This window comes from Gossypium arboreum, chromosome 9 (genome assembly GCF_025698485.1).
Source record: "Gossypium arboreum isolate Shixiya-1 chromosome 9, ASM2569848v2, whole genome shotgun sequence".
Classification (NCBI taxonomy): domain Eukaryota; kingdom Viridiplantae; phylum Streptophyta; class Magnoliopsida; order Malvales; family Malvaceae; genus Gossypium; species Gossypium arboreum.
The window spans coordinates 58678486-58750574 of NC_069078.1; the positions used below are offsets into that span (position 1 = coordinate 58678486).

The 72089-nt window shown below is 32.9% G+C and overlaps 3 protein-coding genes across 7 annotated transcripts; 2 read left to right on the forward strand and 1 right to left on the reverse strand.

The window, feature by feature from the left end:
• The first annotated feature begins 17012 nt into the window (after positions 1 to 17012).
• Positions 17013 to 24929, forward strand: LOC108455760 (deacetoxyvindoline 4-hydroxylase-like). Of its 2 annotated transcripts, XR_008270992.1 has the most exons (3): positions 17013 to 17667; positions 19726 to 20047; positions 24417 to 24929. XR_008270992.1 is itself a non-coding variant. In XM_053019351.1 (2 exons), exons 1-2 carry the CDS (start codon positions 17117 to 17119, stop codon positions 19988 to 19990), a joined length of 816 nt encoding a protein of 271 aa, XP_052875311.1. In that variant the 5' UTR covers positions 17013 to 17116; the 3' UTR covers positions 19991 to 20156. The 2 variants fall into 2 exon arrangements, 1 of the variants encoding a protein (XP_052875311.1); XM_053019351.1 differs by lacking the exon at positions 24417 to 24929 and having other exon boundaries at positions 19726 to 20156.
• An 11524-nt stretch (positions 24930 to 36453) lies between these two features.
• Positions 36454 to 38832, forward strand: LOC108457130 (1-aminocyclopropane-1-carboxylate oxidase homolog 1-like). Of its 4 annotated transcripts, none has more exons than XM_017755992.2 (4): positions 36454 to 37142; positions 37289 to 37828; positions 37895 to 38216; positions 38391 to 38832. In XM_017755992.2, exons 2-4 carry the CDS (start codon positions 37296 to 37298, stop codon positions 38607 to 38609), a joined length of 1074 nt encoding a protein of 357 aa, XP_017611481.1. In that variant the 5' UTR covers positions 36454 to 37142; positions 37289 to 37295; the 3' UTR covers positions 38610 to 38832. The 4 variants fall into 4 exon arrangements, with proteins under 4 accessions (XP_017611481.1, XP_017611479.1, XP_017611480.1 ...); XM_017755990.2 differs by having other exon boundaries at positions 36462 to 37142; positions 38352 to 38832; XM_017755991.2 differs by lacking the exon at positions 36454 to 37142 and having other exon boundaries at positions 37169 to 37828; positions 38352 to 38832.
• Positions 38833 to 39059: 227 nt separating this feature from the next.
• Positions 39060 to 43090, reverse strand: LOC108457131 (electron transfer flavoprotein subunit beta, mitochondrial). Its single transcript, XM_017755993.2, has 5 exons — positions 42886 to 43090; positions 42519 to 42803; positions 41065 to 41145; positions 40312 to 40406; positions 39060 to 39427 (listed from the first exon to the last, which is right to left on the reverse strand). Exons 1-5 carry the CDS (start codon positions 42952 to 42954, stop codon positions 39202 to 39204), a joined length of 756 nt encoding a protein of 251 aa, XP_017611482.1. The 5' UTR covers positions 42955 to 43090; the 3' UTR covers positions 39060 to 39201.
• Positions 43091 to 72089: the final 28999 nt, after the last annotated feature.

The window sequence follows — 72089 nt, forward strand, 5'->3', positions numbered from 1 at the left end:
ATAGATAAACAAGTTAGTAACAACACGAAGCTTATGTCGCTGGTGGAACATCTAACGCCTGTAACAACCCGTTTTTGGGTCAAATCAGAACAGTGGTTTCAAGACTACAAATCCAAAGTAGAAATATTTATTTTATTATTTCTTTAAGGTCTACAGCATGATAGAATGATTGTGTGAAAATTTCGTTAAAAAAATTTATTGATTGAGTACTCAATTTAGCTAGAAGGACTAAATTGCAATAGGTGCAAAATTTGAGTTCTATAAGTTAAAGGTAGTAAATTGTTATAATTTTTTAATTAGAGGTCCTTAAATGAAAATTAGACCATTATACTTAGGGTGGATAAAAATGGACATGGTTAGGTGAAATTTTAAGGTTATGCATTAAGGGCATTTTAGTAATTTGGTAAATAATGACAAAATTAACTAAAATAAAAGTGTTCATCTTCTTCAATTTCTTCCCCATGGCCAAATTTCACAAGGAAGACATAACTAGGGTTTGGCCAACTTTCAAGCTCGATTGTAAGTCTGTTCTTGTCCCATTTTTAATGATTTCCATATTTTTGAGATCGTTGTAACTTGATCTAGCTATTCCAAGGACTAATTTGAAAGAAAGTTAAAGTCTAAAATTTTACCCATGTTGAATGTGCTTGTAGTTTTATGTTTGAGGATATAAAATGCATGTTTATTGTTAGTTAAACAATATTTGTAAAGTGATTTTCGGTAAAAACGTCAAATAGGGACTTATTTATAAAATGTTATAAAATGTGTAGAAAAGTGTGAATAAATGAAAAATGTGGGCTGTTATGAGTATAAGTAATATTCAGCTAGGTTTGGGTTGTGATGAAATTGAATGAAATTCATTTTACGAGCCTACAAACTAAATTGTAAAATGTTGAAATGTTAGGGGCAAAAATGTAATTTTTTCATAATGTGTTTTGGGGCTACATTGAATAATGTGATGATTAGATAAGTTGAATTTAACATGACAAATCAAGAAAAAACATAGTTTGGATCTAGATCAAGGGAAAAATAAAATAATTGATGAATAGATCCCTTTTGCCGATTCTGTATTTGAGGTAAGTTCGTATGTTAATAAGCTTTATTATAATTGTATTTTAAATGCTTTAATCTTTCATGAATTGTGTAAATAACTCTACGAATACATTTGACGACATTTTGGCAAGCGAGAAACCCCAATTGAACCTTAAGAATAGATTAGGATGCAAGTGACATGTCACTAGGGTATTATGTTATATGATTCGGATGCTAGTCCTATACGTCCTACCGATGGCTGAGTATACTGGCATATGTTGCGGTTACTTGAAAACTTGTGTGAGCAGCACCATGTAGCTACGTCTTGACTGACAGCTTGTCTGAGCAGGCCCGTTGATGGCTCGAGAGCGAGCACATATGTGTTATGAGATAGAGGTAGTAATGGCTACATATGTGACACTTTGTGTGCAAGGTTTCTTGAGCATCCGATATTATTATTTCGAGTGGTTCATTGGGTATGCCAACGATGAAAATAAGAATGAAATTATTATGAGATGGTACAGATATGTACATAAAGCTTATGATTATTAAATTCGTGAAATGATGATTTCAAGTTAAGTTGTGATGGAATGAATTTTGGTCATGAGATTATGGTAAATTAAATTATCTTATATTATATCACTTAAATGTTAAATGTATAGTAAGAATTACTTATTTCTTTCATACGAGCTTACTAAGCTATATAGCTTACTTTGTTTTATTTTTCCATGTTTTATAGTGTCACCAAGCTAGCTCGAATTGGAGATTGTCGGAAATTGGATCACACTATCAAACTGTCTTTTTGGGTGTCGATGATTTTAAACATTTTGAGTATATGCCATGTATATGGAGTTGGTCATTTTGTTATATGTGTCATCATGATTTTGGCTAAATGTATTGGCTTATAGTCAAAGGCCTGATTTGGTAGTTGGCCATGTAAATTGGCTTATTTTGGCTAAAATGGTTGTAAGCCTATATAATTATATGTGCTAATGCCTTTTGTTTATGTGTTTTGTAATGGTTCGCTATATGGTTATTTATGGTTATATAGTTTTGTTGTGAAATGGATGAGTTTGGTTCATTGATAGGCTAGAGTATCTTGATAAGTTAATGTAAGTTGAAAGTAGTCTTAGTGGTGTTTTTGAATGTGAAATTGCCATATTTGATTTGGAAAAATGAAATATTATAAGCATGATAGACTATGGTATTGCAATGACATGTTTTAGCCTTGATTGTGGATGTTTTGGTTGTCTAAGTATGCTATGATTTGGGCCATTTGATGTTGTGTACATGTGTGCAAATGAGGGTGGCAAACTGGTTTGGTAGATAGCCTTTATTTTTGTCTACATGGGTAGACACACAGGCATATGTCTAGGCCGTGTGTCCCTGCACCTTAATTTTGAGAAACAAAATACTCAGAATTGAGCACACGGACAGAGACACGGGCATGTGTCTCAGCCGCATGAGGAACACGGCCTCAAGCTCCCTATTTTTGCACTCAATGCGCTTAACATCCTCAATAATTCTCACATTGTCCACTAAGACGGTGAAAACCTACTCCCTCTATGGAGCTATCAAAACTCTCAGATTGTCTCTTAATCCTTCCTTGAAGCAAATGCACTTATCATAATTGATTGATACCATCCCACGAGCATATAGACTCAATCTCAAAAATTCAGCCTCATATTCAGCCATAATCCTATATCCCTGAATAAGGCTCATAAACTTACGTCTACGGGCATCCACATAACTCATCCCCACATATTTACTCTAAAAAGCACTCTTAAACTGATCCCAAGTAATCTGATCCGGCTTAGTACCCTCCTCAATCGTTAACCACAATTGATATGTCTCATCGCGAAGTAGAGATACTACACCATTCAATTTATGCTCAAGGGTGCAGTTGATGTCATTCATAACCCTCTCTCTTGCCTCCAACCAATATTCGATCACAGTCGAGGTCACTCTCGTGACGACCCTAAACAATTCAGTACTGTTAGACTGAAGTCGTTCAGTTATCGACCCACGGATCCTAGAACCAGAATGGGGCCCAACGACCCTTTCTAAAACTCTCAGCATGACTTGAGGCAATGCATCATCCCTAGCTGAGCGACTTTAAGACTCAATCTCAGCAGTAGGTGTAATCGGTGTCTCACTCGTATCCAAATTGGATACTACGCATTGAGGACGACTCAGCTCGAGCCCTTCTACGGTGCCTGCTGCGCCTATGGGTACCGCGCCCACTCGATCCACGAGTGCGCATCATATTTAATAATTATCTACATTTTGAAGTTTTATGTATCAGTTACAGTATTTATTAACAGATATTTTATGTTTCAAAATAGTTATCAGAAGAAATTTCAGAAATGTTTCAGTCTTTACCTATCTTAGTATAGTTTTTAATCATTTCAAAGTTTTCTAAACTAAAGTGTTTCTAAGTCAGAAGTACTTATAGGATCGACGCCAGAAACTACAACATTTCACAAAATTATTTTTCAGATTCATACAGAAATAAACTATACATGGACAAACAGTTTTCACAAAAATAATTCAGAACCCAAAAATTTCATAGTTTGAGTTTTGCAACCTGCCTTTGGTACCACTAAATGTAACACCCCAAACCCAACTTAAACGTTATGGCCAGATATGAAGTTGTTACATAGAATGGTTGGCAATTTAACTTTTGTATATTTTGAAAATCGGCATGAACTCTTAAAATCCTAGATCATTTGAAAACATATCTTATTTAACCATTTTATTGAAAACATTGTTTGTTTATATTTCCTAAAAAACTTATAATTTTACAGCGGAACTCTTTAAAAGTTATATTTTTGAAAACACAATTTTTTTTTATAACTTTGCAGCGAAACTCTTTAAAAGTTATATTTTTGAAAACACAATGTGTTATTTGAATCCTCTTGTTTTTGTAGAAAATAATTGTTATAGATAAATCATTTAAACAGTTTAATACGTAAAATAACATTCAAAACCCAAAATAGTCCAAGAAGTCCAATTAGTCCAAAATTTACAAAAACACTTTAACCCAAGTTACATTAATTATAATAATCAAGTTGAACAAAAAAACCTTTTACAATCAATCTCCGTCGCACCAACCCGCTTAAGTATGAGGATTACCTAAAAATATCAGACAAATAGAAAATGAGTTTTCGAAACTCAATGTGTAACAAATAACTTAACCATAAATTTATACAAGACAGATTTTACAGAAACATAATCATAAAAGCAGACATGCTTTCCTACCTCCATCCGTTACACACCATCTCTGACCATCCCAACACACTATATGGGGTATGAAACACCACCATTTAGTAACATTAAGACACTTTTCAGAATCTTTGCATATGTGCTGCCAGTATAATGGGAGTGATTTTGCCTCTCACAAAAACATTTCCTCCATAAAATATAACCTATCCAAGATGCAGATATAATTAGAACAAAAAATTATACATGCTACAGTTATACATGCATGTCATAACAGATAGCCTATTACAAGGTTAACGTATCATATGTTATTTTAAATACACATACATATAATAGAAGTATACTAATAAATGACCAGATTCCATGTTTTATAAATTATTTGATTACATACCGACCTCACAGAAGGCCAACAATCGATTAGAACGATGTGTACGGCCTTGGGAAAAATTTCAACATTTTTTCCTGGCACATCCGGTGCCCACACGGCTTCACACACGCCTGTGTGGGCCATACGCCCATGTGATCTACATGGCCCAAATGGCCTAGACCGTGTGTCACTTACAGTCCAACATACGGCCTGACAGACGGTCGTATGGCATCAACAGTGTTGTTTTTTGACTTTCGTCGTTCACTGATTTTTGGCTTTTTCGTTACTCAACCGATCAAAACTCTGCTATACGCTCAAACACGTATATTCTAGTACCTAAATTAACAAAAAATATGAATCAACAACAAAGATTTCCCAATCTAAACTTTTAATTCTAACAAATTCTACAATGAACAATATCACAACCAAAACGATCGAACCCTAACAATAGCAAATCACGCATCTCCTGTTGAAACAACAACTTGAACGAATTCAACTCATTGGAGAACCCACTGTCACTTGATTCCCTCTTAAGCAAAACATATATAAAAATCAAATTTTCAAACAACTCCCTTTATACCAGTCATCAAAAGAACACCCCCAAAATATAAATCCAAGAATAGAACTTAAATCTTACCTACACTATGAGATCACTCAAAAGGGAAATAACAGAACAAAAATCAAAGACCAAAGATTATGAGCAGCATTGTAACGCCCTAAAAATTTATATTTTTGTTTCTGATAATTTGAAACACAAGTGTGTATCTCCTTCAGTGGTTAAGTGTTCTGGGTGCATGTGAGAGGTCCCAAGTTCAAGCCTTTCCTTAGGAAATTTTTGGTATTTTTCTGAATAAAGCCTTGACCTTATGCAGTAGACTTTTATTTAATTGTTTGTAAGCCTATCTCAAAATGGGCCTGCTAGTCTAGTGGTTAAGGGGAGTGTTATGTTGCTGAGGGTCAGGAGTTCGAATCTCTACATTGGCAATATTTATTGTTCGGCTCTGAGTAAGAGAGTTTCAGTTGTGATAGAGTTCTGGGTAGTGGGGAGTTAGGTTGAGTGAATTAAGGGGAGTTGAGATAAGGGGTTATCAAACTCTCCTATTTGATTTCTTTTTGTAAAAATTCTATTCTCCCTTCTCCCTCTTTGCCGAAATTTTCACTCCCCCTTTTCTCTCTTCATTTTATTTTTCTTTTGTTTACGTTACCAAAGGAAAAAACCTCTTTTTTAGTGCAGCACTTAATCGTGCTTGATCGGTAAGTGGTATTTTTCCATAGTTTTATCGTTATTTTGATTAAGCAATTAACAGAAGGTTCATTTTAACTCACGTTTAAGTGCTGCTTGAAGGTTTTAAATGGGTTTTCCAGGGTGTGGTGACTGCTAGTTATCGTATTCGTCTTGGTAAAATTTGGAACGTCGATTGGCTTAGTTCTCAGCTTTTACGTTTAGAGTTTTGGTAGGAATGGCTTCCATAATAAAAATTAATCGTGTTTTTGGGTGTTGGTTTATCATTTGTTAGGTTCTGGAGGACTCATGGCTACAATAGCTTTGAAACGAGACTATGTGTGTACTCAATAGCGTAAAAAATAAGATTCAGCGAAAGTCAAAAAAGAGTTTTGTCGATGCCACACGGGCATGTGGTCGTCCGTGTGGTAGGCCAAGTGGAGGGACACGACTGTGTGGTTGACCAGCCAGGCCATACGTGCATAGCACGAATGTGTGATGGCCGGATAGGCCGTGTGCAACACATAGGCTAGACTGAATAGTGCCGTGTGGGCCACACGAGTGTGTAGGTCCACACGGGCATGTAAGATTCTGGGTCAGACTGTGTGATCTACATGGCTAAGGCTAAATTGGGCCGTGTGGGCCATACAGGCGTGTGGGCCCATACGGGAAAGCCACGTTGACCTGTAAGCCCATATTTCTAAAATATTCTATAAGGTTGCACGAGTCACCCAAGTCAACTGTGGACCTACTGTAGGGTCGGTAAGCTTTACTTAGTCCCCTAATTATGTGATTTAATTGTATGGTGTTTGACTGAGCATAATATCTGTACTGAATTGAGTGTATGTTCTTTTAATAGCATATTTGCATGTCATTTATGGTATGCTGCATGCCATCGGGGTGGATTGATGATATTTAGAGGAAGTATCTGAAAGGCTCTTAAGCCTGTTATCTGGCAGCTCAGCTACAAACTTCTGATTATGTGCCACATTTTTGACAAAGCATGGTGTGTAGGGATGGGTGGGTTGATTTAATCCCACATGGTGTGTGTAATGGACGGAGATGGTGTGTAGAGGCTAGTAGGTAGGATTTTGATTTACTGTATCTGTATTCTGTATCTGATATGGGCCAAGACCCTAATTTATATATAAGACTGTAACTTGTATGGGCTAAGCCCCAAACTAATTCTGTAATGGGCTCAAGTCCAATATGTATCTGACTGTATTCTGATGTGTATCTGTATGCATGTTTTCTGTGGGTATTACACATTAAGTTTAAAAAAAACTCACCCTTTTTCTATAAATCTGTACAGGTAACCCCCAGTCTTAGATGGATTGATGCAGCAGAAGACTTGACGGTGACCACCTCTATTTTGAACTGCTTTATTTCAGTTTCTGAATTTATGTTGTTTTCTATTATTCTGAGACTTTGGGACTGTTTGGTTTTAAGTTTTGAGCTTTTTACTGCATTACGATTTTATTACTGCTAAATACGATTAAACTCAACTTTTCTAAAGACAAAAGTTTTTTATAACACGAACGATTTTCCTAAAACATGTGTTTTCCAAAGCTTCCGCTAAAAAGAGATGATTTTAGACTTAACGAAAGACAAAAGTTTTTCATAACACAAATGGTTCTCCTAAAATATGTGTTTTCCAAAGCTTCCGCTAAAAAGAGATGATTTTAGACTTAACGAATAACCGGTGGCTTACTCTGAACCAAGATAAAGGCTAATTTAACTGGAACGACTTTAACTTGACGGACTTGTTTTCGATTTTCACTCCATGTGACATCGCCAGATTCGGCAATAATGTTTAGGTCAGGTTTGGGGTGTTACATTTAGTGGTATCAGAGTCAGGTTGCAAAACTTGGTTGTAGATTTGGGTTTAAAAACTTGGTTTTAAAGAAGTGGTTTTAAAATGGTTTAAATTATTTTTAACTGAATATGTGTTATATCGAGTCTCTGGCGTCGATCCTGTAAGTTTATATATTCTGATAAACTAATTAGAAACTACTGATAGTTTACTCTGGAAACATTGATTTAGACTATTCTGAAAATATTTTAGTTAGTGTATACTAAGACTACGAATTAGGAAAATCACTCTGAACTATTGAAACTTCTTATATAAAACATCTGTTAATACTTATTGAATTGTAACTAATTCATAAAACTGTTAATACAGATAAGTTACAAATTCTATAATGAGTGTACGAGGTATCCATGGACGGGGTACTAGAGGCCGAGGTAGAGGCCGAGGTAGAGGCCGTAGAGGAGCTCGAGCTGAGTCCTCATCGTTAGGTAGCATGTGGAATCTGGATAAGAGCAAGACGCTGGTTTCACCTACTACAGAGACTGGGTCTTATGATCGCATGGCCAGGGATGACTCATTATCCCAGGCTATGCTAAAGATATTAGAGAGGGTTGTTGGACCTAATATTAGATCTGGGGGTCAAGGGTAGGTTACGAAACAACTCCGGCCCAATGGGGCTGAGCTATTCAGGGGTGTCACTAGAATCGCCCCTAATGTGGCCAAGTTTTGGATGGAGGCCGCGGAAAGAATCATAGATGATCTGGACTTTACCCCTGAACAGAAATTGGAAGGGGCTGCTTCCTTGCTTCGCGATGAAGTATACCAATGGTGGCTGACCGTTAATGAGGGCACTCAGCCCGAATGACTGACATGGGATTTCTACAAGTCTGCTTTCCAAGGTATATATATGGGGGCAAGCTACATTGATGCTAAGAGATGTGAGTTTCTGAATTTCACGCAAGGGGATCGTTCAGTAGCCAAGTATGAAGCCGAGTTTCTGAGATTGAGCCGCTATACACGAGGCATAGTGGCAACTGAGTATGAACCTTGTGTTCACTTCGAGAGTGGACTCAGGGACAGTTTGAGAGTTCTGATAGCTCTGCAAAGGGAGCATGACTTTTCAAAACTGGTTGAGAAGGCGAAGATCGCCGAGAAAATTAAGTGCACTGAGTGCTAAAATCGGGATAGGGAGAGAGACAAGAATAAGAGGGATTCAGAGCCTTTGAGTTTTGCACTGAGGCCTAAGAAAAGGGCCAGATTTGATGGGCTAGTTAGAATTGGGCCTTCTATTACACCTACTAAGATGTTGCCTTGTGGGCATTGTGGTAGATGTCATCCGGGTGAATGTTGGAGGATGACTAGGGCATGTTTGAGATGTGGGTCTATTGAGCACCGCGTTCGAGAGTATCCGCTGAGGGCTGATTAGGTGCAAGCTCTGGGTTTGGTACTGTGCCGCGGTCGAGGGTAGTTCAACAGCCACCTAAGGGCTGAGGGCAGGCTAGAGGTGGTAAGGGCATGGGCCGTGGACAGAGAGTATCAGGCAGAGGTGCTGGTTAGACTGAGGTGAGACAGCCTGCTCTAATTTAAGTTGTACGTCGCCGTGAGGATAGAGACACTCTTGACATCATCACTGGTACGTTCTTTGTTTTTTATGTACCATACACTACATTGTTAGATATAGGATCCATTCATTCCTATATTACCTGTTCTGTTTCTAAAAATCTGGTATTATCAGTTGAGAGTAGTTCCAGTGAGGTCATAGTACTGAGCCCGCTGGAGCAACCAGTTAGAGTTAGCAAACTGTATAGGGATGTTCCTTTAGAGGTTCAAAGGACAGTATTTCTGGCTAACTTGATGGAGCTTCCGTTTAGGGAATTTGATATGATATCAGGGATGGATTGGCTGGTAAAGCACCGAGTAAGTCTAGACTGTATGACTAAGAGGGTCGTTTTGATAACCAAAGAGGCCGATGAGTTAGTTGTGATTGAGGAATATCGGGATTTTCTAACTAATGTGATTTCTACGTTGGTGGCAAAAAAGTTAGTCCGGAAGGGATGTGAGGCTTGTTTGGCCTATGTAAGTGTTGTTGATTTTAGGGATTCATCTGTAAAGAATATTAGAATTGTCAGGAATTTTCTGGATGTCTTTCTTAAGGAACTACCGAGTTTGCCTCCGAGTCGAGAAGTAGAATTTAGGATCGAACTTATTCCAGGTACAGCTCCAGTGTCTATCGCCCCTTATCGAATGGCACCGAAGGAGCTTAGGAGCTTTTAGATTATGGATTCATCAGTCCAAGTATGTCTCCATGGGGAGCACCGGTACTACTTATAAAAAAAATGATGGATCCATGCACAAGCTAATGATCAAGAATAAGTATCCACTTCTGAGAATTAATGACCTGTTCGATCAGTTTAGAGGGGCTTCTGTGTTTTTCAAGATTGATCTCCGTTCAGGTTATCATCAATTGAGGGTTAAGGAGGCTGATGTGAATAATACGACATTTAAGACTCGATATGGACATTACGAGTTCCTAGTTATGCCCTTTGGTTTAACTAATACACCAGTGGCATGTATCGACATTACGAGTTCCTAGTTATGCCTTTGGGTTTGACTAATACACTAGTAGCATTTACGGACTTGATGAATCAATTGTTCTAGCCATATCTGGATCAATTTGTAGTAGTGTCCATCGATGATATTTTGGTGTATTCTAAGTTTGAAGGCAAACACGATGAGCATATGAGGGTGGTACTGCAGATTCTTTGTGAGAAATAACTGTATGCGAAGTTTAGCAAGTGTGAGTTCTGGCTTCGAAAAGTGACATTTTTGGGACATGTGGTTTCTACTGAGGGAATACGAGTTGATCCTCATAAAATTGAAGCGATGTTGGATTGGAAACGATCGGAGAATGTATCCAAGATTCGTAGCTTTTTGGGGTTGACGGGTTATTATCAGTGCTTTGTGGAAGGGTTCTCCTTGATTGCAGCTCCGTTGACTAAGCTTCTGCTTAAGGGAGTTCATTTTGTGTGGACGAATGTACAATAAGATAATTTCGAGAAACTCGAGAATGTTTTGACTCAGGCTCCTATTCTGATACAGCCTGAGCCTATAAAGACTTCGTGGTGTACAGTGATGCATCACATGTCGGTTTGGGTTGTGTGTTGATGTAGAATGGTAAAGTGGTGGCATATACATCTCGTTAGCTCAAAACTCATGAAGTAAACTATCCGACACATTATTTGGAATTGGCCGCCGTAGTTTTCGCTTTGAAAATTTGGAGGCACTATCTGTACGGTGAGAAACGTATTATCTACACTGATCACAAAAGCATCAAGTACCTCTTTACCCAGAAGGAGCTGAATCTTAGGCAGCATAGATGGGTTGAGCTACTTAAGGATTATGATTGTACCATTGAGTACCATCCAGGCAGAGCCAACATGGTGGCCGACGCGTTGAGTCGGGCTATGACTAATTTAAGAGCGATGTTTGCTCGACTTAGTCTATTTGATGATGGTAGCTTATTAGCCGAGCTTCAGGTCAAGCCGACATGAATTGAGCAGATTAAGGGCAAATAGTTGGAGGATGTATCTTTAGGTCTACGGCTTCGATAGATTGAGGGTGGTAGCATTACGGATTTTAGGTTGAACTCTGAGGGTGTGTTATGTTTCCAATGTTGGATATGTGTGTCAAATGATTCTGATATGAGTCAGTCTATACTGAGAGAGACGCATAGTAGCCCTTACGCTATGCATCTTAGTGGGAATAAGATGTATCGAGAACTTTGAGAGTTGTATTGGTGGCCAAGATTGAAGCGAGAGGTTATTGAATTTGTGGCTAGATGTCTGATATGCCAGCATGTTAAGGCTGAGCATCAGTTACCTTTGGGATTGCTACAGCCGATTACGATTCCCTTTTAGAAGTGGGAATGTGTAACGATAGACTTCGTTAGTGGGTTACCCTTGACACCCACAAAGAAGGATTTTGTTTGGGTCATCATAGATCGATTGACCAAGTCAGCACACTTCATACCGATTCGTACTGACTATTCACTACAAAAGCTGGCAAAGCTTTATATCTCTAAGATAGTGAGACTGCTTAACATCTCAATTTTAAGGGAAGTTGTATGAGGCTTTGGGTTCGAGATTGGACTTCAGTACTGTGTTCCATCCTCAGACCAATGGTCAATCTGAGAGCGTGATTTAAATACTAGAGGATATGTTAAGGAGCTGTGTGATTGATTTTCAAGGTAGTTAGGAAGACTATTTGCCATTAATCGAGTTTGCCTATAATAACAGCTTTCAGTCTAGCATCCAGATGGCACCTTCTGAGGCACTATATAGTCATAAGTGTCGCACTCCTTTATGTTGGACTAAGTTGGGTGAGCGACATGTTCTAGCTCCTGAGTTGGTTTTCGAGACTAAAGATAATGTTCGACTAATTAGGGATTGACTGAAGGCAACTTCTGACAGGAAGAAGTCTTATGCTGATCTGAAGAAACGTGAGATCAAGTACTCTATAGGGGACTTCGTGTTTCTCAAGTTCTTGCCGTGGAAGAAGGTTTTGAGGTTTGGCCGTAAGGGCAAGTTGAGCCCTAGATTTATTAGGCCTTAGAGAATTCTGAGACATGTGGGACCTGTCACTTATTAGTTGGAGCTACCTCCGAAATTGGATCGCATTCATGATGTATTCTACGTCTCTATGTTGAGACGCTACCGCTCTGATCCTAATCATATTATTCCTGTGGAGGAAATTGAGGTTAGGCCAGACTTGACCTTCGAGGAGGAGCCGGTTCAGATTCTAGATCGCGACGTTAAAGTTCTAAGAAGGAAATTCATTCCTTTAGTAAAGGCGCTGTGGTGGAATCATAGCACTGAGAAGCCTACGTGGGAGCCTGAGGATGCGATGCGTCAGCAGTATCCTCATCTGTTCTGATTAGGGAAATTTTGAAGCCGAAATTTTCTTTTAGGGTGTAGAGTTGTAAAGCCCCAAAAATTTATATTTTTGTTTCTGTTAATTTAAAACAAAAGTGTGTATCTGCTTCAGTGGTTAAGTGTTATGGGTATGTGTGTGAGTCCCATGTTCAAGCCTTGCCTTGGGAAATTTTTAGTATTTTTCTGAATAAAACCTTGACCTTGCGCAGTAGGCTTTTATTTAATTGTTTGTAAGCTTATATCAGAATGGGCCTACTGGTCTGGTGGTTAAAAGGAGTGTTAGGTTGCTGAGGGTCAGGAGTTCGAATCTCTGCGTTGGCAATATTTATTATTCGACTTTGAGCGAGAGAGTTTCAGTTGTGATAGAGTTCTGGGTAGCGAGGAGTTAGGTTGAATGAATTAAGGGGAGTTGAGATGGGGGTTATCAAAATCTTCTATTTGATTTCTTTTTGCAAAAATTATGTTCTCCTTTCTCCCTCTCTACCGAAATTTTCACTCCCATCTCCCTCTCATCTTTTTCATTTTCTTTCGTTTTACGTTACCAAAGGTAAAACCTTCTTTTTGGTGTAGCACTTAATCGTGCTTGACCGGTAAGTGGTATTTTTCCATAGTTCTATTGTTATTTTGATTAAGCAATTAACAGAAGGTTAATTTTTACTCACGTTTAGGTGTTGCTCGAAGGTTTTAAACGAGTTTTCCAGCGTGTAGTGACTGTTGGTTATCGTATTCGTCTTATTAAAATTTTGAAACGTCAATTGGCTTAATTCTCAGGGTTTACGTTTGGGGTTTTAGTAGGAATGGCTTTCATAATCGAAATTAATCGGTTTTTAGGTGTTGGTTTATCGTTTGTTAGGTTCTGGAGGACTCGTGGTTGCGGTAGCTTCAAAACGAGACCAGGTGTGTACTCAATAGCGTAGAAAATGAGATTCAGCGAAAGCCTAAAAAGTGTTCTGTCGATGCTACACGGGCGTGTGGTCGCCCATATGGTAGGCCGTGTGGAGGGACACAACCATGTGGTCGACGAACCAGGTCGTGCACTCATGGCATGACCGTGTGATTGCCAGATAAGCCGTGTGCGACACATGGGCTAGACTGAATTGGGCCGTGTGGACCACATGGGCGTGTGGGTCCACATGGGTAGTCTACACGGGCGTGTAAGCAAATTGGGCCGTGTGGGCCATACGGGTGTGTAGGCCCACACGGGCAAGCCACATGGGCGTGTAAGCCTATGTCTCTAAAATATTCTGTAAGGTTGCATGGGTCACCCAAGTTGACTGTGGACCTACTGTAGGGTCGGTAAGCTTTACTTAATCCCTTAATTATGTGATCTAATTGTATGGTATTTGACTGAGCATGATATCTGTACTGAACAGAGTGTTTGTTTGCTAATAGCATATTTGCATGTCATTTATGGTATGTTGCATGGAATCGGGGTGGGTTGATGATATTTGGAGGAAGTATCTGAAAGGCTCTTAAGCCTGTTATCTGGCAGCTCAGTTGCAAACTTCTGATTATGTGCCGCATTTCGGTACAGCATGGTGTGTAGGAATGAATGGGTTGATTTAATCCCTACATGGTGTGTAGGGCTGAACGGAGATGGTGTGTAGAGGCTGGTGGGTAGGATTCTAATGTACTGTATCTGCATTCTGTATCTGATATGGGCCAAGGCCCTAATTTATATCTGAGACTGTAACTTATATAGGCTAAGACCCAAATTGATTCTGTAATGGGCTCAAGTCTAATCTGTATCTGATTGTATTCTGATGTGTATCTGTATGCATGTTTTCTATGGGGATTATACACCGAGTTTATAAAAAACTTACCCTTTTTTCTGTTAATTTGTACAGGTAATCCCTAATCTGAGACAGATTGGTGCAGTGGAGGACTTGACAGTGACTACCTCTGTTTTGAACTGCCTTATTTCAGTTTTTGAATTTATGTTGTTCTCTATTATTTTGGGACTTTGGGACTATTTGGTTTTAAGTTTTGGGCTTTTAACCGCATTACGATTTCATTACTGCTAAATACGACTAAACTCGACTTTGCTAAAGATAAAGGTTTTTCATAACACGAATGGTTTTTCCTAAAATATGTGTTTTCTAAAGCTTCCGCTAAAAAGAGATTATTTTAGACATAACGAATAACCGGTGGTTTACTCCGAACCAAGATAAAGGCTAATTTAACTGGAACGGCTTTAACTCGACGGACTTGTTTTTGACTTTCACTCCATGTGACGTTGCCAGAATTGACCATAACTTATAGGCCGAATTTAGGGTTTTACAAAGCTTGACTTGGCACTAGGTAAAATCCCAAAATTAAAATCGCAAAAGAAAATTGGAGAGAAGAAGTCAACAAGAACGTCAGTAATAGAGAAAGAAACAAGAACATGAAAAACAAATTGAAATAAGAATGAGAGATTTTAGGAGACCATTAAGAAATAAAATCAGAATAAAATCTCACATTTAACCTCCTCCCACAAATCAGAATCCCAAATTGGCCCCACCCACTCAAGAAACAAAATAAATAAACCCACAAGCTTATGCAAAGTTTGAAACCCGTGACCTCACATTTCTTTTCAAGGCCTTTAACCACTAAAATAGATATTTAGTTATTAACTAAATCTAACAAATCAAATATTTGAATTTTGGAGACGTAACACAAAGGCAAGTAATTTTATTTTTATTTTCAAATTTAATTATTTTTAAAAAATTTGTTTATATAATAAAAATTACAACCATTTTTCATTTTTATCAGGTTTAAGCAACCATTTTTGGAAACACTAAGCTATGTAAAAATAATTAGATGTTATATTTGTTGTATTAGATAATATTTTCTATTTATTAATGTTATCAAATATTTTAATTAATTTATCTTACAATTAATCATGTTTAATATTTTAATGTGTGTGTGTTTTTTTTTTAGAATTTCAGAAAATAAACTAGAAAAAGTTCGATACTTAAATGAAAAATAGATGGTATATTTTCATCATAAATCCTTTGCATTTCTAAGTGTTTTTAAAAGGTGTTCCACCTTTTAAATTTGCCTTATAAGTCCATTTGGTCTTACATTTCTTAATAATAGAAAAATTACTTTATAACTTAATAATTCAATCCTTATTAATTTCTAACTTTCTTTCATTTTAAAGAGGTTGTTGTATTATTTTGTTTGCAATTCAATTTAAATGTTATTTTTATGTTATTAAAGTTACCACATTTTTTTTATTTTTCCTAATCAATGTATTTCTCCTCTTATTTAGCCAACGCAATCTAATAGTATATTTTAATTTTATTCATAAAACTAAAATTAGCATAAAATTATTATCATTTATAATGATATTATTATTTGTAATATATTATATTTTCGTCTTAATTTATATTTTTCATAATTAATTTTTCATGTAATCTTTTTTAAAAATTTACTTAAAAGAACTAAAATTTGGTACACTGACAATATTTGTTCCTTTTCTGGACTATAAACTTTTAATTTTAGTTTTGTTTCTTTCCTTTTAGAATGACTATAAATATCAAACATTGAAAAATTTTTAAAAAATTTAACAAATAAAATTTAGAATTTAGAGTTTAACAAATAAAATTTAACAGTTAAAGTTTGTCCTGTTTATTACTATAAATGGTTAAAACATAATAATTTTATACAATTTTTAACATTGTTCATGCATCGATCGATGTACAATATTTTGATCGATATGATTAAAATTTTTCGAACAAATCGGTGCAATAAGTCAAAATTTTCATCGTTGTGAAATAGAGACTAAATTAAATGTATTTCATATAATTATTTTAATATTTAAATTATTTTATTATCTACATTAATGTTGATTATTATTGAATTAAGTAAATTTTTATTATCATATCGGTGCTTATAAATATAGGTAATCAATATCTTTTCGAAAGACATGAAATTATTATTATATATCTAAACATATTCAATCTATTCTCTAACTCTAATTAAATTATTTAAAATATAAGTCATAAGTAATTTATATAATTTTGAAATTAATAGTTTTTCTTTACAAATTTTTATCCCATAATTTTGTAAAATTTTGATATTATTAAAAAATTCAATAAACAATTTCATTCATAATAAAAATTAAAAGACAATCATATTAGAAAGTTAAATTCGAGGTTCAGAATTGTCCTTCTCAACAATATTGTCTCCAAGGCTCAAACATCGTTCTTTTCTTAGAAGTGTAATGTGCCTTGCTACTGCATCTCAATATTTGTTGATATTTGATTTTTATTTCAATTACCTAAATTTTTAAATAATTTAATTAGAGTTGGAGAATGAATTGAATATGGATAAGTTATAATAATAATTTGATTTGTTTAAAATTTTAAGATTTGGTAATGTGAAGAAATTTTTAAGATAAATAACAGTTAAATTGGGTTTAATATATTAATTTTTAAGCACCATTAAAATAAGAAAAGAAAGAGGCTGCTTTTTCTTTTCATAACAACTATATATATGTAGATAGTCAGGGTGTCAAAGATTCTCAAAAGCCAAAATTCTTGAACATGGCAGAAATAAGCTTAGAACGAGCTCAAGAATCCATTGTCAATCGACAACAGGAATTGAAAGCTTTCGATGAAACAAAATCAGGAGTGAAAGCGCTGGTAGATTCGGGCTTGTCAAAGATTCCAACGATTTTCACCGACGAACAGTACAAGCTTGAGAGAAACAACATCCACAACCAGAAACCTGGAAGCCCCACCAACAATGACGGAATCCCAATCATAAACTTGACCGGTGTCGACGATAATCCAAATTTACGTCGCGAAATAGTGAAGAAAGTTGGAGAAGCTTGCGAGAAATGGGGTTTCTTTCAAGTTATCAACCATGGGATTCCGTTGGCTACTACGGATGAAATGATAAACGGGGTTCGCAGGTTTCATGAACAGGATGACGAAGCTAAGAAAGAGATTTATTCTCGAGATTATTCCAAGAAAGTGTATTATAACAGTAACATCGATCTTTACAAGGCGGAAGCAACCAATTGGAGGGATACTTTGTGTTGTGTTATGGCACCTCGCCACCCTCTTCCTCAAGAACTGCCTGCAATTTGCAGGTAAGTAGTAAATATAACCTCTATTATCAATGTCCGGAATGAATTAATTAAGTTTAATGGAGCAAATGTTGCTAAGAATATAGATCAGTCACGTATGAAATGAAGGAAATTAAAACGTAAATAGCTACTTACATGAAACATATTTGTACTTTTTATCAAAATAACCCTTTAATTTTAATTAAGTACTAAAATGACCTACTTTTTTAATTAAATACTAAAATGACCTGAAATCTACAGTAAAAGTTGGTGGAGCTAAATTATTTGGTGCCACCAACTTGCCATGTCAGCAGGAAATATAAAAAATTAATTTTTTTGGTGGAGCTATGTAGAATGGCGCCATCTGTATAAATATCAAGAAAATATTGAAATTTTTGAAAATATGAGAGGACTTCAAAAAAATTAACCATTTTCCTGGTTGAGCCAAATTAAATGGCACCACAGATTCTGCCATTTTTTTTTTACTTTTTAACTTTTTTACTTCGTTTTTGTCTTTTTGTCTTTATTTATTTTATTTTATTTTATTTTATTTATTATTATTAATTTTAAAATTTTGAAATATATATTTAAAATATTTTATTAATATATATTTTGAAATTACTTTTTAAATTTTAAATATTATTTTTTAATATTTAAATATTTTAAACTTTCAAATTTATTATTAGTTTTATAATAATTTAAATATTATTTAATTTGTTTAATAATATTTTAAATTATGATTTTTAAATTATTTTTAAAGATATTCAAACCATTTTTAAATTCTATTTAAAATTTAAAAATAATATTTTATTTTAAAAGTGAAATTTGAATTAATAAAAAATTAAAAATATTTTCTAGAAATACTGTAAATTTTAGTTTTTATTATCTTTTGTCTTTTCTTTAAATTTTTTCTTTTTTTAAGTTTTATATTTTTCTTGTTTTATTTTGTTTATTTATTTATTTATTTATTTATTGTTATTAATTTTAAAAATTTAAAATTTATATTTGAAATGTTTTATAATATATATTTTTAAATTTTAAATATTATTTTTTAAACATTAAATATATATTTTAATAATATAAAATATTTAAAGATTTAAAGATATGACCTTTCAAATTTATTATTAGTTTATTAATATTTTTAATATTATTTAATTTGTTTTATAATATTTTAAATTATGATTTTTAAATTATTTTTAAAGATATTCGCTTTTTAATAAAAATAACCCAAAATATTTAATTAATTATCAAAATGATCCATTTTTTAATTTGGCTCCACCAATTTTTACTGTAGATTTTAGGTCATTTTCGTGTTTTATTTTGAAAATGAAAAATATTTTTAATTTTTTATTAATTCAAATTTCACTTTTTAAAATAAAATATTATTTTTAACTTTTAAATAGAATTTAAAAATAGTTTGAATATCTTTAAAATAATTTAAAATTATAATTTAAAATATCATAAAACAAATTAAATAATATTTAAATTATTATAAAATTAATAATAAATTTAAAAGTTTAAAATATTTAAATATTAAAAAATAATATTTAAAATTTAGAAAAGTAATTTAAAATATATATTAATAAAATATTTCAAATATATATTTCAAAATTTTTAAAGTTAATAATAATAAATAAATAAGTAAAATAAATAAAGAGAAAAGATAAAAGAAAAGTAAAAAAGTAAAAAGTAAAAATAGAAATAAAAAGATTGACATGGCAGAATTGGTGACCCCATTTAATTTGGCTCCACCAAAAAAATAGTTAATTTTTTTTAAGTCCTCTCATGTTTTCAAAAATTTCAATATTTCCCTTATATTTATACAGGTGGTGCCATTCTACTTGGCTCCACCAAAAAAATAATTTTTTATGTTCCCTGTTGACTTGGCAAGTTGGTGGCGCCAAATAATTTAATTCCACCAACTTTTACTGTAGATTTCAGGTCATTTTTGTGTTTAATTAAAAAAGTGGGTCATTTTGGTACTTAATTAAAATTAAAGGGTTATTTTGATAAAAATGCCAACATATTTTGATACGATAATATTTTTGCAAAAATCATATCTGAAGCTAACTTCATCCGCAGAGATATAATGATAGAATATTCAAGCAAAATGATGAAATTAGGGCAGACTTTGTTAGAATTGATGTCGGAAGCCTTGGGTTTGAATCGGAGTTATTTGGAAGATATTGGGTGCGGTGAGGGAATGTTTGTGAAAGGCCATTACTATCCACCGTGCCCTGAACCGGACTTGACATTGGGCACCAGCAGTCACACCGATACCGGCTTCTGCACCGTAATTTTACAAGATGAAATCGGCGGACTTCAAATCCTCTATCAAAATCAATAGCTTGATATTAATCCTGTCCGGGGAGCTCTTGTTGTAAATTTGGGCGATATGATGCAGGCAAGCCCACCTTAACTTTAACCCTAATATCATAATTTAGGTATTTTATTGCTATATTATATTATATTATATTATAAAGTCTAACTTCGGGCATAACATATTTATATTATTGACATCTCACTTATTAAATTTATACTTTTTTAAAAATATATAATAAATTATCTCAATAATTTTAATTTTAATTATTCAATATTTTGTTAATAATTTCAGTTTAAATCATCTCAATAGTTAACCATTTTAAAATAAATTTACGTTAAACACTTGTCATTTTAAAATAAGCATGATATACAACTAAAAACAAACCTGAATTCAAATAAAAATAAAAATATTTACATTATAAAAAACACAAAGCGATTAAATATTGAAAACACACACAAATTTTATTTACATCTATTATTTAAAAAAAAAATAGAAAATAATTGAATCTCATGTAACGACCTAATAGTTAGGGTGTTCACTGTTCTAAGTGTGATATGAATTCGAGTTGCACTGATCGCATTTATTATTCGGACTTTGTCATGTTATTATAATTCATCAATAAAAATAGATATTATGAATGAGTAAACCTCTAGCAACAAGATAAAAAGTAAATTTTTCTTTGTGTGAAATGAAATTCAAATTTAGAGAGACAAATAAAACGAATTTTATTTTCCTCTATTGCGTAGTATATATAATTTAAATAGAGAAAAAAATAGAATAGAAATATAGAGTTCTGCATCTTTCTATATCTCCTGAAAATTCTACTTTTTACTGATAATCCCTGTTCTTGGATCGAATTCTAATGAATCGAATCTTTCGACAATTTGTAATAAATCCTTTCTTTATTAAATTCAAGAATTCAAAATAGAAGACAAGAACAATAGAATAATAAGAAAAGTAAGAATAAAGTAAGATAATAAAAAATAGATTATCTTACCATATACACCTATTTTATTTGATTTAGAAAGACGGGCTACATTATTTGATATAAATATAAAATATTCAAATAAAAACAAATGTGATCTCTATAAGATTTTAAATTATATTTTGATTTTATATTTAATTTTAGTTAATTTGATTATATAGTTGATTTTTACAAATATATATATATATATATATATAAAATGACTCAGTTTTAAATTTTTATATATCCCAATTTATTTAATTTTCTTATCTTTAATTAGATTTTTTTAAAAATATCATTATAATTTTATCATACAAGAGATAATGTAAAAAATAAATTTTGAATATTATAAAATTTATCATATTTGCATCTTAATTTATTTATTTTAATTAATATACTTTTCCATTAATTAATTTATTCATTTTAATATTTAGATTAAAGTTAAAAATTTCTTACATAATTTAATTGAAATATTTTTTATTGCTCCTTTGAAAATATAGTTTAAAGTTCAAAAATAAAAAAATTGATCATAAGTAAGGGTGTAGCCAGGGTTGGTAGGGCCCGGCTCCCTAAAATAGAAAATTTTTCATTTAGATCCTTTAATTTTTTAAAATTTTAAATTAATAAAAGTAAAATTATACTTTAACCCCTAAAAGGATAAAAATTGATTTAATCATTTAAAATTATAAAATATATGCTATTCAAATGGTGAAATTATATTTCTACTATCATAAAAATTAAAATATAATTTTGACCCCTAAAAAAATTTTCTACCTCCACCCCTTATCATAAAATAAAAAATATAGTTTAAAATCCTTTTATGAAAATCCATAAGTATTTGGGTGATGATGGATGGGGCTTTCTCGTCTCCTGTTTTTTCTCAAACCATTTGTCTCATTCTTAGCCCGAGGAAAACAAAAAGAAAAAAGAAAACCCCAAATCTATTGCCATTTGTGAGCCTGAACATGGAGACATTTGAAGTATATATAGCAATTATTGTCTCTAAAACCCATCAGCCCCAGTGATCAAAACCTAATATTAAAAATATTTTTAATGTTTGTCATAAAGATGAATACTATTATCAAAAATAAATATTTATTTCATAATTATAATTATTAAATGATTACTTCCTTTATATTTGAAATCTAAGTTCATATATCTTATTTATTATATTGCATTAAATTGTGTTTAATATAAAATAAATTTAATAACAATTAATTTATTTTCCTCAAAATTGGTTTTAAAATTTTAAAAACTGTTATGTAATTTAAATTACTTTATGTAATAATTTTAAATATTTCAATCCTACTTAAAACACTATTCATTTTACAAAAAAAATTAGTGAATTATTTTTATTTTTAAATAAGTCAAATATATGCTTTTATGTTATTTCAAACTTTATTTTGAAGCATCAAAATATATTATTTAAAATTTTATTTCTAAAATTAAAATTATTAGGTATATATAATATGATTTCTAAGATTAAAATTTTAAAATAAAATTTATTTTAAACTTTATTATAACAATTTTATCTTTCAAATTTCCTTCCTCCATAAATTATATTCATAACCTTACAAATATATTATATTTTAAAAACTTAAGTATATTTTTAAATTTAGTTATATATTTTAAATATTGTTTTATTAATAATTTTATTTAATATATCATTATTTAAATAAAATTTTATAAAAAATCAGCAACCTATGCATCACACACGGGATAAAAATTAGTATATTATATTTCAAAAACTTAAGTATATTTTTAGATATCTTTTAAATATTATTTTATCAATAATTTTATTTAATATATCTTTATTTAAATAATAATTTTATAAAACACACAAATAACCTGTGAATCACACAAGATAGAAAACTAATATATTATATTTCAAAAATTTGCGTATATTTTATATTTTGATTATATTTTTAAATATTGTTTAATCAATAATTTTATTTAATATATAATTATTTAAATAATAATTTTATAAAATATACTGACAACCTATGCATCACATGGGATAAAAATTAATTATTTATATTTGAAGCTTTGAATATTCAATTTTTTTTTTTTTTTTTTTTTTGAAATGTTTGTCGGACATACATATATAAGATGCGATTTTCAGGGGTACTAACTACATAAAAAGCTTAGAAAGTTTAATCATATCTATGTCGAACACATGTATATCCATCTTTTACACTCAAGAAGCAGTATATGTTTAAGTTAATCATGTTTATGTATACTTTTTGATGTTGTACTATATAGGTTTTGAGATGTTCATGTAGTGTGTATGTTATTTTTGTGTCGTATTATGTTTTCGTTATATGTTTTTTAAGTCGTGTTCAATAATGCTTTTATTAAATTTGATTAACAAAAGATATATAATTATTATATGATGTGAGCATGATATGAATACATGAGGCTTTTATATAAGGTATTAGTTTGTAATGTTAGTAACCTCACACTACTAACAAATATATAGTATAATAAATTTAAAATAACCAATTTTTTATAATTTGGATAATTAAATTTGTTAGAGTTGTATGATCTAAATTATATATAAGAGATTGTTTCCAAGTCAAGATAAACAAAATATATTTTCTTTCTAGAAGATTTAGTATATATTAGTATAATATATTTAAGATTTATTAGCATAATATATTTGACATTGATTAAAATTAGGTTTTTTAACATATAAATAGATCTAGTCGAAACTCCTCTTCTATCATTCTAATTTGACATTAGTGAATTTTCTTCTCTTTTGTCCGTAATTTTTTTCCGAAAATATTTTGATGTAAAATTTGTATATTCTATTTTTTCTTTACTCACTAGGTGAGCTTACTTATTGAACTTTATAAATATATGGTTAAAAATAGACACTAGAGTTTGAGTTTGGTGGTGTTATAATTTTTCTTTTTTATATAATTCATAAGGTTTCCAACTACTTTAATCAAGCATTACTTTAAATCTAAGCATTAAAAAGTTTGAATTTGGTTAGCTCCATGTTTCGAATTACTCAAACTTCGTCTAACAATGTCTAAATTAATTTGCAAATTTCTCATTCCTTCTTCATAGTCAGTGATTATGAGTTATTTTTAGTTATTTCTTTTTAACATTTAATGCATTAATTTTATTAAACTAATATTTTTTTCATACTCTTAACATTTAATGTATTGATTCTATTGAATTTTTAAAAAAATTATTAATTGTAATTTTCTTTTAACATTTAATTGATGGATAAATATCTTATATACGGCTAATAGAATAAAAAAATTCTACAAGATTGATACCATTTATTTTTAAGGTATAATAAAATAATAATTAAAATTAAAAAGACATTTGGTATCATTTTAGATCAGTTTATGGAGTTTTTAACTTCATTAGGAACAAAATAATTACTCTTAATTGATTATGGATTATTTTTAGTCTAGGAAGTTTTTTTAACATTTTTCAAATATCTATTTTAACTTTTTTCTTATTTTTATGCAGTTAATAGCTAATGACAAATTTGTAAGTATTGAGCATAGAGTGCTTGCTAATAAAAAAGGTCCAAGAATTTCAGTAGCAAGTTTCTTTAGAACACAACTTCCACCAGAGAATACCTCGAGGCTTTATGGACCAATCAAGGAGTTGACATCTCAAGAAAACCCTCCACTCTATAAGGAGACTACTATGAAGGACTTTGTGGCAAATTACTGCTCGAAAGCAATTCATTGCAAATCTCTCCAATACCTTAGGTTATGAGTTGTTGGTGAACTACTTTCAAGTTTATTTCCATCTTTCAAGTGCCAAATCATTTTGGAACTATTTGAGTCCGAAACTTTACTTCAATAAGACAGTGAAATGAATTATGTATTTCTAGATTATTGTGTTGCTTGTAAACTTAATCGAACTACTTTTAAGTTTATTTCCATCTTTCAAGTGCCAAATCATTTTGGAACTATCCAAGTCCAAAACTTTACTTCAATAAGGCAATGAAATGAATTATGTATTTATAGATTATTGCGTTGCTTGTGATCTTAATTATATTTTTAACTTATTTTCAACCTTTTAGAGCCAAATTTTATATTTCAAAGTTACAATTACTTGGACTTCTTTTTAGTCTTAGTTACTCAATTTAAAAGCTTGTTAGGGTAAAGACAAATTGCCATCTCACACATATGCGAACAGGGGCAAAGACAAACGGAATAAGTAGGGATCTTAATCCTCCTAAAATGTAAAATTTAAAGTTTAATCCTATAATAATTTAAAAAATTTAGTAAATATATAGTAAAATTATAATTTGTGTACCCAAATGCTAATATTTTTGAGTTCATCCTGGAAGGGTTTTCAGTCAAAGGGTGGAACATATTCAAAATGTTTTGAAAATTACCATTTTATTTCAATACATTTTAAAAGAACTAAAACATTTGAAAAAGGACCATCTCATGCATAAGCAAAGGTTTTAAGTTTGGGGGACAAACCTACTCTTGAAAATCATTTTATCATAATAACTTGTTTTTAAAATTTGAAGCACTTGAAAATTGGCCGCCTCACATATACGCAAAGCTTTTCGTTTTAAAGTCAAATATACTTGAACCCTTTTGAAAAATACTTTTAGGCATAGCTTTTAACATTTATATTTTTGTATCTTTAACACTATTTTCTTTTTATTACTTCCACTTTCAATCTTTAAAATTTAGTTATATTGTTTAGTTTTAAATAAAAAAACTGACTGGATCACTAAAATTTTTATGACATTAATGTGGTGGCCTACTTGATTGTCCAATTATGCTTCACTAAAATATATATGATTTTTTTGTAATTTGTTCAATTTTTTAATAACTTCTATTTTTTTTGAATTTTTTTGAATTATTGGTGGATTACCACACATGTAACACCCCAAACCCAGTCTAGACGTTATAGCCGAATTTGACGACGTCACATGAGAGTGTTTTAACTAAACCATTTTGATTCATAAACCATGCCATTTGTTGTCTTTTCGTTAGTCGTAAATCATGAAGAAAAGTCGTATTGTTTTGAAAACGTTTCTTTATCGCGAAAGCGTTTGAAACTCAATTGTTGATTATTATCTTGAGAACTCATTTTTATTTATGAAAATTCTTAGTTTATTTTAGGAAAACCATAATATTGATGTTGTATTTTATAATCCACATCCTCAGTTCAAAACCCAATTAAAATCCAAAATCACATTAACCCTCAACAAATAATAAATAAACTAAAGTAAAAGTCATAACCAAAATGTATGCGGACGTGGTCACCATCGAGTCCTCCTCTACACCGATCCACCTACTACTGGGGATTACCTGAACAGATAAATAAATAAAGGGGTGAGTTTTCGCAACTCAGTGTGTACATCCCCACAGTATAGCATGCAAGCAAACAAATAACAGAATACAATCATACTTCAGGTCTGGGCCCTAATAGGATCATTATCAGATGTAGCCTTAGGGCTTCAGCCCATCTCAGATATAGCATGCAAAACAGATCAGATCAACAGAATATGCCCACTAGCCCTACACACCAACTCCGTCCAACCCAACACACCATGTGGGGATAAAATCGACCCACCCATCCCTACACACCATATATGGGGATACAATCGCCCCATCCCTACTTACTATTTTATCTTATAAATACCATTTACATGCCTTGGCATTAGCCTAACCACCATAGTCTCTCCAATATAACTTATCACATTATTTAACAAGTTATTCTCATCCTCCTAATCACATGCACATCATTTATGAGTAATCATAATTTCAACACATAGTTCAACCACCTTTCACTTGTCTAAGCTCGTATTTTACTATGTTCTCATAATGACTTTACTCGAAAATTATGCCCATTTTTCTTTTCCTTATATCCAATGAAACACAGTTTAAATAAATGAACCGTAAAATATCACAAATCAATTAGGCTCCTAAGCCTATAACATGATCATTATCAAATCTTAACATACTTCCATTTATCATAAATGCAGATCGTTTGTCACAAGGTTATCATTATTTCACAAGTGATTTGTTCATGTACATTCTCACCAAGAATTCATCATATACCAAATCCACCTTACATGAGTTCTGTGTACATACCTGTACCACTCATAATATAGTCACATACTTTCTCATTCTTAACATACCCGTTGAAATACAATTCAAGCATGTAAACATATTAGATCACATCTCAATTCGGCCCAATAGCCTAACACATAATCATCATTTATATTTTTCATATATCCAACATCACAAGTATGTGCACTATCAACCACTGTAACACCCTAAAAATTTCTACAGCAAGATATTATCCTTAATACAGTAAAATAAAGAAATAAAGTGACAAGAATAGGAAAATTGAGTTATGTCACTGGGAAGTATATTATGACATATTGATTCAAGAAATGAATAATTTGCACAAGTGAGAAAAGTTTTGTGGCCCAAGAGTAAATACTCAAAATTTGAAGGATTAAAGTGTAACATGAAAAACTTGAAGGACTAATAGTGGAAATATTTTAAGGGTGGAATGATCTAGAAACCAAGGAAAATTGATGAATAAGGACCAAATTGAATAGGTGAAGAATTATGAGGGACTAAATTACAATTTTAACAAATTAAGTGATGACTCAAGAATGGAATTTTAAAATATCACAAAAGGCAAAATGGTCAATTGGAAGAGAGAGAAATCTAAAAAGTAATGATGATGTTTGTGATATTTTATAGTTATTTAATTAAATAATTATTATTTATTTAATATTTTAATAAGATATTTTATTATTTTATTATTTTATTTAGTCTATATATATGTGTGTGTGTGTGCGGAAAAAAAAATATATACACCATCCATCTTTCTCCATGCATTTCACATTAGAAGAAAAGAGAAGAAAGAAAGTTTTGCTTTCTTTACAATTTAGTCCTTCCACCAAAAATTCACCCTTTTCACCTGAAAATCAAAAGAATTTTCATAGCTACCAAGAGAGAAAAATGTTAAGGAGACTAAGGGGAGTTGGAATATCAAGTTGGATTCAAGAAATAGAAGCTGGAGGAGAGAGAAAAATCAAGTTAAAGATTAAAATCAATGGGACAAGGTAAGAATTTTAAGATTTCAATATATTTTAAGTAGAGTTTCTCATGTAAGGTAATATCAAAAGCATGAAAATGATGTTAAGGTAGAGTTTTCTTATATAAGGATCCATGTTCTTGATATATTAGTGAAGGTAAATGAGAGAAAATAATGGGAAATATGGTAGAGAATGGAAATAAGAGTGTTATAAACTTGGTAATCACTATGTTGCACTAAAGTAGTTTTAGACAGTAGTAATAGGCTAACTTTGAAAAATCATAAAAAATGGTATAAATTAAATCAATATGTTACTCTGATACCAAATGATACAATCCGTCTCAGGAGAGTCGAGTCGTATTCGTAGTTGCCCAATCGTTGACAAGAAGTTACGTAAAGTTTAGTTGAAGGAGTTAGATAGTTGAAGAAAGGCTAAGAAAGAAAGGTTAAGAAAGGTTCAAATAGGTAAGATGGATTGAGTAAAAAAAAGGTCGATATGGTAAGAAATGGACGATTTTGTCGATTTGGTACGAACTGGTTTCGAAAGAAATATGGATTGAACAAAAAGTGCAAACAAGACCCAATACCGATATGGTATTGACCCGTTGTTTATAGGCCCTTTGAGTTCGGTTTAGGTTTGGTGAAGTTGACCTCGACCTGCTATCTATTAAGATAGGAACCTCGGTATGGTGAACGCCACACTACGAGTAGTGATAAGTTCAGTTTCGGCAAAAAAAGCGTTTGACGCAACTAGGACTCTAGGAAAGCCAATCGAATCTTTGTACGAAATGGAGAAAAGTTGCCTTATAATTTTGGCAACATAACAGTAACAATCGAAAAAAAAGTCCTTTTACAATGAAATGAACAACTATTTATACTAGTAGCCTATGCTAGCCGAATAGTCAAGTTCATAGGCTTAACAACTAAGCAATGTAACTAATAATGGCTATGAAAATTCTAGAAATGATCTTTCAATGTGCATGTCCATGTTCGGCCGAATGGAAGGTGGATGGAAGACTTCATGGCTAAGCATTGATGCACTTGGATAAATGGTCTTCATGCATGCTTGGGTAGGTTCGGCCAACACTTTAATTGAAGCATTAAGTTCATGTGGTTTCATCCAAAGGTGATGTCTTAAATGGGCTCCATGAAGAGACAAAAATAGGTGTGAACATAGGAGCATGAATAGCCTTTGAGGTGTGAACACAAGTAGTCGAATGGTTGCATGTGTGAACTCCTAGTGTGGATGCTTTAATGTTACCATGTGGAAGAGATTCGACCACTTTAGAAAATTGATGGATAAAGTGACTCTTGGCCGAATGGTTGCTTTGGAAAGTCCAAAAATCATCATACCAACTTAATTCATCCATGCATCTTGCCGTCCAAGGAGTGATGTACCTGCAACATTAAAATCAAGCATTAATCACCAATGTGAACACATTAAGGTGGCAGCAAATATGAACATATTAAACACACTCATAAATTCGGCTAACACAATAAATAATTATAGTAATTTGGACACATTAAATCCTAGTTCAACCAAGACATATTAATAACATGTAATAACCTAATTAAATTCGACACACCTATTTAAAATGTCCAGAATTAAACAAATTAATTATTTGAATAAATATGTTCAAATTTATTTAATGCATCAATCTTATTTAATAGCTAGGGACGAATAGACTTATTGAGCTCGATATAGCTCCACGAGCTCCATCCAGCTCATTCGAGCGCAATCTAGTTGCCTGAGCTAAACCGAGCTTACTCCTAGCTCATTTTCAACTCATGAGCTAAACCTTAGCTCAACTTCAGCTTAGGAGTTTAACCTCAGCTCAACTTTAGCTCAAGGGCTAAATAAGGATTTAATTTGTATGAGAATAATAGCTGGAAATAAGGATTAAATTGCAAGAATTTTTATTTTTAAATGTATAAAATATCGAAATAATGAATTACCGATTTATGTTTATGAAGAAATGACAAGAGAATAATATTTATCATGATATGTCAATATGTGATTATCTTTGATACGTTGATATAAGGAAATTAAGTATATTGAGATGGTAAAACATGTCTAGAAAAATAAGTATGTTTAAGGGACAATATGATTGATTTTAATTGGTTCCAAATATGAATATTAGATGAAATAAAATATCTAATAAATAAATTGATAACTCCGGTAATGCTCCGTAACTCTATTCCGGTGACGGATTCGGGTTAGGGACGTTACAACCACAATAGGAAATAAACAATTATTTCCACAATAATCATGAATTTACAATTATAAGCTTACGTACATGCCTGTTTACTCGTAATAATTTCATTCTCATACTCATCTTTGATTTACACGTTGAACACATTGAAATACTAAGGATGCTCGGGGATCTCATACTCTTAGTACCGTGTCAATGCCATATCCCGGATATGGTCTTACATGAAATATCATCTCGACGCCATGTCCCTGACATGGTCTTATATGAAATCATATACCGATGCCATATCCCATATATGATCTTATACGGAATCTCGGTAGTCCTAATATCATGACATTTGTATTCTACCCTTAAGGTTAAATCGAGATTTCTTATTTCTCGAAACTTCGTCAAAAATCGTCATTAATCAACTTCATAAAAACAAATATATACGATTCGTGCAATATCAAAATAGTAAATACATAACATAAGGTTGTACTATTTACGCGTGAACTTACCTCGATACCGAAATGGGAAAAAGGGACCTAACTGTCAATTTCATGTTTTTCCCCCGTTCTAGACCCGAATCTCATTTTATTTGATCTATAATATCACATTTATCCTATTTATTAGTCACATTATTCAATATGATCCAAAAATCATATTATGGTAAAATTATATTTTTGCCCCTAAAGTTTGACATATTTATAATTTTACCCCTAGGCTTGTAAAATGAAATGTGTTTAATTTCTTTACTACCCATGCATAGCTGAATCATTTTCATGCTTTATAAGCTCACATATTTTCCAATTTCACACATTTAACTCATAAATTTCACATTTCACAAATCAGTCCTTATTTCACATTTTCATCAAAAGTCCCTTAACAAAAGTTGTTCAACACACAACAAGGTTTCATTTTCTTCCATTAAACTTCAAAAACAGCAAATATTCTCTCATGGAAAAACTCTAAATTTCCAACCATATTACAAATTCATCCCATATTTAGCTAGTTTAAGCTTCAAGGGTTCCAAAAACATAAAAATCAACAAAAACTAACACCAAAATGACTTACATGTAGAGGGTTTCTCTTTGTCAAAATTTCAAGCTCCCAAATGGCTATTCTTGCTGAAATTTTCGGTGCATGAAGGAAATGAAAAAGATGACCATTTGTATTTTATTTTATTTAATCTATCTCAAGTCATCAAAATACCAAACTCCACTTACCTTGACTTTTCATTTATTACACTCCATCTACATCCACTCACACATATAGTGGTCTAATTACTCAATAAGGACCTCAATTTTTAAGTTCTATAGTTATTTAACACATTTAGCTAATAGAACACAACTTTAGCACTTTACGCGATTTAGTCCTTTTTCACAAATTAAGCATTCAAACAATAAGATTTCTTAACAAAATTTTTAGCAAATCATATTATCATGCTATAGACTCAAAAATAATACTAAAATAAATTTTATGACCTCAGATTTGTGGTACCGAAACCTCTATTCCGACTAGCCTAAAATTGGGCTATTATAACTCTCCCCCCTTTAGGGATTTTCGTCCTCAAAAATCTTACCAGAAGGTGTTGCTTTTAACTCTTATGAATCACTTTCACTAATTTCTCAGAATCACAAATCGACTTAACTTTGTATATCTCTTTCCAATAACTTTTGAACTTTAGAACATAGTGTCAGATTTCTAAATTACTCTTTCAGGAACACACAATGTAGTTGATCTGTCAATTAAGGTCTCTGTACATACTAAAATGATCATATGGATCTTTCTTTTTCAGATGATTAACCGCAATTCAATTTACATCTTCCTTTTTAGAGATATAATAATCTCGATACGGAATCAATAGCAATGCTATCTCATATCACACTAGTATTATCACTGACTGTATTAGTCCTAGATTCACTTGATTTTTAACTTTTATCTATTAACATATCGTCATTTGAATACGAATCCAAAAATAACATGTAACATACACAATCAGTAGCATATCTACTTTATATAACTGCACATTTTATTACTTTTGGATGAACAGACGTATTACTATTGAGTCTTGTACAAAAACTTCGGCATAAGTTCTAAATTCATCAATACACAAATTCTATCTCGAAATAACAATAATAATAGGAATCATGACTAACCTGGAATTCAACATCAGAAGTAAACTTGCTCTGAACTTATTTAAATTACCATTCACTATTACATTTCTGAGCTTTTCAGTTTCACAAAGAAAATTTCGCTTTAGCTTTTAATATAGCTAAAATTAGACCATCATCAAATACGGTTAACCATGTATCCATGTAAAGGGTTTCTCTTTGTCAAAATTTAAAGCTCCCAAATGGCCATTCTTGCTGAAATTTTCGGTGCATGAAGGAAATGAAAAAGATGACCATTTTTATTTTCTTTTATTTAATCTATCTTAAGTCATCAAAATACCAAACGCCACCTACCTTGACTTTTCATTCATTACACTCCATGGACATCCACTCACACATATAGTCATCTAATTACTCAATAAGGACCTCAACTTTTAAGTTCTATAGCTATTTAACACATTTAGCTAATAGAACGCAACTTTAGCACTTTACGAGATTTAGTCCTTTTTCACAAATTGAGCATTAAAACGATAAAATTTCTTAACAAAATTTTTCAAAAACCATATTATCATACTGTAGACCCCAAAATAATACTAAAATAAATTTTATGACCTCGATTTTGTGGTTCCGAAACCTCTGTTCTGACTAGGCCTAAAATTGGACTGTTACAAAATTTTCCATTTTAAAGAGACCGGGGCCCCTGTTAGCTCCCCTGGATTTGCCCCTAATTATATTTAGTACATATTATATTATAAAAAATAGTATACATACACATTTAAGGAAATATAATATATTAATTATTATATAATTAAATTATGAATGTAAAATAATTATTATAATGTTATGATATTACTTTGTGTATTCTTCTATTAATAATATACAACTTAAACCTTAAATATATAAATACTTGTATATAGGCTACACTCTTCTATTACATCATCTAGACTCACTCCCACAAAAAAAAAGATTTCTTTTACTGATCAATCCTAATTTCAAATAGATCCCTCTTCCTCATTTGTTTTTATTTTCTTGCCTTTTTTATTAGTTAAGGGGATCCTCAAGAAAGTTTTTGGCCAATCTAGTAGAATTTGGTGTATGGCAATGTTATTTCCAACCAACATGCCAAATGGAATTTGATATGTAACCCTGTGATAAAGAATGAATACATAACAGGATCGTAAGTTTATCTAAGTTGTAGATTTGACTTAGGGCTCTAAACCATCAGAAAGAAACTTAGATTTTGACACAACCTGAAACACAAACAAATTTAAGTCGGTTTTAAGAATTTAAAAATTAAAGGAAGCTATAAAATAGAAAATTAAGATAGAAAAACAATGAAATAAATCAAATATTTGAATAATTAAATAGGATTAAAATAGAATAAAGATGAAAATAAAGAAGATAGATGGAAAAGATGAAGATGGTGTGTAGAAGTTCTAAAGAGCCATAAAAAAAAAGATGAATCGACAACTCCTTCAAACAACTCCAATTTTCCCTCTAAGAAATAAAACTTAGTAAAAAAAAGCTTGAAGATATCCTCACAATCTGAAAAATTATAAAATTTAACATATAGATTATGGCATATAAGCTAATGACATCATGTAACTTTTGTTAATGTATGAACATTATGTTTGGATGTAAAATATAATTATCAAGTTATTTATTACTTCTAACCTTTTACTTTTTAGTTTAGAAGATAATTAAATTATTTTTTTGTCAATGACATTTTAGCACATTAAATATGTATTGTATCTTAAAAATAATAAAGTAGGTTATATATTATTTTTATAATATTATATATTATGATTCTTATTAATTCATATTTTAATAATAATTATATTAAGAATATTACTAAATTGTATTTAATAATTATTATGTTAAAATATGATTAAATTATTTTTCATTAAATTATATTTAATAATGCTCTTATTAAAATTTAATAACAATAACAATAATCATCTACCTAAAAAATTATACTAAGGGTACTTTAGTCATTTCAGCCTTTTTCTTTACGCTATTACAACCTCTATTACATCCAACCAAATACAAGAATACTATTACAACTCTATTCCATTATAGTTTTATTTCATTATAGTTTTATTTCATTATATCCCCATTCTATTCACCCCAACTAAACATGGTGTAAGTATGTGTACATGATAAACCCTCTATTCCAAAAGATTCCAGAGTTAAACACAATATTATTTACATAGTTAGTTCTATAAATCTTCTTCCCTTAAGCTTAAGCTAACCACTTCTTTAATGCTTCTAAGAATCTCCTCTTCATTACAAACCAAACCCCCAAACTGTCTTTTATTTCTTCTCTCCAAATAGCATCATGCTAATTTTAGAATGATTGATACCAGAGCTTTATCTTTGAGTTTGCTACAAATCCAGCCAAACTCAAGTTGCCAATTTACCATAGTCCTTTCGACATTGAATAAAACCAGAACTTGTTTCCGACACTCTTTGTAAATGCACATTTTGCAAAAATATGATCCGTATTTTCAATCTCATAATGACAGAACAAGCAATGACCATCAGTACTCATTTCCCTACATATCAACTTTTCCTTGGTTAGAAGTCTATCTAGAATTTCCATCCAAGTGATGAAAGAATGTTTTGGAATATGTAGAGTAAACCAAACAATCCTATGCCATTCAAACTTCTCAACTTTAGGCCTTATTGAGCTCTCCAAATTTTGGGAACAATGACCTTCCTCCCATGTAACTCAAAATTTCCCAACACAGCTGCTTTTTCCTCTCTAAGTTTTAGAATTCCCTCTAACTCCAACAAATGTTTCTTTTCAATGGAACCTATCTCAAAGAATACTTTTTAAGCAAGTACTCTTTGATCCAAGCAATCCAAAGAGATCCATGTCTTGCCAAAATGTTTTCTTATATGTTGGATAATACGAGCTTTATTCCAACTGTCAAGGTCCTTCATTCCAAGTCCATCCTCTTCTTTAGGAAGACAAATCTTCTTCCAACTCACCCTTGCCCCTTTAGCTGAGCCTTCATTACCCTTCCAAAAAAACTAGAACACATTTGGTTGATCTTTTTAAGAATTTCTTTAGGTAAAATGAAGTGCCTACACCAAAAATTTTGAATCTGAAAGATAACAGATTGAACCAATTGCATTCTCCTATCAAAACTCAATTGTTTCAGTCTTAAAGTAGATATCTTAGACCTGATTCTCTCCAACAAAGGCAAGCAATCTTTCTTTGGAAGTCTCATAGTAACTAGAGGAATACCAAGATATCTCACTGGCAACTGCTCAATTCTGAAACCTGTGGAACTTTAAATTAGATTGCGTTCTTCTTGTGACACACCTGCTATAAAAATCTCACTTTTTTCAGCATTTAACTGAAGCCCAGAAAGTTGATAAAAAGTAGAAAGAATACTCCAAATACCTATCACAGAATCTGCTTTACCCTTGCAGAAGGTAAGCAAATCATCTTCAAAGCACAGATGAGTCAATTGAATACGAAGATATTTTGGATGAAAACTGAACACTCCTTCCTTTGCTCCCAAATCCAGTAGTTTCAAGATGATATTCATGGTAAAGAAAAATAGGTATGGATCACCCTGCCTAAATGTTGCGAGATAACCAACCATGCATTGACAAACACACATGGCGAACAGCACAAATGGTGAACAGTCCAATTAGCGAACACATATGGCGGACAGTTCTAGCTCTAAGTTACATGATGGACAGTCCAAGCATAAGAAGGCTTGCGGACTATCAATATGCGAACTGTCATGCGAAGAATTTTTATACGACAGGCTTGGCGGATTGTGTAAGCACATTGGTGAACTGTCTAACAGCAAGCATATCTGCGGACAGACTAAATGCAAGCTGCCCAGCGATAAAGTGAACTGAGAGATGAAGTGGTAGTTGTCTTCTTAAAGCAGAAAATCGATGTTTTGGTTTAATCTTTTGTTCAGTTCTTATGTTAACATACTTAGGGTGGGTTTGGGGCGGCGGTGTAGTGCGGTGCAGTCCGTTTAACTTACTTTTTGTCTCACGTTACAATATCGCTACAGTATCTAATCTCACCGCTACCGCTGTTTTTACACTAACCGCAGATAAACACACCCTCCATCCAAACTCACTATTAGTTAGGAACAAACTAAGTTGGTAATGCTTGATGTGTTTAGGTGCTGATTTCGTAATCAGTTTGTGTACAAATTTTCTTATTTCCAATATATTAGTTGGATTAGTGATATGTTTGGAAAACAAAAAGATATATATTGCAATTTTCTGAAATGAAATACAGTGTTGAAAATCAGTTCATCTTGCTAGTTCATTGCCTCGTTTTCTTTCTTTCTTAGTCTCAAAACACCAAGAATAAACCTCAACTCAATGAATCAAAGCCTTCTTCAAGTCAACTTTTAAGGCACATCTACTGAAATTTTACCTCTGCCATACCCTCTAAACTCATGAGCTAAAAGAGAATTATCAGATATGCTCCTCCCTTTTCCAAAAGCACTCTGGCGTGGTGAGATTAAATTAGGCAGAAGAGGTGTCAACCATCTCACAAGGTCTTAGTTACAGCAGCAAGAAATTGGCTTGAAATCAGCAACATTACTAGGTTTCTGCCCCTTGGGAATAAGCACCAAGGTTGTTGTATTGAAAGCAGGAAGCATTTCAGAGCTTTAAAAGAAGCATTGAACTGCAGCAAAAACGCCCTTCCAAACTACAGACCGTGCACTCTCAAAGAAGTGAGGGGTATAACCATCAGGTCCTGGAGATTTTCCATTACCCTGCTCAAAAATTGCACTCTTAACTTCTTCCATGGTCACTGGTTTCACCAAATGCTGTTTACCCTCCTCATGCACAGAACATTGCAGAAGGTCCTTAAACAGAGCACTTATTTTTCCATGAATAAATTTGTTAGTCATTTAGTGGTAGTTGACAATAGTTAAAGTTAGTGAGTATTATGTTATTTTAGTCATTTTAAAATCCCTGTCATGTCTTAATACAAAGCAACTCCAAACAGATAAAATATGGCTGCTAGCTTTACAAGAGATTCCGGCACCCAAACTCCAACTACTTATGACAGATTCCAAGAACTCAAAGCCTTTGACGACTCTAAATCAGGCGTCAAAGGTCTCGTCGACGCCGGAATAACCAAAATTCCCCGGATTTTCTGCCGGCCGAAGGTGGAGGATCATGATTCCGTCAAGCCAATCCCAACCCAGTTCACGATTCCAGTGGTTGACCTTGAAAACATTAAAACCCGGTCCGATGAGGTGGTGGAAGGAATCCGGAAGGCGGGTGGGGAGATTGGGTTCTTCCAGGTGGTCAATCATGGGGTGCCCCAAAGTGTGTTGGAAGAGATGTTGGCGGCGGCGCGTGGGTTTCACGAGCTTCCATCCGAAGTAAAGAAATCATATTATACTAGGGAGAAGACGAAAAAGGTTATATATGGAAGTAACTTTGATTTATATGAGTCGAGATTTGCAAATTGGAGGGACACTTTGTTTTGTGTTATGGGACCTGAACCTCTTCACCCTCAACAACTGCCTCTTGTTTGCAGGTACTCAAATCCCTAATTTTTAAAGCCTAACCCATCGAATGTTGTTAATATTTTCATATTTTGCAGAGATATAACAATGGAGTACTCGAAACAGATTCATAAATTAGGAACAACTTTATTTAAGTTACTATCTAAGGCAATAGGGCTAACTCCCGACCACCTCATAGGGTTGGATTGTTCGAAAGGGCATTGTCTTTTGAGTCATTATTACCCGGCATGTCCTGAACCTGAACTGACTCTGGGAACTGCAAAGCACTCTGATCCTGATTTCCTCACCATCTTACTTCAAGATCATATTGGTGGACTCCAAGTTTTTCATCAAAATCAGTGGTTTGATGTTCCTTTTCTGCCTGGGGCTTTGGTTGTTAACATTGGAGATCTCTTACAAGTATGTTATGTTGCTTCAAAGATTGAATATACCTGGGCTGAATACATTTATTGAATATTCATACTCGACTCCTAGTAACATAGATGTAATGCATTTGTAATCCTCCAAATACTGTTTGATCGTATTTTGTTGCAGCTTATATCAAATGACAAACTGAAAAGTGTGGAACATCAGGTATTGGCAAATGAGAAAGGCCCCAGAGTGTCAGTGGCATGCTTTTTCACTCCACATTTGTACCCTTCAACCAGGATTTATGGACCAATTAAGGAATTATTGTCGAAAGAAAACCCTCCATTGTACCGTGAGACCACAGTTGAAGACTTCATTAGTTACTATGATTCCAAAGGACTTGATGAGAAATCTGCACTTGCACACTTCAAGTTGCAACCTTAGCTCGCCATCACTCTTCAGCTTCCTAAGGATCTAAACCGCTTTGCACAAGGGTTTGTGGCACTGAATATATAAAGCCTGAGAGAAACGATGCAAATAACAACAGTTACCATGTATTTATATAACTTCTAATTGGATCTTTTTAGTTATCAACTTTTAAATTTTAATCAAGTTGTCCTTTTTCTTTTAACTTACAAACTGATTAGCCAAGTCAAGTATTAAAATATTTGATTATTTAAACTATTCAAATTCTTCTATACTGAACTGAAATAACTCATAAATCAAGAATTAGATGGTCATTATGAAATTTTGGGAATTGAATTTTTTTTTTTTAAATGTTCTTGACACCAATTCAAACCGAATTCTACAGCACAACCAAATATGCTTAAGTGTCTGAACTGAACATTAAGGTTCAACTCGGTTTCCGGTTTGCTCAGTTTTTTTGCTTAACAATTTCATAAAAAAATATTAGCTTTATTGAGCAGGAAGTTTATAGACTTTCATTTCTGTAAACTCTTGTGTTTGAGTTTGAAGATCATTATTTGGACAAGTTGTGAATCAGCTTAGACCATTTACCACAGAAGTGAGGAAATGTTCAAATTACATGAGCCTCATTCTTAAGCTTGTCAATCAGCTCATCGACAGACGAGAGTATCACTCCGGCTTTTCTCTTGGGAGGTTCAGTGACTTGAACAACCTCTAAATCAGATTTGATTTCGACATTCAACTCTTCCGGAGTATACTTCTTTATCGGCTTTGATTTCGCCTTCATTATGTTGGGAAGCGTTGCATACCTTGGCTGGTTCAGTCTTAAATCAGTGCTGCATATCACAGAAAACTTGAAATGAGAATCCAGAAGACTGCCTATAATAAAAACTGTATTAAATTATCCAAAGCAATTCTCCATGTTGAACCGGACTCTTCATTTTTCATAAAATATCCGTGCCTGACACCTTTGTATGATACATTCAGACATGAGTATGGTGGGCCTACGGAGGTAGGATCCTCTAATGATAAGGGAAAACTTAGAAAAAAATTATTAACATACCCGTGTCCAAAACATACCCATACTTGAGACTTGCCTCGAGTCCAGATAACATAGGTACACATACGGTACCAATGGAATTATATATTATAGACAGAGCAATTAAAAAGTTCCCATTATTGTCTTATTAAGCTGGTGCATTGTGCACAACTTTGTTACTTGAACTCAGGTGCCAACATTAGATATGAGCATGTATTCAACACAGGCACATTCAAATTTATTATTTTTATATTTTTCATGTATTTAAAAGATCTTTGGAGGGTCATATCCTCATTGCCCATATCCAAATACATATTGGACACGGGTGTAGAACACGTGTACTTCAAACAAAATGAAGAATCCCAAGAACATAGATGCATGGTGTAAAATATCATAAGTTTACCACAACTGAACCACGAACGTTCAAGATCAGACTTACAATCTTAGCATAGACCCTCAACAGATAAGTCAGTCACGAATCCATGTGTTAGACATATACCCATATCCAACACCTATTCCAATAGTATAAAAGTTAACAATTAACATGCTTACTCTCACTAACTAACAAATTTTGGTATGATTTGTCCCCAGAGTAGCTTTAACGTGCCAGACACAAATAACAAACTTCAGATTAGTGATTACTTATAATAAACATGAAATTTGATCGGATTAGGTACTTACGTTATCACAGCAGGTAAGTCTAAACAGAGTGTTTCAAGACCACCATCCACCTCTCTATCTACAGTTGCCACCTGTTTCTCCTTGTCCAACACAACCTACTAAAAACACAGCAGTCAAGACCACAAAAACATTTGACATGCTACCATAGATGTTAGGTACTTATTTCGCCCTAACTCTTCATTTAAAAACAAAAATTTCGCCCTAACTGTTTGTCACATATTTGGACATCCTCCAATGACCCTCTGAATAGATGGAAATCTTTAAATAAATTGAGCATACCTGTGTCTAACACTCACATCCGAGTCCAAATAAAATAAATACAAAAAAAGTAAAGAAAAGAACAAAACCAACAGACATTCTAATACCCCTAACAGCCAATCTCAAATTTTCTTCTTATGACCTTTGGTCAGTACTAGCTCATTTTACTTAGACTCAGGTGCAAGTGTTGCATATGAATGTGTCTGACAAGGGTATGTTCACTTTTTTCCACGTATTTGAAAGGTCATTGGAGGATCAAATCCTCGTACACATGTCATACACGTGAGCTTCATGAAGAAAAGGAAAGAAAGGCAAGGGTTTTAGTTTCTAATTAACCAAATGTGATTTTACATCCAAGAAAAAGCAATACTAGTTCTGCTAAAGCTTTATATGAATTATGAAGACATATGTTATGAACCAAAAGAACAGATAAAATGCAAAGTAGTAAATAGCAATAGAAGGGTAGTTCCCAAATAATATGACTGTTGAACTGACTTTTGAAGCAAATGTTCCTTGAGGCCACCCGAGTAGCGCAGCTATCATCTGCCCTGTTTGATTACAGTCGTCATCGATTGCCTACATAGAATCAGGATAATAAGAAAGTCATTTTCTATATAACTTCTTCCAACAAAAGAGGTATTAAAAGAAGAAAAAGGAAGCCAGTTCCGCTTAAAAACAATAAATATACAATGAAAGATTAACATATCAAAGATCTGGTAAATTTAACTGTGGCATACTCGTTTAAGGCTGAAACATAAAGAAAAACTTCATCACGAAACTCTCTTGTCGATGAACTAGACACCTAAATGCCTCTTTTCAAGTAAGAAAACTTTGAAAATGTAAAATAGCTAAATGTGATGATTATAAGATGGAATTGAGTAATCTTTTCCGGAGAAAACTCCGAAAAGATGAGAACGTTTTGAATAATTTAACTGAGATCATGACCAGACTTATCATAAGGCAAAAGAGCAATACATTAAAACAGGAAACACCATTCTTATTCACTTTACTCCATGTTCTCGGTAATTATCAAAAGGGAAATGTTAACCGTTAAGGCAATGATTATAGAAAGTGTAATTTAATGAATTACTTTTTGTGAAGCCAGGAAAAACAATGGGAATAAAATCCTAATCCTTAACTAGTGCCTGCATTGGTTATCCGAACTCATCATTTGAAACAGGAGAAAAACCATATAAATACTCCAACTCTTCATTTTTTCTTAAAGTACCTGTGTCTAACACATTTTTGGGACATAGGTATGAAGATAATCCACCGAAGACTTCCCAAATACATGGACAAACTTAGAAAAATTAAACATATTAGTGTTGTACATATACTAGTATCCAATACGCGCACCCAAGAATCTGAGTAACATAGTCCTATATCCTTTAAATCTGCAATAACATTCAAAATCTCTTTCATTAAAGATTAAACAAAAATCAGCATTAACATAATCAATCATCACTTTCAGCTCCATCTAATAAAATGGACAACTACACTGTTATATAAACCATTTCATCAAACACTTGGAAGATCAAAACTTCCCACAATTATGAAACAATCCAATGTAACCAACACCTTCAGATTATGTTGCTGTGATTCTTTATTTTTCTTGAAATACCCATATCAGATGTTAGTAGGACATATTTTCCAAAATGTCCATGAAAATACTTTGAAAAAATTTAAGAAGCATACTCATGCAAGATAATTTACCTATACCCCATGTAACCAACACCTTTAAATTACCCTCAAAACCAAACATGTCAGGATCTTTAAGCAAAAAAAATCCTTAAAAAGAAAGACAACTAAGGGGAAAAACGAACTTTCACCCAAATTTAAAACAATCCCAAATAACCACGACATTCAAGTTACTCACAGAACCAAACATTTCAGAATCTTTAAGCAAGAACATCCTTAAATAATAATGAAAAGTACGATAAAAACCAAACCTGCTTTCCAAGAATGAGCAACCCAGGATTCTCAACCTCAACAAGCTTCTTCAAAACCTTAGCAACACTGAGAGGAACCAAATCACGAGCAGCTTCGACGTGGATCCCTCTATCAGCACCCATAGCCAGACCCGTTCGAAGCGTATCGACGCAGTTCGAAGGTCCCATGGTGACCGCAACGACCTCCTTAGCCAACCCAGATTCCTTAATTTTCAAAGCCTCTTCTAAAGCTATCTCGCAAAACGGATTCATCGACATCTTCACATTCTGGGTTTCAACCCCACTCTACCCAAAAAAAAAAAAATTTTGTGGAAATTGTCATAAATTGATTTAAGGTTTAAAACCATGGATCTCCATTGTTATTTACCTTATCGGGTTTGATTCTGATCTTAACGGCATAATCCACGACTCGCTTTACGGCTACCATTATCTTCATGGTTGGCAGTTCTTTGTCTTACGTCTTACAGTCGTTTTGGTCTTTGAAATTGGAGCTTTGGTAATGGAAGTTGAGACGTAGAGAAGTAAATAAATTGTTTTGGCACACCTGTCTATATTTGAATAAACAATGATAAAGGGGAAGAAGAGACGAATGACAAAAAGGAAAAATAAATTAAATTTTATAAATAATAAAAATCATTGAGATAAATAATATTGATATTCGTTTAAAAATAATACATAATTTTAATCTATTTTTTAATTTTAATATAATATATATTTAATGTGTTATTATTATCAATTATTTTCAAGTTTTATATTTTATTATTTATAATATATTATTTTAAATAAGTATTTATATTCTATATTTGTTATTTTCACACGCACAAATAATATGACAACCTATATGATTTTTCTTATAATAGCAATATTGCTACAATATATGATCTAATAGTTACATACCACTCCTTAACTTTGTAAAATAATGATACAGAATTAGTATTTTGTATGACATATCAATGTATGAGTAGACCTGATTATGGGTCATGCCACTCGGCCTGGCTTAATGACCCGATCGAAATGTAAGAGGGTATGAGCAAAAATATAAGCACAAAAAATGGGCTTGAATAAAAAAATAATGTCCATTTAAAAAATAGGTCGAGTATCGGGTAAGGTATTTTTAGCCCGGGTTAGGTCCGGCCCAAATTCACTAAAAGACAAAAAAAATCTATTTTTTTAATGTTATTTTCTTGTTATTTTCTCCCTATTTTGCTACCATTTTACTATTATGTTGCTACTATTTTATTGTTATTGTTTGGATATTGTATAAAACTTATTTTATTGTTAATTTTATTATTTTAGAGACATTTGCTTGTTAAATTGTATTTGTCTTAGTATTATTCAAATTTACATATTTAAAATTATATAAAAATAATATAAAAATTAATACAAGCAGGCCAAGTCAGGCCCAGATTTTAGCATTTTTATCCAAGCCAGGATTGAGCAAAATTTTAAGCCCATTTTTTGGGTTGAGCCCAAGCCTAAAAAATGGACCTAAATTTTTAGTTGAGCCCAGCCCAAAACTGACCCGACCTAGCCCATGAGCACCTCTATATATGAGCCAAAAATGTTATATTTTTTACTCAGTTAAAGTTCACCAATCACTTCAAATAAGATGAGTATTCAACCACCTCAAATAAGCAATCTAATCAAAATATAAACAAGCTTGCTCAGTATGCCCTCTAATGTATTATAAAGACTATTTTGTTAAAAAAAATTCATTTCTAATTTTATTTATGAAAATAAGTCACTTAAAATTTTATTTACTAAAATGGGCCAAAAAACACGAAGAATACTCCCTGTAATTATTTGTTCCCCTCATTTAATTTATCCTTCCTTTCTATTCTCCACTTACTTATCTTATGTTTAGTATCTACTCAAATTGAATTTAGAAAACAAAACCTATTCGTAACATTTAAATCGACAACGACAATAGGAATATAATTACACCCCCCAATTTAGTCCAATTTAGATTGAAAAAAGAAAAAAAAAAGAGGTAAAGACAAATAGTCTTCTTCACAATATACATATTTTGTTTTGAATGCGGTAAAAGCAATTCCTAGAGAAAGAATAGAAACAAGCAAAAGACTTTTCTTCATTACTCAATAATGTTCAAAATCATATTCGGCCTTAGTACACCCTTGTTAGCCAATTTTTCTTCATTTAGCAACTAGTGCACATATGTGCTCATTTGCTAGACTCTACTTCACCTAACTACCCTTTCTCATCCAAATAACATGAACAACATTTACTCTTGACATCAAGCATTCTTTAGTTCGGCTATTACTAGTATGAGCTTTATGAATAGATGTAGTTAAATAATACCCCCCCTAGAAACGTATAAGAAGTTTTCTCCTCGTACGGCTCGAGAAAAAAATGATTAATTTAAAGTTATGTCTATGTATGGAATTATAATGTATGGAATTAGCATGTCAAAAAGATCCATAAACCAGCAAATCAATTAGACATTTAACCTCGTCTTTTTTTTCGAAAAAAAAAAAGAAGAAAAAAGCATTCGTGGAATAAGAACAAGAGCTCTCTGTTTATTTATTATTATTTTAGTTTTAGGATTCGAAATTCGAATTAGAAATTAGAGAATTCTATTTAATTCTATTTCTATTTAATTTCTATTAAATCCATTTATTTAATATTTAATTTAATTAAATAAATTACGGTACTATTTAAATTATTAAATTCAATTTTCTAGTTGAATATTTAAATTAAATAGTAAAAAATATTAATTTAATTGGAATTGTTAATTGTGTAATGGTTTGGTTTTGTTGGACCCATGGGTCAAATAAAACGGAGCATTTCTCTCTTTGGGAAAAACCAATCAAAGAATTTCATTATATCCTTTCTCAAATCGTTCTATTTCGTTTGATATTTCGTAAGGATAAGTAATACACGGATATAGCAAAATAAAATATATATATAATATATATATAATTTCTGCTTCTATTTCTATTAAAACTAAAACTAATAAAAACCCCTCAAATGACTAACTATCGATACTGGAGTATCCCGTAGTAATGAATGTGCACGTGATTTGGGATAGAGTAATATAAACGGTCTCTCCAGCGCATAAATGGTTGGGAGTTCACATTCTCATCATCTTTGGTAAAATCAAGCCCGCCACGTAGATTTGGTTAGACAATGTATGGTTGGTAAACAGGGATCGATTTTTTAGCAAGGTACGGAATGTATCGTCAAATATTCAATATGATTCCACAAGATCTAGTTTCGTTCAAGTAACGGATTCTCGCCAATTGAAAGGATCTTCTGATCAATCCAGAGATCGTTTCGATTCCATTAGTAATGAGGATTCGGAATATCACACATTGATCAATCAAAGAGAGATTCAACAACTAAAAGAAAGATCGAGACCGATCTGGCAGAACAACTCAAAAGATAAAGAAGTATCGTTAATTTCTTCATGCTCGTTCCAAGCTCGAAGTACCATTTGTACAAATAAGAATCCCCTTCGTTACATGATTTCTTCTTCATATAGATAGATATAGGATCTAAGGGGCAATTACTTAGAAGTACATTTTGTACAACAGCCCTTCCTATCTGATAGAAAAGGATCCCATGATCCTGAACTACATGGAAGCGACAGAGGAGCGCTTTTGCCCATACTTAAACTAAATTTTCAAAAAAGATCATTTTTTTAAAAATATTATAAAAATAGACTAATTTTTTGAAAATTTTCGAGAATTAGCCTTTATAAAAACATAAAGTGGCAATACCATCTTTTTTGTGTCACCAATTAATGTGGAAATAAAAATTATAAAATAAATCTTTATATAGACCCAAAGTCTCGTTTCTCTTTTTTTTAAGTAATGTAGAATGTGATATATGTGTATATATAGACTCATGAATAGGTTTGCAGCTTGTTCTTAGACAATGTGGTATTACTTCCTCTTTTAACTAAAACATAAAATTAAAGGCTACACTATATTTTCTATTTTTTTACTTATAGAGTTTAATTTTTTTATTACAAAAGTTAACATTTGTTACATTATAAATAAAATTTTAAACTCTATAAGTAAAAAATTATAAAATATAAAATGAGTATGATAAAATATTAAAAAATAAATATTTAAAAATTACTAATAGTTAAGTGATCATTTTGCAAGTTTTATAATTCGATAGCCAAAAATCATAATTAAGTGACTGCTAATATAATTTAATCTAGATATAAAAATATGAAAAATAATTATTATATTTTATGTACATTATATATTTCTATAAAAACGTATTTAACATAATTATATACTATGTTTAAATAGATTCTCTATCTAGTCAAAATATATCTGAAATAAATTTATCGATTCATTAAGTGATGAAAATTAAATTAAAATTAGGATTAAAAAATTAATGAGTATAGTAAAATATTAAAATAAATAAATATTTAAAAAAGATATCAATTTTTAAAATTACAAAAAATACTATTTGAGTACCAAATTCTCACCATTTATTTATTAATCAAACATTCATAACATAAAATAAAATAAATAATAAAAAATTAAAAGTATAACTTCTAAATTGAAATAATGGAAAATTATTTTAAAAATTAGAATTGCATGGATATTAACTTCAAACATTTAAAATTGAATAGATTATTACTGCATATACAAGTTTCTTATGTGCAATTTGTTCTTTTAATAGTACTTTTGTATGTGCTAACAATTTTAATAGTACTTTGGTGGCAACTCCGTTTCGTTTTTCAAAAGTCGATCACCATTTTTCAAACATCCCTTTAAAAAATGGTTTCGACAGCAACAAGATTAAAGGATCTCAAAAGATAATTTTATAATATAAGAAATGTTAACAGAATATAAAAAAATAGAAATTGCTTTGTAAAAAAATTATACAATAGAGTATAGCTTTTAATCTTATGTTGTTAGTTAAAAAAGGAAGGAATCCCACATTGTTTAGGAACAAGTTGCAAACCTATTCATGGCTTTATATATACATATATCTCACATCTCATATTACTTAAGAAAACAAGGGAAATAAGACTTTGGGTCTATATAAAAATTTGTTTTGTGAATTTTATTTTCACATTAATTGGTGGACAAAAAAAAATAGAGTTGCCACTTTAGGCCTTTATAAAGGCTTATTTTCATAAATTTTCAAAAAGCTAATCTATTTGTATAATATTTTAAAAAAATGACCTTTTCTTTTGAAAATTTAGTTCGAGCACGGGGTAAAGCGCACGCACGTCAGTGCACTTTTGACACGGGGTAAAGCGAGTCCCCGTCATCGTGCTTTTTTTAAATTTCCCTTTATATGCTTCCATGTAGGCGCGTTTTAAGTTTTTTGGACCATTTTAGTAAATAAAGTTTTAAGTGGCCCATTTCCGTAAATAAAGTTGAAAATAAATATTTTTTACTAAAATAGTCTATTATAAAATGCCCTCTCAAGATATTGTCTCATTTCATCAAATATAAATATATTTTCTATTCTTAAATGATTTATACAATTTCAATTTTAAGAAATTAAATCAACGTTCAATCATAAAATTGAAATAATTAGATGTATTCGAGTTATTCAAGTCAACTTGAACAAGTAATTCGAGTTTTGAGTTTGAGTTAAATTTTACAATTGAATAGTTTAAATATCAATTTTGAAAATGAGCAAATTGGTCTCTCTCTCAACAAATATTGCAAAATAATTCAAAATAACTTTCAAAAATTAAAAATATTTCTTAAAATTAAAAATATTTATAAAATTCTAAATTTATCTTTTTAAAAGAGTATGTTTTTAAAAAATCTTAAACAATATATAAAGAAATTTAAAGTTTTAAAATTTTCTAAAATAATAATTTTGGGACAAAAAAGTTAATTAATAATTTAAGTTTATTATCCTAAGATATATATTTTTACTTTTTTCCAAATTTATATGCTCTAACATGGAATTAATTATACTGTAACAAAATTTTAATTTGACATGTTTAATTTTTTAATTTAACTCAAACGAATTCTATTTGATTTTATTCGATTCGACTTGACTTGACTCGAATTTCATTTATCTCGACTTGATTTGAAAAAAAAAAAACAAATAGAGTTAGGATGATAAAATAAGAGTCACTCAATTAACTCGAAATTTTTTCACTCAATTCGATTGAATACTCACCTCTAGAAATAATATGTTGAGAACACAACTATTCAATTACACATTTACTATTTAAAAATTAATAAAATATTAAAAATTATATTTTAATTGATATTTTATATATTTTTATAATTAAATTTTAATTTAAAAATATTTTTTATTATTTAAATTGAATTCAGGTAAGATGGAGTCAACCTAAATCTTTGTATTGGTGCGAAAATCTAATTTACATGCTTTAATTAGTTTACATGATTAATTAGAGCATCTCAAAAAATAATTATGCGAAAATTGAAAATTTATAGTTATATTTATTAAAGAATTTTCATATGTTGTTTTGTTTAAAAAAATTATTTATTAGAATTTCATTAGCAAAAGTTGAGATGAAGGTTTTAGAATCACATTGATGGCGAACTAATTAGACCATCAATTCTCGATTTAATCGATTCAATTGATTTAAATATTAAAATAAAAAAATTTGAAAAAATCAAAAATAGGTGAAGAGAAAAGTAAAATAAATTAATTAATTAAACCAGTATCCATTGATCTTGAAAGAAATTCTTTTTAGAGAAAAATAATAAACTTCATTTAATATTAACAAGGAGTTGAGCACTACACCAAGAAAACCGTACACATACTTGAATTCAAGGTTGGTGGATTCCCTACTATGATCCGTTGATATACAAGTTTTGTATGCATTGACTAGGAGATATTAAGTGATGTTACGAGGAGGAGTAAAAGATAGGTTGTACTCCTTCTTGTTCCAGAGTTGATTAGTAAAGACATAATTTAATTAAAATTGATATGGAAATGTTACTTAGGATCTAGAAATTGATGAAGGATATATGTTATGGAAAAAGGATGTGTGATGTTCTTATGATATTAACCATACTTCGGATTGCTGAACAATTTGAACTGAAACATGGAATTCAGAGTTATAAGAATCTAGTTGATGTTTAAATGGCTATGTGAATGTAGATTTCTTATTGTTTATTAATTTTATATTATGACATTGGTTTTTATTTAGCATTATTAAGCTTTATATGTTGAGCTTGCGGTTTGTTTGTACTGTGCGTAGGTAACAAGGGTGAGTATGTGTAATGGATCTTGTGTTGGTAACATCCAAGCTCGAGTTTGAGCTATACACTTTTGGTCTTTTGTAATTTTTTTGGCTAGTTTTTTATATATACGTCTCTAGGTGAATTTTCATACTTGAAGTATAGCTTTATTATATTTTTGCATAAATAGTATGGTATGTATGAAGACTTTTAGTTACCTTTTAAATTGGATTTTGGATGCAAATTTTATATGTTGAATGAATGGGTTTTGGCTTATAATTTACTTTCTTAGTGAAACCATGATTTATTGTATTAACTATCTTGAGATTCTATGTGTTAGTCTTGATTTCACATATCATATGTGTTGGTATTGATTTGATTGTATGTTGTCATGTTGTATGTGTTTAGGTGTTTCTAGAGGTCTGATTGCATGACATACATTGTTTAAATTTTGTATTTTTGGGTTCGTGTCTCGAGACATCAAGAACATGTCTCAAGACCTCAAGAACAAAAATTTGTATTTCATGCATTTCCTAAGTACATGTCTTGAGATATGATCTGATTGTCTCAAGACATAAGGTATCAAGTCTTGAGGCATAAAACATTGAAGCTAAATTAGTAAGAATTCTTCTAAGGGTCTTGAGACATGAGGCTTTGTCTCTAGAGATAAGGGTCATTGTCTTGAGACATGGTTCCATTGTTTCAAAACTTCAAAACTAAAATTTAAAAACAGAAGAGGCATGTCTCGAGACATGACTTCACTGTATCGAGACATAGTCCTGTATTTTGTTAGTTTATCCTAAAATTAGTAACCTAGCTCCATGTTTAACCACTTTTGACCCCAAAATGTTGTATGTGGGCTCGATTGACTTAATTTAAGTGTATTTAATACTCTTAAAATTCTTTAACTTAAATTGGCACACTTGTTTTCAATTTTTAGCTTTAGTAAGTCTTTCTTTTTGTTTGCTTGAATTGCTTTAGTAACAAATATGACATCTTGCACCCAATTGATTTCCAGGTGGAGTGTTACAAAAAGTAAGGCTAAGGAGGTATTAAGGTTCATTTAGAGCACAGAGATACTTGGAATTTTCAGAAAAAAATTTAAGAAAAATGTCTTTTTGGTGTGACCATAGGCGCCATGGGGCTTGACTTAGATAAAAATTTTCAAGCAAATTGTTCATGCTAGTGCACCAAACTGACTCCATAGCATTGTGATGCCCACAAATTCAAGTTGTCAAATCTATCTATGTTAGCACATCGAGCCTGTACCCAAACACCTGATCGATAAAAAAGTCATAAGGTTTTTTTTTTTTTCCTTTTAATATCGCAGTGACTCTTGGTCAGCCCTAATGATATTAAGTCATATTTTTACCTGCCTGTACTCACTTTTTACCCTGAATTCTCATATTTTACCTTGCTTTACTTTACGAACTTCTCCCTTGTCCTAATCCAAGTATTAGGTTAGAATCGAATTTGAGCTATTTCTAATATATACATACATATAGATAAGGATAAGTTTGGAGAAGTTTTGAACCAACAGAAATATTTTTCTTTTATTTTCTATCATAATAATAAATTGAAATTTAAAATAATTATAATATTTCATTTGGAATCATTAGTTAAAAAGTGACGTAAAATAAAAATTGAGATAAGTTATGATAATTATACATTTAAAAATATTATAATTTAATTTATAATTATTATTTTGAAAAAGTTTAATGTAAACGAATGTGTTGCAATTTTAAAATAAAATTATTACTTGAATGGAACTCTTAGCATAAAATATAATTATTACAATTTTAATTTAATTTAGAATTATTAGTTAAAAATAATTATAATTTAATTTTAAAATTATTATAAAAAGACTTTTATTTTTTAAAATGTGTTACTTTTATTTATGTAAAATAAAATTATTAATTGAATAGAACTCTAAACATCTTAGTTATCACTTAATTAGTATTAAAGTTATATAACAATTAATATCCAATAATTAGATATATTCAATCAAGTAGTTTCTAAGAAAAAATGGAGATTTTAAGCAATAAAAGTTAGAATTATATAAAAAGAATGGAGCAAGCAATGATTCTTGAAAAAGTAGTATTGAATCATATTAAAACAACAATTGCACTAGAGAGAGATAGAATATTATTTTAATTGAAGATGAGGTAATATAATATTATAATATTATATTTTAAACTTTTTGTAAATTGTTTACACTATGCGAAGCAAACAAACGTTATGAAAATAAAATCAAATTTTAACAATTATTTTTAATTGTTATATTAAATATGATCATTAATTTAGTGTAAATATCTTTTATTTTTAAATTTTATATAGTTCCAAATTTTTGTATTATTTCAATAATTTTATATATTCAATTTTTTATTTTTATTATTTTATTTTCACAATTACTTTTTCAAAATCAATTGACCTTTACTATAAATTAAACTAATCCTCATTTAATGAGTACAAATATATGTTAGAAAATATATGAATTAAAATAATATAAAATCACGTGTAGTAACATTAAAAGTTATTTCTAATAAATGAAAAATAGTCCTTGAATTTAAATCAACATAACATATATAACTTGTCATTGGTGCAGACAGGTTCGGGGAGTATGGCCTATGGGTGGTGGTAGAGAGAAAGTAACAGCGAAATCTTAGGGTGGTCCGAGAAATGAGATTGTTAAGTCCTGATTTAATGTGCTGAGTTCAGTTGATGGAGAGGAAAATGGCAAAGATTTGAGGGGAGAGGATTTTGTGGATCCTAACATTAAACAGAATCGTTCTACTAAAAGGGGTAAGGGTAGTGGTGGAAGAGATATTTTTAAAAAAGCTAAGGTAAAATCTGGGCAAAGTTTTCAGGGGAATAAAAAAGGGACTATAGGGCCTAGTGGTAGTCAACAGGCCGGGCGGGAAAGTATTCATTTGAAATGGGTTGTTGTTGGTACTAAGGCTCAAAGCAAGGAAAATGTCTAAATGAATGAGTTGGGCTTTTTTAATTTAATTAAACTGAAAAATAAGAAAGGATGTTGCCAATTTTGTGTGGCAAGGAGGGACAAGAGTTTTCGACCCAACCTAGAGAAGACATTAAAACTGCAGAACTGGGCTCGCTTGTTCAGGATCGGGCTTTGAAGGAGAATGGTTTGATGGACCAGAATAGAGACAAACCAATACACTCAGATTTTGATCTTCCTTATTCTCCCTCAACTATTGATTTTGTTTTGGGTAATGATGGTGTAGCAGGGGATCGGGTTTTAGGTGTTTTTCAAGGCATGACTGTTACTCATTTTAATCCGACTTGCGATGACCATAATGAGATGGAGGCTGTACTGAAGGATGAAGTATTGGATCCAAATAGGCATTCGACATGTTTGATAAAACTCTTAGTTACAAAATTCTTAGTAAACGAATCCATAAGGTTAACTTTAGACGTTATTTTCATCACATCTATAATTCTTTCAGCTACTGCCTCTTGTATCAAGTGATACTTTTAGTCAATATATTTCGTCTTGCAACACTGTTATCACAATGCAGTGTTATACCTTTTTCTATATCAGGAATGACTTCAAGATCGGTTAAGAACTTTTAAAGTCATATTGTTTCTTTCGTTGCCTCAGAAGCAACCATATACTCGACCCTATTGAAAGTTTTTTTTACACTTTTTCATACTATGGCTCTACGGCCTAGAGCGAATACATTTTCTAACATCTATATTAAAAACTTTTATTTCAATATTTAATATTTTAAATGTGTTTGATAATCATTTTAATTGTTTACTTAATATAAAATTTTCAATAAAAAGTGTTGAATAAGATAAATAGTAGGTTACTTATTACTTAAGGTAGAAAATATTAAATTATTTTTATTCATTAAAAATTGAAATAAATAATTTTTTGTTAAAAGAATTTAGATATTCAAATTACTATATTTAATTTTTCATCCAAAATGATATAAAATATTATATTAATATGTAAAATTTAAAAAAATAATTTATAAAAATTAGAATTTATTTCTATAAAATAACATAATTATATTCAGTACTTACATTTACTAATTTATCAAATAATTTTAATATAATTTAATATTTATAAAATTTAACCATAACACTTAAATTTTTAATTTACCAAACATACCTAACACTTTTAATATAAAATAAAAAAATAAATGGAGAGAGAAAACTATTGATGCGAAAGGGTTTATTTATTTATTTTAGAACGAGAGTAATATAGTTTAAATTTGTGTTAAATAATTGTTTAATAAAAACTTTAATTATCATTTTATACAAATTAAGATAATCTATAGGAGTTGATTAAAGAATTAATGGATTACTTTTAAAGAGGTGAATAACTAGGAATTAAATGTGTGACATAAACAAGAGACGAGGTAAATAACCTGTGAAAATAAACGTGCATCTTCTTAGATTATAAAGCAGTCATGACCGAAAAGCTCGACATTGATCTCCACCATCCGCAATCAATTTATTTTTTACTTTTGATCCAAGCTTTCATGAGTTTAATTTCCTAACGTTGGATACTGTACAATTATATGATATACATATAATTTTAAATAAAATAAAATATGGTAATATGAAGTGATTATTATAAAATATTTTAACTTCAATTGTAACATGAGAAAAATAGAATTTTTTTAAAAGAAAATACTAGAATTATGAACAATAATAATACAAAGACACAATGTATAGTATAAAGGATAAATAAATCACTATAAAAGGAAAAATTAATAGTAACTGCAAGTCTGCAATATTTCATAAACAAATTAGAAATGTATCAACTTGATCAAATCGCTAAAATTTGCATCCCAACCCACCATCATCACTTAACGATGAATATTGATCAATCATGGAAACTGTCGAAATCCCTAAGAAACTCACCACATCAGTGAAGCGCAAAAGATCAAGTCTCAGATGGCCTATCCTCCTCATCATCTCGAATCTATTACCATCACTATAATATATCATAATAAAACCCTTCAAAAATTGTTCCTAGTAAATTTGGCGGCACCTTTATATTGCCAAATCTCATGTATATGTCAAAACATGACTAGAATTTTAAAAGAACAAAAATATGTTTTCTTTGAAAAGAAAGTGGACAAAACAAAATCACAAAAAATATGGACAAAATAAAACCATGTGGATTGAAATTAAAAACAAAGTAAAACTATGAAAATTGTCGAGACCATTTTTAAAATCGAGTTTTGAAAAATAGAAATCGACTTTAAGAGAAACGAAAACGGGAGTCGCCACCAATCTTTTTAGGTGCGATTGGATCACCTTTAAAACATTTTGTTTTAAAATCATTAGTTTTGGTCTACAAAATAAAAAGAACGGGTTCGGGAGTCGGTTACGTACGAGGAAGGATTAGCACCCTCGTAACGCCCAAAAATTGGTACCTAATTAATTATCAAATGTCTTTAAGGTTGGAAATTTTAAAAATTTTAAGATACAATCCTCTTTAAAATATTTTGATTTTGAAAATTGGGATTCACTTGTATCAAAAAATTGACATTAAGTTAGCCTTTTTGGAAATCCCTATCTGGAAACGACAAAACGCCACATCCAGTAAGTTAGGACACAACGCTTTGAAATTCCAAGACAGTTGCTCGTATTTTGAAAATCTTAAAAAAAAACTTAGAAGGGTACTTGACTATTTGAACTCAACGAGAAAAGTTGCAACCCAATAAGTTAGGGCACTATTTTTCTCGAAGCTTTCAAATACCAAGCATTGCCTTTTTATTTTTGAAAACTTTGAAGTCTCTTTTTTTAAAACCGATGCATGAAGGAGTATATTAACATAACATACGAGATAACATGTTATAATAATAGGTAAGTAAAAGCATAACAGCATAAATATCATACACTAATCAACATATATAAGAAATAAAACATGACAATATTTAAATAAGAAAAATATACATAAAACACAATGCATATTTAAGAAGAATAGGTAAAATCCTAAACATATAATTCAACATATATTTAAACATAAATGATGCATGATATACAATTTTAACACATATATAAAAAAAATGCATTTGAAAATAAATTATAAAAGTCTAAGGTATTACATAACATATAAAATACATAACATAGCAATAATACATTAATTCTAAAGTAAAAGCAAATATCGTATAATAATAAAAACATAAGTTTTAAAAAATATATGTATAATACAAACGATTGATAAATAGAATGAGCATATATAAAAAATGTGATATAATAAATAATAAAAAATATTTAAAAGAATAATAATTATATAAAATATAAAATATAATGGTTTAGAAAAACATAATGTATAAAATATCAAATATGAAAGAATTTATATTTATAATAAAATAATTTTATAAGTTTAGAATAATATGAAATAAGTAATTAATGATGAAATATAATATTACAAATTATTATATTATAATATCTTCAAAATGTGTAATAATAGAATATAAGTAAAGTAATTATTAACATATAAATAAAATAAGTATATAATACAAGTTAAAACTTTTAATGGTAATAATATATTGATAAAATATATATAATGGTATAAAAGATGACATAATAATATAAAATAATTATAATATATAATATGAAAGTATATATGTAAAAATAATATATAATATATATAAAGAATATAAAGAATACGTAATACAAGTAAAAATATAATAATAATATATAAATAATAATGTAAAATAATAATAGTTTGTCAAAATAATATATAATAAATAATAATATAAAATAATGTATAATAAAATAATTATATAATATATAATATAAAGATATATAAACATTATGTGATAAAATATATTATAATAAATAATAAGTAATGATATATGTTAATTAATATGATAATAGAAAGATATGAAGTAATATAATATAATAAAATATAAGTAAATAATTTAAAGATATATAATACGTATATTCATATTAAAATATAATAGTATATGTACAAAGTTTAAAATAAATAGGTCATAAATAGATTAAAAGGGATAAAAAGGATTAAAATTTTAAAAAAAATGAAAACTTTGGGCTAATTAAAAGAATATAAAAAGAATCTGAGCCAATTAGGAAAACACATAAAAACTGAGGGACTTACTGGGCAATTGGCCCTAATCTCAAAACGCTACCGTTTCTCCAGAATACTATTTAAAATCACCATTTGGACTAAATTGGAACATAGGTAAACTGCTAGGGCCAAATTAGAATATAAATAAAATAAACTTATAAACATTAAAAAAATCGAAAGGACTAATTGGGTAATTAACCCAATTTTAAAAAACAGGCGGATCCTCCCCGGGTAATCGGGTCAACGCGCGGATTCTCACCTCGAAACGACGTCGCTTTAGGCTTATTGAATTAAGCTAAAACGGCGTCGTTTTACTGATGTTATAAAAGTAAAAAAAAAGAACTTTAAACCTTCATTTTAAACATTCAATTAGAAAAAAAAAGAAAGAGCTTTAAAAAAAATCTCCCAGAGCTCTGGCCAGTGGCAGCCCTAGCTTGTCCCGGAGCTCCACCGCCTTCGGCCACACGCGTTTCACGCGCCCCCGATGACCTCGCCATGTACGGCGGTTAGTGTTCCGTTTTACGGCGAAAAAAGGTAACTTTATTATCCTTTAGTATTTATCAGTATATATTTAGAACAGAAAGAAAATAAAATAAAATGAATCACCTCTTTTTTCGATTAATTGTTGGTCTTTGTTGTGTATGTAAAAATAAACTTTTTATTGAATCTGTATATATATTCCAAAACGTGAGAATCGGTCCTTTACATCTTCTCGATTTAGGCTTTTTATAGCCACTGTTTACAACATATTTTGGTAAGGAATCTTTATTTTCTTCCCATTTTGTTTGTTCGCTGCTGTTCTTTTTTCCTTTTTTGCAGGTATTCGTGAGGAAAATTCGGCGTTTGATCACGCTGGTAACGTAGATCTGTCAGTGGCGGTGATCACGGCGTGACTTGGTGCCGGAATCGTGGTGTGATGAATAGCTGGAGCAGCGGGCATTGAGGAGACGTTGATTGCGGCGCCTAGGGTTTCAAACCCTAGGCTTTCTCGTCTTCTGTTTAGCAACTTGGGCCATTTGGGCCCCGTTTATTGTTGGGTTAAAATGTAATGGGGTAATATGTTAATTGGATCTTGTACGGGTTATTGGGTAGTTTTAACTGGGTTACGGGTTAGTGGCATTTGGGCTGCTTATTGTAACTGGACTTTAATAAATAAACATTTATTCATTTTTTTTGTAACACCCCAAACACGACCCAGAAGTTATGGCCGGATTCGGCATGCCACATCAAAAACGTTAAAAAAAATTTCCATTCTAAGTCCAGAAAAACTTACTTAGTGTTTTAAAAGATAATTTCATTATAGGTTAAAGTGAATGGAAGTCAGTGCACCGGTAGGAAACCGAAAAGAGGTGGTGAGTCCATCGGATCGCTAAGTACCAAGCTCCTTCGGATCCAATCCTAGACATGCATACCGCCATTGCCACACCTTAACGTCATGGATATTTCTAGGAAACAGATTTGATTAAGTCATTTTAGGAAAAGTGATTAATTTTGGAAAATACTTTCATTGCGAAGCTTTGCTTGTTGTCGTGTTATTTTGAAATCAATTGTTGTTTTTGAAAACGCGCCTAAAGCTATCCAATTTCAACAGTTAAAATAAGTAATACCTATCTTAGTAATACATATTAAAACCATCAAAAATAATTAAGCGGCCTTATTACATTTAAAACCCAAAACTTCAAACGTAAATAAAAGGATGTCCAGTTCACGGAAGAAAATCAAACTTTCGAGCGGGTGGCCACTCGAATTCCCTCACGACCCAAGCCCACTATGGTTGGGGATTTTCTGCGTGGATGAAAATAAAAGGGTGAGTTTGGGGAAACTCATGTGTAAGGAAAACCCATTCAAAGCCCAAGTCACTCAAGCCTATTGGGCCTAAGCCCATTCAGTAACAGTGGTCTTGGACGAGCCCTTTTCAGATTATAATAAGCAGGGCCTTAGCCCCTTATTCAGATAACAGTATGGCCCATAGGCCCATTTCAAAATACTTGCAACATCAATAAACATATGCAAGCCCATTTGGGGAGACTACTCAACCCACCAACCACTACACTCCACCCGTACTAGCCATACACTCCATGTGGGGAATAGCTCAACCCACCTAGCCCAACACTCCACATTCTTGACCTTTGCTGCTCATTATCATAAATTGAGGCAAAGCCTCCAAGACGTGGACAAGCCACTTTCAGTACTTCCTCCGTCAATATCCCAATCCCATGCATCGATAATAACAACATGGCATGCATAAATAACAACAATCAAACATGCATTTAAGTCAATTTAACCCTAGAGGTATTTGGTAATTTATCTCATAGGGTAAAGCTGTAAATTTTCCACTTTTAAAGGTATTTCAGTAATTTATCTATTTTAGGGTTTTTCATGCATATTCCTACCTTTCACGTACTAATGTAATCACTACCGAGGGTTCTTACCGAATTGGGTCCGTTGGCCCATCATTCCAATTTTGGCCCATTAAGCCCAAAAATATCGAGGGCACAGAAATCATGCACTTTGCAATCCAAATTTTGCAGTTTACTAAAAACATTAATCGATTTACCTCACGAGCATTCGCACACTAGCAAATCTACAAAATACCGGTTTTCGGCATTTCGGCTTTTCGACTTTTGCCGATCCAGACTAAAAAAGAGGGTGTTAGTTACACACCTGTTTGCGACGATATGCTGACGAGATCCACACACGAACCGCCTACAATTGGATTACTAACATGTTAATCTAACTATTCAAATACAAACTACGTATTAACCCCTTACAATATTCGGCCAACCACACCTACAGGTCATAGTAAGCTTATAAGAAATCAATAAGCAACTCATTAACAAATTTTTGTCAATGTTTACCACATAATCATAATTTCACTGCAAGCTGTCTTCCTGAGCAATAGTCACTAAATCATTTATAAATGGAGCTACAAAACTCCAAATCAAGTGCTGTTAATTTTATCTGAAAATAGACTCATATATCTTCTATCCATAAAATTTTCAGAATTTTTGGTTTAGCCAATCAATACCAGATTTTTCTCAAAGTTTCCCATGTTTCACTGTTTGACTAATCTGACCATTCTTCATTACGAATCAAATATCTCATTGTACAGAATTCAAAATATGTTCTCATTTATTTCATTTGAAATTAGACTCAACAAGCTTTAATTACATAATTTATTCAGCTTCTAATTCATCTCCCACAATTTATGGTGATTTTCCAAAGTCACGTTACTACTGCTGTCCCAAGCAGATTTATTACCAAATTCACTCTTTCACACATAACTTGCATGCATGTTATTTAAACATGTATATCACCAATCAATCATCACATATCTATGATTTTACTTAAGTATAATCTCCATTTCATCATTTTAAAGCACAACATGTTAGCCGATTTTTCCCTTTAGCATCTAAGGCACATGCATGTTCATTTGTTTGGCTCAACTTCACCTATCTTCCATTTTTCATCAAAAGAACATGAAACAACAACCATTTCCTTCATTTTAATTCATGACCAAATGCTCACAATACAACCAAAAACCAAAATATGCTTCAAGAGTTAAGGTAGAATCAAGAAGAACTCATGAACATCAAGATAGAAGCAAACTACCATGAACTTACCTTCAATTTTCTTCCCCAAGTGACCAAACATTTAAGAGCTTTCTCCTCTCCTTTCTCTTCTCTAACTTTAGGCTATGATGAACAAAGATGGACAAAACTTTGTTCTTTTCACCCCTTTTTATTTTAATAAAATTTCATATTTCATCTATTTAATTCTTTAATACAAAAGACATGAAATTCCCATCATGGAACATTTACCTAAACCATTATCATGGAACATTTACCTAACCCATTATCATGGAATATTTACCTAATCCATTGTCATGGAACATTTACCTAACCCATTATCAATTTGTATTAATTTGTACCATAAATTATAGATATCTAGTGCTCATATTGTCTACAACAACATGATGGCTAGCCACTTCATGTAAAATGGGAGGTTTGTCATGCAAATCCTCCTATTTTGCACTCCTATTTATTTGGTCACTTCAATTTAGGCTATAGCATTTTCAAACATTTTCACATAGGTTTTATTTCATAATTTCACCCCTTTTTTCTTATGGAACAAAAATTAACTAAAATTGCCGGGTTCTATCTTAAGCTTGGGCCTTCTAGAGGCCCACTAACATAATTAAACCTATGCCAACATTCACAGAATTCCCAAAAATTGGGGCGTTACAACTCTACCCTCCTTAAAGAAATTTCGTCCTCAAAATTTACCTAATCCAAACAGATGAGGGTATTGCTATTGCATCGTCTCTTCTGGCTCCCAAACTCAAAAGTTTCCCCTTCCTTAACTTGTTGAAAACGAGCGACCAAAGACTCATCGTTCAACTGCTTTTTCCTTAATCGATCCACCCAAGTTGGCCTCACTTGCAACTCACCAGACTTCTATCATCATGAGACTCAGACGAGCAAACATTGCTCTCGAGATCGATCTGACTCTACGACTTAGAGCATCGGCTACCACATTAGCCTTGCTTGGGTGATACTCGATCGAACAGTCATAATCCTTAAGCAACTCAATCTATCTCCTTTGCCTAAGGTTCACTCTTTCGAGTCAACAAATACTTAAGACTCTTATGGTCGGTGTATATAATACACCTTTCTCCGCATAAGTAATGTCTCCAAATCTTAAGTGCAAATATCATCGCTGCCAACTCTAAATCATGAGTCAAATAGTTTCCCTCATGAGGCTTAAGCTATCGTGATGCATATGCAACCACCTTACCCTCTTGCATTAACACGCAGCCCAAACCCATGTGTGATGCGTCACTGTACACAGTAAAATCCTTCCCAAACTCTGGCTGAATTAACACAGGTGCTTCAGTCAGAACTTTCTTCAACTTCTCAAAAGCTTCCTGCTGGGTCTCAGTCCATACAAACGGTACCCCTTTCCTTATGAGTTTTGTCAGAGGTGCTGCCATCACAAAAAAACCTTCCACAAACCTTCTGTAGTATCCTGCTAACCCTAGAAAACTTCAAATTTTCGACACTGTCCTAGGTGGCTTCCACTCCAAAATTACTTCAATCTTTCGAGGGTCCACCTTAATCCCTTCGGCAGAGACCACATATCCTAAGAAGGTTACCTCCCTCAACCAAAATTCACACTTGCTGAACTTCGCGAAGAGTTCCTTCTCTCTTAACACTCGCAGCACTATACGGAGATGCTCATCATGTTTCGCTTCAGTTTTAGAATATATCAGGATATCGTCAATAAAGATGACTACGAACTGATCTAAAAATAGTTGGAACACACGATTCATCAGATCTATAAACGCTTCAGAGCGTTAAATCGGTCAAATGACATAACCGTAAACTCGTAATGACCATCTTCGAGTCCTAAATGTCATCTTTTGGATATCCGCCTCCTTGACCCTTAATCGATGATATCCGGATCGAAGGTCGATCTTGGAAAATACTGAAGCTCCTCTAAGTCTGGTCGAATAGATCGTCAATCCTTGGCGATAGATACTTATTCTTAATCGTCAGTTTGTTCAACTGGCGATAATCAATGCACATCCGCATCGTACCATCCTTCTTTTTCACGAATAGCACTGGTGCTCCCCATGAAGACACGCTTGGCCTAATAAAGCCCCTATCCAACAACTCTTGAATTTGAGCATTTAACTCTACTAACTCCTTCGGTGCCATCCTATACGGTGCGATAGACACAGGCGCCATTCCAGGCAACAAGTCTATTCCAAACTCAACTTCTCGATTCGGAGGCAATCCTGGAAGCTCCTCCGGAAAAACATCTTGGAACTCCTTTACGGTCCTAACCTTATCCACTGTCAGTCCCTCCTCTTCTGACTAACTTACAAATGCCAAATAGACCTCACAACCTTTCCGAATCCACTTTTCGGCTCTTAATGCCGACACCACATTGGACAAATAATCCCTTCGCTCACCTATCACCATAACCTCCTCATACTTTGTGGTCCTTAACTCCATTCGTTTAGTAGCACAATCCAGAGTTGCTTTATGCTTAACAAGCCAGTCCATTCCCAAAATGAGATCAAACTCTCCGAATGGTAACTCCATCAGATCTCCAGGGAAAATCTTACCTTGAGTTTCTAAGGGTACATTCCTATACAGTTTGTCTACCCTAACCGAGTGACCCAAGGGACTTAGTACAGATACCTCACTCACAATCTCCTCAGAGCAGTCCAAGTCGTCCATAATCCGTTCTGTGGCCTCCAACAATTCCGCCACATTCGGGGCTATACCAGACACGCCCTTAAAGTTCTCCGTTCGTTAGTCCCAAGTCATTCGAAATAGATCCTCGAATTTTGTTGTTCGAACTTGCTCGGCAACCCTTTCCGAACACGAAGCATTGCTCGTAACAGGCATCATCCTGCATCCGCGGTCATGAGACTCTACCTCTGTTGCTGATGGTACCGGTGCATCCACCGCCAGCATATGTCTCGAAGACGAAGATCTCACTCGAGCACTTCCTTGGCTCCGTCCACGGCCTCTTGTACTCATATCGTATTATCTTGATTACGAATTTTTATGCATCAATTAATATTCCAGTGTTTATTACAGATGTTTTATGAATCAAACAGTAGTTCAGAGTAAATTTTAAGGCCAGAGTAAATTTGGGTTATTACAGTTGCCCCTCTTTGCTCATTGCTATGTAATAGAAATCGAGCAAAGACTCATAGAAAGACCAAATTTGCCCGGCCTTATCGGATCATGGTCCTTAATCTGCTTATTGCAAACTCAAAACTGTCATGTTGATATCTTCGATCTGCTCTCCGTCGAACACAGAGACATCAAATCTGCTATCTTCGTTTTGTTCCCTGCCAATACAGAAATGCCAAATCATCTTAGATTTGTTTCAGCATAAGCACGCAAAAGTCAAATCAGCTATGTCTTCGATTTGCTCCTTGTAAGCACAAGGATACCAAACCATCCTGGATCTGCTCCAGTCTAATCGTCTGAAGGCCAGATCTGCTATGTGTCTGCTCTCCGTCGAATATGGATACGCCAAACTTCGATTTGTTCTCTGACAATACAGAGATGCCAAATCATCTTAGATTTGCTTCATTGTAAGCACATGAAAGCCAAATCAGCTATGTCTTCGATTTGTTCCTTGTAAGCACAAGAATGCCAAAGCATCTTGGATCTTGCTTTAGTATAAACATCTGAAGGCCAGATCTGCTATGTGTCTGCTCTCCATTGAATATGGAGATGCCAAACTTCGATTTGTTCTCTGACAATACAGAGATGCCAAATCATCTTAGATTTGCTTCATCGTAAGCACGTGAAAGCCAAATCAGCTATGTCTTCGATTTGTTCCTTGTAAGCATAGGATGCCAAATCATCTTGGATCTTGCTTCAGTATAAACATATGAAAGCCAGATCTGCTATGTATCTGCTCCCCGTCGAAGTGGAGATGCCAGACTTCGATTTGTTCTCTGCCAATACAGAGATGCCAAATCATCTTAGATTTGCTTCATCGTAAACACGTGAAAGCCAAATCAGCTATGTCTTCGATTTGTTCCTTGTAAGCACAAGGATGCCAAATCATCTTGGATCTTGCTTCAATATAAACATCTGAAGGCCAGATCTTCTATGCTGCGGCCTATTACCCTACTGCTTAGGGGATTAAGGCGCGTCGTCTTTGATAACCTGTAGAATGATTATGCCTGATAATTAGGATGCTATGATCGAAGTGAGTCGGATGTTCCTAATTAAACATGTTGTGTTGCAAAATGTTGTGAACATGACTCCTATCCTAGACGTTACCACTCATTCCTTCATTTTTCTTTTCTTTTCTCAAAGTATTATTCTTGCTCAGCCTGTAGGCCTGTACTCCCTCCTCCAATGCTACGATCCACTGAGGATGTCTGTAAGATAATCTTTCCTTGGAATTGAATCGTTGGTTTTGTCCATTTTCCTTTTGGACTGGAAGAAAGAAATTCCTCAAGTTCCTTCATTCCTTATTTACGTGAATTTCTCGAACAATTGTCTTGATTTAGTTTCTTGTATTATCTAAAAATTCCAGAGTAATGCGCAAAACTTTGTTTGTGAACATATTTAGTTCATCTATCATTATTTCAATGCAACATACTTGAAGAACAATGGAAGATGAATAAACTCTAAAAATAATTAGAATTGAATGAATTATCAAAAAAGATACAAAGGAAATTAATCTGAAAGCCTATATTTGAGAAGAGAAAAAAAATCTAAAGATAGCAAACAGGCAAAAATTAGATGCCCTAGATATCGCCGCTTGAGCGCTTATATATCAACTTCATGAAGGCATGTGTTTAGAAGATTCAAAGTACTCTGTCAATGCCCCAGTATGTAACGTTCTTCGTTCTTTGTTGAGCAAGATTACCGTATGCTTCAAAATTTGAGTCGCCCTTTCGGGTTTTTAACTCAAAAACCCCTTTGGTCACAAGGCGCCCTTTGCTGGTTTTCACCTTGGCCTCTCTATTTTTTTTTAATTTTCGAAACCTCAAAGCATCCTTTGTGGGTTTTCACCTTGGATTCTCTTCTCCTTTAGTCAAAGTATTTTTTAACTGAGTCTGAGTTCACTGGATTGGGTAAACTTTTCCCATCCATTTCCGTTAAGATCAATGCACCACCAGAGAAAGCTTTCTTCACGACGTATTGCCCCTCCCAATTCGGCATCCATTTCCCCCTAAAGTCTTTTTGAATAGGAAGGATCTTTTTCAGTACAAGGTTTCCTTCGTGGAACTCTCTTGGTCGAACTTTCTTGTCATAAGCTCGCATCATTCGCTTTTGATACATCTGACCATGTTGAATGGCTCTTAGCCTCTTTTCCTCAATCAAGTTCAACTGGTCATATCGGGATTGAACCCATTCAACTTCATCTAACCTTATCTTCGTCTAAATTCGAAGAGAAGGTATTTCTACTTCAATAGGTAACACTGCTTCCATCCCATAAACTAACGAGAATGGGGTTGCCCTAGTAGAGGTTCTAACAGATGTTCGATAGGCCAGGAGTGCAAACGGTAACTTCTCATGCCAATCTCTATAGGTCTCAGTCATCTTCCCCACTATTTTCTTAATGTTCTTGTTGGTGGCCTCCACTACCCCATTCATTTTTAGACGATAAGGAGAAGAATTGTGATGCTTGATCTTGAACTAGTCGCAAACCTCTGCTATTGTTTTGTTGTTCAAGTTCAATGCATTGTCGGATATGATCCTTTCAGGCATTCCATACCGACAAATGATATCTTTCTTTAAGAATCAACTCATAGCTGACTTAGTAGCATTCGCATAAGAAGCAGCCTCTACCCATTTTGTAAAGTAGTCAATTACCACGAAGATAAACCGATGTCCATTCGAAGCTTTCGGTGCTATTGGTCCAATGACATCCATGCCCCACATGGAGAAGGGCCATGGAGAAGTCATAATGTGCAAAGGTGAAGGTGGTACATATATCTTGTCTCCATAAATCTAGCATTTATGGCATTTCTTGGTATAGTTGATACAGTCCCCTTCCATAGTGACCCAATAATAGCCAAACCTCATTATTTGCCTTGCCTTTGTGAACCCATTTGCATGGGTCCTACATACACCTTCATGAACTTCTTCTAAAATTACCTTAGCTTCCACAGCATCGACACATCTCAAGACTACTTGGTCTTTCCTTCTCTTGTACAGGATCTCCCCGTCCAAGACATAGTCGCAAGCTAACCTTCTCAAAGTTCTTTTGTCATTTTCATTAGCCTGTTCAAGGTATTTACGATCTCTCACATATCGTAATATATCCTGATACCAAGGGTTATCATCCTTTTCTTCCTTTTCAATGTTGCAACAATGAGCTAGAGCCTCGTAGACGCTTATTTGAATTGGTTTCATCTCTTCTTCTTTATTTGCCTTAATCATGGAGGCCAAGGTTGCTAAAGCATCTGCCATCTGATTTTCGTCTTGTGGGAGATAATAGAAGGTGATATCATCAAACTCCTTAAGTAACCCCAAAACTACCTTTCGATAATTGATCAATTTGGGGTCCCTTGTCTCCCATTCGCCTCTAAGCTGATAAATTACCAACGCAGAATCTCCATATACTTTTAGGGTTTTTATACCTCGCTCTATAGCTGCTTGAAGTCCCATGATGCACGCTTCATACTCAGCCATATTGTTCGTGCAATCAAAGTCCAACTTGCACGTGAACGGGTAATGATCACCATTCGGGGATACCAAGACTGCCCCAATTCCATTTCCAACTGCATTAGAAGCCCCATCAAAATTTAGCTTCCAAAGAGAATCTTCAGTTGTTGCTATACACATTAACTCCTCATTTGGAAAATCAAAATTCAATGGCTCATAATCCTCTAGAGCCCTGCTGGCCAAGAAGTCTACTACCACACTTCCTTTTATAGCCTTCTGACTTATGTAGACTATATCAAACTCTAAAAGCATAATTTGCTATCTCGCCATTCTCCCATTTAGAGCCGTTGACTCCATCATGTATTTAATGGATCAAGCTTTGAGATGAGCCAAGTGGTATGGTATAGCATGTACTGTCTTAATCTCCGAGTTGTCCAAATCAGCGCATAGCGCAACTTTTCAATCGGTGAATATCTCATCTCACAGTCAATGAATTTCTTACTGAGATAATAAATTGCCTTCTCCGCTTTCCCTGACTCGTCATACTGACCAAGCACACATCCCATAAAATTACTGAACACTGACAAGTACAGTATTAACAGTTTGTCTGGGCTTGGTGAAGATAATACCGGAGCATTCAACAAATACTGTTTAACCTTTTCAAAAGCATTCTGACACTCCTCATCCCAAGTACCTTGATTGTGCTTTCTGAAGAGGCGAAAGATAGGATCGCATTTCTCGGTTAGTTGTGAAATGAACCGAGCGATGTAATTCATCCTTCCTAGGAATCCTCGAACTTCCTTCTGAGTACATGGTGGAGGTAAATCTTGTATTTCCCTGACTTTGTCTGAATCAACTTCTATTCCCTTTTTACTGACTACGAAATCCAATAGTTTTCCCGATCTAGCTCCAAAGGTACACTTTGCTGGATTGAGCTTCAATTGAAAATTTCTCAATCTCAAGAACAATCTTCTCAAGACCTTAATATGCTCTTTCTCTGTTCGCAACTTGGCAATCATATCATCAACGTATACCTCAATATCCTTATGCATTATGTCGTGGAATAAGTTTACCATGGCTCGTTGGTATGTTGCCCATGCATTCTTTAGTCCAAATGGCATTACTTTGTAGCAGAAGGTGCCCCACAAGGTTATGAAGGTGGTTTTATCCATGTCCTTTGGATGCATCTTTATCTGATTGTATCCTGAGAAACCATCTATGAAGGAAAACAATGAATATCCTGCTGTGTTGTCCACCAAAGTGTTTATGTGTGGCAGAGGGAAGTTATCTTTGGGGCTAGCTTTATTTAAATCTCTGTAATCAACACACATTCGTACCTTCCCATCTTTCTTAAAAACTGGTACAATGTTAGCTACCCATTCGGAGTACTTAACTTCCTGCAAGAATCCTGCATCGAACTGCTTCTTGACTTCATCCTTTATTTTCAGAACAATATCTGGCCTCATTCTTCGTAACTTCTGTTGGACTGGCTTACAATCCTATCTTATTGGAAGACGATGTACTACAATGTCAGTACTCAATCCGGGCATATCTTGATATGACCAGGCGAAGATATCCTTGAACTCTCGAAGCAACTCAACCAGACAATGCCTTGTATCCTCGATAATCAGTGTTCCAATTTTCAACTCCTTCCCTTCCTCGAAGGCTATATTCTCTATTGCCTCTTTCTCATGTGGCATGATTTGTTTATCCTCCTGCTTTACCATTCTTAACAGATCAAGAGATACGTCACAATATTGAACATCTTCAAAATCCTGAGGTTCCTCTAAACACATGTCTTGTTCGCAAAAGAAATCAGGAGCTGCAGTATCAGTGCTCATATCATTGATATCTAGGGACCTGTGGGGGTATGAAAGAATATACGAAGAATGAATGAATCTAAGAATGATTGTTTATGTGCTATGAATAAAAGAATAAGAATTGCCAAAATTTAAAGGAATATTGGTTGATAAAAATGATACAATACTCGTTTAAATTGATAAAAGTTATGTTTTATTTAAATAATAATAGATGAACATAAGCCTATTTTCACAAACGTAATCTTACTACTCCTAGGCCCTAGAGTAGCAGACATGTTTCGAGAATTACTCTAAAAAATTCCTAAAGACTACAAGAAGGTCCTCCGCAGTCCAATTGTTCAGAGAGCTCCCCGATTCGTAAGGGCGAATGCCCTTGAGGCTTCCTTGCTCTAATCCCTCATCGTGTACAGCATTAATTTGATGACTTTCTTCTACCAGTAATCCTCCTGACTTAAAGGATTTGGATATATGTGGGAATATCATCGGTTCCCACTTCATTTCTCCTCCATTCAAACGCGTCTTTCTTCTCGCTTGGCGCCTCTCAATTTCTTGCCTCTTGTGCTTATGGTCTGGCTTGAAGCCCAAATCAAAGCGATCCTTCTTCTCAATCAGTTTTGGGATTTGAATCCCTCATTGCAACCGTCTTCCTAATCTTTTTCCTGGCAATGCTCCCTTCCCCATCATCATTTGCAGGGCCATCCTTGTGGCTCTAGACATTTTGGGTACCGACATCTCACTTCCTTTCAAAATGAAGGTTGCATTGATGATTTTTAAAGAGCGGAAAGAACACTTAATAGCCTCTTCATTTGCCTCGACGTAAGGGATCTTGCTAGTGACTACTGCTATAATGCCTTCCTCCGCATTGATGGTTATTAGCCGTCCATTTGTCACTAACTTCAATTTTTGGTGCAATGATGAGGGCATCGCTCCTGCCGAGTGTATCCATGGTCTCCCCAATAAACAATTATAGGAGGGCTTGATATCCATTACCAAGAAATCAACTTCATATGTGTTTGGCCTAATTTCCAAAGGGATGTCGATTCGTCCCATCACTTTCCTTTCAGTTCCATCAAAAGCTCTTACCACTTTCTGACATGTTTTCATATGCGAACTGTCAATGGGTAATCTATTCAATGTGGATAATGGAAGGATGTTCAAAGCAGACCCATTATCAACGAGTACACTTGGCAGCGTGTATCCTTTGCATCGAGTAGTGATGTGCAAGCCTTTGGTTGACCCTATGCCCCCAGGTGGAATTTCATCATCATTGAAGTAGATGAAATTGTCAACACTGATGTTATTTACCAACCGTTCTAACTTGTTAATAGATATGTCGTGGGTGACATATATTTCGTTAAGCACCTTCAATAATGCATCCCGATGTACCTCAGAACTTAGAAGTAGGGCTAATACTGATATACGTGCTGGCTGTTTATGCAACTGCTAGACCACACTATACTCACTATGCTTAAGGAACTTTAGGAACTCCTTAGCCTCCTCCTCCTTCACCGGCTCATTGATGGGTATTTCGGTCTCTTTCTCCTTCTCAACCTCGACACCTTTTGTCTTTGTGGGTTCCACTCCGACGCCCCCTGTATCATAATGTTTCCCACTCCGCGTATGGGAACCTTCATTTTGCACGCCCCTAGACGCATTGACTATACTCTCCCCTTCAGGTACTGGTACATTGCAATCATAACTCCATGGCACCCTCTTGCCATCCTTGTAAGGGAAAGGATTGGGTTTATGGATGGCAACCCTGGGTCCGGTTTGCGCCCCCACTTCATTATTCCCCGGTAAGGAAATAATAATTCTTGGCCGGCTGGTTCCTTGTCGTTCATTTTCCAGCACACATATTTGTCTTTTGTAAGAACTACCCTAAAAAATCTGTAGCTCTTTGTTAAACATAAGGCCTTGCACTATGGCCTTGAAATCCTCACAATTCTGGATCATATGACCCACATCTCTATGGAATTCACAATAATTCTCTATTCCTTTTCTACCTTTTCCAGAGGTCAACATACCTCTCTTCACCATCTCCTCCCATATTACTTTCATGGGTGTCTTCACCTCAGCAATATCTTCCTTGATTCTCCCTTCCCTTGTTTCATCGATGGCATTCTCCCCTTGATTGGCATGATCTGGTAACGGATTTTCAGCATTAGGGGTACTGTCGAATTTCACAACCCCCATCGTGATAAGCCTCTCCACGGCCTTCTTGAATCAGGTGCAGTTTTCAATCGAATGCCCCGGTATTCCCGCATGATATTCGCATTTAGCATTTGCATCATACCATTTGGAGTACGGTGGCTGTAGCGGTTTCAAGTGGAATGGAGCAATGGCACTTGCATCGTATAAGTTTTGATAAAGCTCACGATACGTCACAGGGATAGGCGTAAATTGTATCCTTTTCGAATTCTGTCTTGTGCCCGATTCATGTCTTCGGGTACTTTGCTGTTCGACCGTAATTACTTTGGGTTGATCGACTGTGATTGCCCTCGAGTTGGTACTATTCATGTTATTCACCTCGTTGTCCTTTCTCCTTAGGGCCGATCTTTTAGCCATTTCCCCCTCAATTTTACCGCCCCTTATGGCGTTCTTAATCATCTCTCCTGCCATAACTATATCACGAAACTTTTCGTGGTGCTTCCAATCATGTGAGTGATGAACGGCGCCTTCAAAGTGTTGATAAATAACATGGTGGTCTCCTTTTCTAATAGTGGTGGTTGTACTTGCATTGCCACATCCCTCCATCATTGTGCGTATTGCCTAAAACTTTCATTAGGCTTTTTCTCCATGTTTTGAAGTGTGATCCTGTCTGGCGTCATATCAGTCACATGGTTGTACTGTTGCATGAAGGCTTGTGCAAGGTCTCTCCATGAATTGATTCTTGCACGGCTCAACTAATTGTACCACCTAGCCGCTGCTCCTATTAAGCTATCTTGAAAACAATGAATCAATAGTTGATCATTGTTCACATACCCAGTCATTCTCTTACAAAACATTGTTATGTGTGCCTCTGGGCAAGTAGTCCCGTTATACTTTTCAAACTCCGACATCTTGAATTTATGAGGAAGTACCAAGTCTGGAACCAAACTTAAGTCTTTGGCATCAATCCCATGATGATTGCCAGCGCCTTCCAAAACCCTAAACTTCTCCTCCAACCACTTGCAACGATCCTCCAACTGTTTTGAGGATTCAGCTGCCATTCTTTCCTTCTCTATTAGATCCAGATCAGGAGTGATAGGGTTGATCGGGCTATCGCCTAAATTATTTCCCGACCCAGATGGGAAATTCACGGGGATTCCAGCATCAATCAGCCTATGTTGAGGTCTCACAGTGACAGA

Excerpts from the sequence above, each read along its gene's own strand:
- LOC108455760 (XM_053019351.1), top strand. The coding sequence starts at position 17,117 with ATGGCAGAAATAAGCTTAGAACGAGCTCAAGAATCCATTGTCAATCGA. Across the intron at positions 17,668-19,725 it reads GAACTGCCTGCAATTTGCAG|AGATATAATGATAGAATATT; the intron begins GTAAGTAGTAAA and ends CTTCATCCGCAG.
- LOC108457130 (XM_017755990.2), top strand. The coding sequence starts at position 37,296 with ATGGCTGCTAGCTTTACAAGAGATTCCGGCACCCAAACTCCAACTACT. Across the intron at positions 37,829-37,894 it reads CAACTGCCTCTTGTTTGCAG|AGATATAACAATGGAGTACT; the intron begins GTACTCAAATCC and ends CATATTTTGCAG. Across the intron at positions 38,217-38,351 it reads ACATTGGAGATCTCTTACAA|CTTATATCAAATGACAAACT; the intron begins GTATGTTATGTT and ends ATTTTGTTGCAG.
- LOC108457131 (XM_017755993.2), bottom strand. The coding sequence starts at position 42,954 with ATGAAGATAATGGTAGCCGTAAAGCGAGTCGTGGATTATGCCGTTAAG. Across the intron at positions 40,407-41,064 it reads AAGGAACATTTGCTTCAAAA|GTTGTGTTGGACAAGGAGAA; the intron begins GTCAGTTCAACA and ends TGTTTTTAGTAG. Across the intron at positions 39,428-40,311 it reads GACTTACCTGCTGTGATAAC|CACTGATTTAAGACTGAACC; the intron begins GTAAGTACCTAA and ends TGTGATATGCAG.